This window comes from Monodelphis domestica, chromosome 1 (genome assembly GCF_027887165.1).
Source record: "Monodelphis domestica isolate mMonDom1 chromosome 1, mMonDom1.pri, whole genome shotgun sequence".
Lineage (NCBI taxonomy): Eukaryota > Metazoa > Chordata > Mammalia > Didelphimorphia > Didelphidae > Monodelphis > Monodelphis domestica.
In genome coordinates, this window is record NC_077227.1 from 42,604,135 (window position 1) to 42,676,223 (window position 72,089).

General features: G+C 38.6%; 1 protein-coding gene across 3 annotated transcripts; it reads left to right on the forward strand.

Annotated features, from left to right (window-relative positions):
• Nucleotides 1-34,023: 34,023 nt before the first annotated feature.
• On the forward strand, nt 34,024-58,296 carry LOC103098388 (uncharacterized). Of its 3 annotated transcripts, none has more exons than XM_007478084.3 (3): nt 34,024-34,518; nt 46,329-46,497; nt 50,840-58,296. In XM_007478084.3, the coding sequence occupies exon 3, from the start codon at nt 50,924-50,926 to the stop codon at nt 52,214-52,216; it is 1,293 nt and encodes a 430-aa protein (XP_007478146.2). In that variant the 5' UTR covers nt 34,024-34,518; nt 46,329-46,497; nt 50,840-50,923; the 3' UTR covers nt 52,217-58,296. The 3 variants fall into 3 exon arrangements, with proteins under 3 accessions (XP_007478146.2, XP_007478147.2, XP_007478148.2); XM_007478085.3 differs by having other exon boundaries at nt 46,334-46,497; XM_007478086.3 differs by having other exon boundaries at nt 34,024-34,453; nt 46,334-46,497.
• Nucleotides 58,297-72,089: the final 13,793 nt, after the last annotated feature.

Consider the following 72,089-nt stretch of genomic DNA (forward strand, 5'->3'; position numbering starts at 1 on the left):
GCTAGAGTTGGTGTCTGCCTATTTGGGTTGGCTTAAAGGGGTCTCAAATGCCTCACTTCTCTATTAAAAATAGGCCAATATCAGTTTCTCAAAAATGCAAACATTGATGATGAATAACATTGGAGTGACCTCCTACAATTGTCTTCATGTTACTTTTCATAGAATGGGAGTGGTCCTGGTTTCAAAAAAACATTGATGTACAATTTTAGCAGATCTTGCTAAGTAGGTAGGCTTCATATATGGGTCCAGCAATTGACCCCAGGATTGTTTTATAAGGACCAAACTAGATAAGATGTCACCAGAAAACTGGTCATCAGGCAATGACTTAAAAACTCAGTTTTCTCTTTTTGCTAATAATAATTACAAAAACATTTTAAGAAAGGTTTTTGTATATGGAATTGTGAATTTCTGTTACATAGACTTCATTTTTAAAGAAATTTGAATGTAATTTGAGAAGTTTGGTGTATCAGTTCTCATGGGGGACAAACAAGTAGATGAAGGATGTCTATTGCACAGATTTCAACATACATTTAAATGGGCACCCTATAGAGATTGTTTATCTGGGACAGATGGTACAGAGGGACAACCAGCTGGGCACAGAGCTGAAAAAGAGGAGGAGAGCAGGACAGAAGGAGAAATTGTTTTCAGGAAGTTGCAACTATGCTTTTCATGAAAGTAAAGACCTATCTCTTTAATACAAATGTTTTACTGGTGTTGCTAGAAGGCAATGAGATCTGGAACATGTATAGATGAATATCATAGAAGGCAGTGGAAAGGCATATGGTATGCAAATCTATAAGTTAATGGTCATTTAATACTGACTCAATCCAACAATGATCAATTTAATATTTTTTCCTAAATACTTGGCTTCCTTTATTTCTTGGAAGGATGTTTAATAGCTATATTTAAGTCTTGAGTGTATTTTGGTAGATAAAATTCCAGATGTTTTATATATTTTGTGTGAATGAATTTTCTTTTTCTTTTTTCTCCATTAGGTTTTGTTAATAATGCTCATACTTTTTATGGGTTTATTTCATATACTATTTTTTACTGAAGTTATTGTTTTTAATTATTTTTGTTTGATTCTCTAGAGTTCTCCAAGTAATCCAACATATCAGCAAAAATGAAATTTTTGTTTCTTCTCCTATTCTCTTGAGAAATTCTCTCATTTCCTTTGTCTTTTTGATAGCATGTCCACAACTATACTAAATAATAGTGGTTATATCAGGCAGCTTTAACTAACCACTGATTTTATTGGAAAGATTTCTAATGTTTCTCTATTAAAAAATAATGCTAGCTTTAAAAAAGTAGATAGTATTTACCATATTCAGGAGAAGTCCATTTTCCCAATTCTTTCTAACATTGTTGTTTTTAAACATAAATGAGTGCTATATTTTGCTTGCTAATCTTTTTTGTTTTTCTCCTCAATTTTATAAGTTAATTCTCTTCAAATTTAGTTAGGTGTGTCTTTATTTTCAAAATATTCTACTTTAATGTTTCTTCTTTTTTCTCTAAAACCATTCTCATTATGAAAACAAAGAAAGAGAATGGAATTAACATGACTAAACTTTAAGTTTTGTGGTTTTGTTCCATTCCTGCACCCTTCCTTTCTTCATCCAGTCCAAACCCAGATCACTAGAACTTACCCTAATCACTTTGGGTATGAATGTTCTACTTTTTGTTTTTTTTTTTCAAGTTCACAGATTTAAACTCATAAGATACCATGAGAAACCATCTCTATTTTTACCTATTTTTCATTGGGTAATCCCATATTACAAGAAATCATTAGTCCTTCTTTCTTACATCTTTCTAAGTATTACTTTTTCCCCTTCTCTTTTCTATAATCTCTTAAAATAAACAAAACAGCATAATCTATACCCATTCTCTGATTTTATCTTTGTTACATTTTCTTTCTTTCAAGATTGTAGGATTTTGAAGGAATATAGTTGCTCCTTCCCCTATAAATATGTAAACACTTGATTATTGTTCACCTCCTTGAAATTGTTTCAAAATGCAAAAATTTCAAAAATTTATCTTTCTAAATATTTATTATCTGTTACATACACTGATGTTTAAAAAATTCTATTCAGTTCTAGTTTTCTTAACAGGAAAAAAATCCTCTTCTTTCCCCTTTACACACACCCACATACACACACAAATTCTCACACACAAATTTTTAACTCTGTAGAATTATACTGTTTTTTAGGATAGATTTTTCTTGGTTACAGACCTTTTTCTCTTTTGGAATATAATATTCCAAGTTTTTCTTTCCTTTGTTTTTGTTGTTGCATCATATTGTGTGAGCCTTACTGTGGTACTGTGGTATTTTTCCTGATTGCTTGAAGCATTTTATTCATTAGCCCTGAAGTAATACATTTAGGCTAATTTCTAGATGTACTCAATTCCCCCAGTGTCCCACAGGGTGGTCTTTGGATTCTTTCTATTTTTAATTTGCCTTTTGATTTTGACAGTCCTAGGAAGTTTCCTTTTAAGATGTCTTGAAGTATAATATATATAGGTTGGATCATGACTGTTGGCAAATTCAAAATTCTTTAATTTTCTTTCCTTGTCTAATGACATATTTGGACATAAATCTATGAAGACCATCAACTAAAGCATCCAGTCTCCATCAGGGAGAAAAGGGGATATGCATTGATAAAATCATGGCTTTTTTAATTCAACAAGCATTTATAAATTTATTACAAAGCATTGTGCTAAGTTTGAGGGATACAAAGGCAAAGGTGGAAGTCTCTGCCATTCTGAAGCTTGAATTTTACTTTTGGCAATGAGGCTTTCATGGTAGAATACTAGAGGAAGACAGGTTAAGCCTGTTTTGGGTACTTGATTACTATACGAATGTTGACAAATCTCTTGTCTATTTTTACTCTCATTTTACTCGTTTAAAAATGGGGATCATGATATGATAATGATCTCCATTTCATAGGGGTTCTGTGAGGCTCCAATAATAAGATGCAAGTAAAGTACTTGAAATACTTTTCAATATAAGTTATTAGTTATCTTTTGAAGAATTAAGTGTAGCATAGCAAAGATATATAGGAGTTTTGTGCTGATGCTTGGTATTGTTACAGAGTATATAGAAATGAACACAAATGTTAGAATGCAATATTTTACATATACATAGCACTTAAAGGCACAATTCCTATGCTTTCAAAGTGACCACAAGACTTTGTACATATCTTCCTTCCTTTCTGATACAAATTTAATTTGTTTTGTATATGATGAGTTTGATGAGAAATAGAAATAGAAATTCTTAGTAGATTGTTGGTAATGAAAGAGCACAGTAATGGAAAGATATTGGGGCTGAATAAATAGAGAGATAGGTAGGTAGCCAGATAGATATATAGAGATTGATAGAAAGGAAGAAAGATAGAAAGATGGATGGATGGATGGATGGATGGATAACTAGAGGAATAGAGAGATAGATAGATAGACAGATCAATAGATGGATAGATTAATTGATGAATGAATAGATAGATAGATAAATAGATCAATAGATAGATCTGGAAGTCACATGTATAGAGATAGCAATTGAACCCATGAGGGCTGATGATAAGGAACAAAGGAAATAATCTTTAATTAAGCACCTACTGTGTATCAGGTACCATACTTAGTGCTTTCCAAGCATCACAGCATTTGATTCTCCCAATAATCTTGGGAGAAAAGTGTTATTTCTTCCATTTTAAAGATGAGGAAACAGAAATTTAATGACTTATCTAGGGTCAGCTAGCTAGTGTGTGAACCTGAATTAACTTAGGTCTTTTGAAATCTGTGCTAGATACTATATTTGCTCTATTACCTAGCTGAAAAGAATATGAGAGAGGATAGTTTAAATGGTCTAAAACAGAGTCTTGAAGAAAAATCATTCTCAAAGTAGGGAAAAGGAAGAGAATAAAACATATATATTGTGCTACTATTTGCCAGGCATGGTGTGAAGCACTTAAAAAAAAAAAAGAACTTTCTGACTTAGAATTGATATTAAGCATTGTTTCTGAGGAGTGGTAAGGGCTAGGCAATTGGGGTTAAATGACTTGCTCAATGTCACATGAATAGGAAGTATGTGTATGTGTTAGCATTCATTATTTGCGAAGTCCTTTACAAACCTTAAAAGCACTATATATTATTATTAATGAATGCTTGTTTGGTTGGCTGGCAGTATTAAAACCAACTGATGCATGCTGATCCATTTCCCTATCTACCCTTTAGTCTCATATTATAGCCTTTTTGTCATATTCTCTTCTTTTGGGTTTTCTAAATAAGATTCCCACTGAGTGGTTTGGCTGATTTCATTTTTCACAAAATTGCTTGAATATTTCTTTTGCCAGTAACACCCTGATGAGAGGTAATTCACTTTGAAACAGGACTATAGTCCTCGGTCTGCTGGGAAGGTTGTTTGATTGAATGTCCCAGAATAAACTAGTTATTTAGGCTTTAAACTGTTACATTCCAGAGTAAGCCCTTGGGAGACTATAGGAAAGTGTCTGTCTCTATACCAGGCTCAGTGGAATAGTAAAATAACTGATGGGCTAGAAATCAGAAGACATGAGTCTGAAATCTAAGCCTGCTATTGATTGGCCATTTACTGATATTTAAGCAAGTCATTTTTCCTCTCTGGGTAGCAGCTTCATTATCCTTAGGGCAGGTACTGTTTCATTTTTATCTCAGCAATTCCAGTGGTTAGCACAATTGCCTGGTACTGGTTAAGGGATTAAGGAATACTTGTCGATTAATGGATGAAAAGGAATTGTGCTTTGCATTTACAATGCCATCAATGGTTCCTGCAACAATTCTTTTCAAGATCTAGCCTAGCTAAGAATCAGCAGTAATGTGTCACCCTAGGTGAAAATTATTTAATATTGGGAAAGAGAGAGAGGAAGGAAGGAAGGAAGGAAGAAAGAAAGAAAGAAAGAAAGAAAGAAAGAAAGAAAGAAAGAAAGAAAGAAAGAAAGAAAGAAAGAAAGAAAGAAAGAAAGAAAGAAAGAAAGAAAGAAAGAAAGAAAGAAAGAAAGAAAGAAAGAAAGAAAGAAAGAAAGAAGGAAGGAAGGAAGGAAGGAAGGAAGGAAGGAAGGAAGGAAGGAAGGAAGGAAGGAAGGAAGGAAGGAAGGAAGGAAGGAAGGAAGGAAGGAAGGAAGGAAGGAAGGAAGGAAGGAAGGAAGGAAGGAAGGAAGGAAGGAAGGAAGAAAGAAAGGAAGGAAGGAAGGAAGGAAGGAAGGAAGGAAGGAAGGAAGGAAGGAAGGAAGGAAGGAAGGAAGGAAGGAAGGAAGGAAGGAAGGAAGGAAGGAAAGAAGGAAGGAAGGAAGGAAGGAAGGAAGGAAGGAAGGAAGAAAAAATTATAGAAAAGAAGAAAGATAGGAAAGATAAAAAGAAGAAAGAGAGATTAACTTTCAGTCCTGTGTGGTTCCCCTTCACTGCTGCAGTAAGAGTGAACACTTGCCAAATCGAATAGTCAATGACCTATAAAGGCTCTTCTGTAAGTTGTAATAATAACACTATTATTCAATCAACATTTATTCAGCACATGCTCTGTGCCAGGCACTATGTTTATATGCTTATATTGCTATATTGCTTTAAAGTTTGCAAAACACTACACACACACACAGGTATATAATTTAATCTGATTCTCAAAACAACTCTATAGGATCTCCATTGTACAAATGATAAAAGAGACCAAGAGAAGTCAAATTATTTGACCAGCGTTCATGTTCATGACTAGTAAATGTTCAAGGTAGGATTCAAACCCATGACTTCCTGATTACAAGGTTCATTTTCCATTCTCTGCACAATCTAGCAGCTGAGACTTATGGAACTTGGACTAGAATCTTTTCCTCCTCTTTCTGCTTCCTTGTCTGACTTGGGAGAATGATTTATCAGCTTGAGAAAATGCTGGTAACTAGTAAAAATTTTGAACAATCTGTAAGGATGGGGGGCAGAGAGATTTGGAATTCTGAAGATAAGGACTGCAAGAAATTGAGTAGCAGTTGAGGAGCAAAGACTTCTAGGAGGAAAAAATGGTTCTGAGGAGATTTTGATGAACCTCTGGTCTTCTGACCTGGGACCTGAAGCTGTCAGAACCAGTTTTGGGGGTGCTGAAGGTATACCGAAGTCTCCTGAGAAGATCCTGCTTCTTCCTTCAAGCTTATAGCTGACTTGCCTCCAGCACACAACTACCACTTCCCTCAACCCCCAAAAAGACATCACAGACCCCTAAATGGGGGACTGCTTGGACTCTCCAAGGAGGGAACAGCTCCCTTATCCCTCACTGCCTCTCTGAACTTATTCTTACATGTTTCTCTTAGACCAAACTAATAATTAAGTTAAGTAAGTTGATAGAAAGAGTTTTAACTGGGAAGGGATGAAGACGTCTGTTGGGCAATATTATGGGCCCATCAGATTATGGACTGTGTAGGATCTTGACAGGGTTACCTGCTCCCTCTCCCCTCATCCAGTTTACCTGAACCCCAATAACAAACCATCTATAGTAGTCAGATATTCATGTAGACCTCTCAATAATAATAGAGTCACTTCAAGAAACCAGAGGCAGGCACTGAAATCATCAATAAGGGGTGCTGACAGGGGATAGTGGCATGAAATCCCCTCAGCCATTTCCTCAAGGGGCTCTGAGTGATAATTGACAACCCGTTATTATTGAGGAGAGAGAGAAGGAGCTGCCATTCCTTCTCTAACATAGACTCTCCTTCACACCCTGTTCCTGCTCCCATAACTCTCTCAATATTTTTACTGACATATCACCTTATCCAGTAAATGAAACCATTTATTATAATAAGATCCATTTTTACAAATCTTAAGTGATCTGAGTAATCCCTTTGTTGTCCTTGATTTTTTTCAGTCATGTCTGACACTTTATGACCCCCATTTGGGATTTTCTTGGCAAAGATACTGGAATGGTTTGCCATTTCCTTCTCCCGCTCAATTTATAGATGAGGAAACTATAGCAAATAGGCTTAAATGACTTGCCCAGGGTCATATAGCTAGTAAGTGTCTGAAGTCAGATTTGAACTTGGGAAGGTGAGTCTTCCTGACTTCAGGCTTGACATCCTAATCATCTAGCTGCCTTTGAGTAACCTCACTCAAATGCTAAGCAGAGCTCCTTAAAGAGCAAGCTGGAGACTCTGTCTTGCATCATGCTCTATGTATAAGACAAGACAAAGGAAGGCAGTGACAAGAAGAGAAGGTGATGGCCTCAGTAAGATCAAGCCCAATGGTGACAGGAAAAGGTTATTGAAAAAGCTGAAATCATCAAAAAGCTGGAGAAGCTAAGAGGTCTCTTGGAACTGGCCATTGATGTATAATAGTTTGGCTCTGCCCTGGGGTTGGAAGGAAGCTTGTTCAGTTTGTCTTTTGGGGGGAGACTGAGTCAACAAGCTCTGGCCTTGGTCAAAAGGAGCCATGAATTTCCTGGGGACCCTGTGAAGAAGGTGATTACTCCAAGAAGAGGCTGCAGGGCCCCTTGTGGTTGATGCTGCAAAAGTTTCATGAGATCATAAAGGTAGACCCAGAAAGTAGAAGGGAAGGCTATGGATATCAGGGTTAACAAGCCATAATATTTAATTCAACATGAATTAATTAAGCCTCTACTTTGGGCAAGGAATGGTGGTCCTAAGGATACAAAGATTAAAAACCAAACAAATGCATAAAAAGAAAAAAATTCCTGATTTCAAGTAGCTCTCAATCAGGGAAGAGGTGGACAAACAACATGTACATAAATAAATTTAAAAAAAATCAAATCCTTGCAAAGGTTCGACTGGGGAGAGAGCACTAATCACTGAGCTTGGATGAAGGTTGAAGTGGCCAGGAGCCAGGAAGAACCTCATGTGGGAGCTGGTGTCTGAACTATCCTTTGAAAACTGTTGGGATTCTGCAAGGTGGAGGTGGGAATGGAATGGAATTCCTGCCATGGCCCATTTCTCTGCAAGGATCAAAGGCAAGAGAGGGGGTGCTGCGAACAGAGGAAAGTTAGCAAGTGGCACCTCGTCAGGAGAATTCCATTCTATCTAGCCTTTTCCCCAGCTGACTGGCATCCACTTTATTTCTGGTTTTGTATTATCACCTCAAAATATTGCTATGAATATTTTAACACAGAGACCATTCTTTCAGTCATTGACCTCCCTGAAAACACAATGTCTTATTTTTTTTATTTTAGACCTTAGCGTAGGGTACAAAACACAAAGTTAGTGCTAAATGCCTTCTTTTTCATTTATTCATTTGCTCATTTGTTCATTTATGCACTCATTCCTGGACGTGGTGGTGATAGATATGCAAGCACGAGATCAATGAATCAAGCCCTGGGAACAGGTTAGCAACTATTTGGGGCATAATTTCAAACTGTTTTTGGGAATAGTTGGGCCAATTCATAGTAGTGCAGGTAGAAATTCTGGACAAGATTTGTAGAGTATGATAGACATTTATAGGAATGCCATCTCTCTGTCTCTTCTAAGACTGGGAATGCATACAGAAGGCTCCAGTGAAGACAATTCAATTGTTTTTCCTTCTTTGGTGTCCCGAGAGGAGGACAAGTGGCTATAAACTTGGGGTTCTCTCTCACATGGAGTCACAGGTTCAGTTACTCTTCCAAGCAGGTACATGCAGTTATGGGCACTTCTCCCTTCTGTCCCTGGTATATCTTTACTCATAAAAGTCATGTGAAGGAGAGAGTCTAAATACTGGTATTGGGTTTTATAGATGAAGAAACTGAGGCATATAAAGGTGAAATAATTTGTCACCTGGCCTTAAGGGTGTTAATCAGAAGGAGAACCTAGAACTCTTGACCTTGAGGTCAGTCCTCTTGCTTTATACCAGCTCCTCAGGTCTCTTCATGTCCTGACCCATTTTCTTTTTTAATACACTGTTTTTCAAGATAACTTCCAAGTTTCTGTTCATTTTCAGATACAATAAATGAACTGTGGTCAAAGAGGTTCTTCAGCTTGAAAGAGGTGAGTCAATGAGACACGATGCATTTAGCTCTTTCTAGAGGTGAGATGGTGCAGAGTACTATGGAGAGATCTGAGTTCAACCCTTTTGGGGAGAAAGTAAAGGAGATAATTAAATTCAATTAGCATTCTGCTCTCCATTTGGAAGATTTAAAAAAAGTGAGTTCCTGTCCTCAGGGAACTCAAGTAACTACAAAATATGTTCAAAATATTTTTGAAAAAAATCATTTTTTTCTCCTTGGATCTCCAGCACCCAGCACAGTGCTCGAACATATCAGAATCTTATTAAAGCTTATAAATTGATTTAAGAGGGTGAGAGACTTAACCATCTTGGAATATAAGGAAAGATCTCCTGGTTGTACCTGAATTATTCTTTGAAGGAAGCTAATAAGGGATTCTATAAGGCAAACAAGTGGAATATATGGAACATTCCCAAACAGGGGATAATCTGTGCAGGGGAATGGAGGTTGGAGGTCTGAATGTCAAGTGAAGGAAGTAGTTAGCTGACAAGTTTACCTGGAACAGAGAATAAATTCAGGGAGTTAATCAGGAAGGCAAGGGGAAGCCAGATTCTACAAGTCTTAAATACCAGGCTGAAAGGATTTTGTTATTTATCCATGTGTGTGTGTGTATGCGTGTGTGTGTATGTGTGTGAGTGTGTGAGTATGTGTGTGTGTGTGTTTAGGGTTGACTTGACCAGATATATTTTAGAAATAATTTAGCATACAGGTGGGGGACAAATTAGAGAGGGGAGATTTCAGAATTCAGCTCAGTGAAAAGATGATCATAATATCTGTAATAAAAGGATACTTCTGATTGTAATTGTAATAAAGGAGATACTGGGGTTTTTTATTGATCAATAGATGGCTAATGGATCAAGATCTTGCCTACCCTCTTCTCTCAAATGCCACCCATTTTTCCTCCCTTTCCCTCCTTCTTGCCTCCCTTCCCCTCCCCCTGTTTAGTCACTCTCCTATGTAACTCAAGGTGAAACTAAGAGGTTTAGAGAAAATACTCTTTCTCTCTTTCTCAAGTAAGGAGGTTCATTGGGGAAGATAGGATAAGGATAGAGGATGAGGTAAGAGGGATGGGGTTTTCCCTAATCTATACAAGGAGTTAGGAGGGTATTGGGAAAATGGCAGTTCAGTCACAACTGTGACACACAATCTGTCAGGGAGTCACTAGCAAAGACAGTCAGAGAGAGATAAGAGGACAAATATTTTCTTCTTTCTTCTTGTTCAAACTCAAATCTCAGATATACAAATAGTTCTTCAGGTTCAGCCACCACCATCAGCCACATTAGCCAAAAGTTAGTTCAAAGGCCTCTTCCCCAGCTTCAGAAGTCACAAGGGTATCTCAGCTCTTAGGACAGAAGCTAACAAGGGTCCAGTCAGAAGCCTCTCAACCTGGCTCAGAAACCAGTCTCTCCCAACTTAGGACAGAAGCTAAGAGGGGTCCAGTAAAAAGCCTCTCAGCCTAGCCCCCAAAGCAAGTCCCTCAGTTTAGCTGCTGGCTTGGCTCCAACTATCTTTTCCTGGGAACATTCCAATGGAATCTTCCTTTTGATTGACAGATGATGTCCTTTGCTTTGTGTTGCATACTTGGCTTGCCTTGCAAATTCTCTCTTTTACAATTCCTCCCTTTTTTGTCTTTTAAAAAATTTGCACCCAGAAAATTTTATTGGTACTTACCTTTTATAGAACTTTATCTATCTATTCTTAACTCTGTACTATCTTAAATATACTTTTACCTTCCCAAAATAACAAAAATCCTAACTTATCTTTGCTATTCTTGTCTACCTAGATTTATGCTAAGATTGGTGTAGGAAAATGGTTTAGGTAAGGAATTTACATGAATATGGTTTTTACATGTTTACATGTTTTACATAACAAATTATGTAACAATTTACAAACCATTCCAACAATTTTCATAACATTCTGAACATACAACTGTCTTATCTCCTAATGTCTATAAATTCAACTAAGAAAATTTCCTATCACTAACAAATGCTAACCTACAAATATGATGCAATCTAGCTTCAATACTTCAGTAGTTCTATGTCTACTTCTACTTTCCTAAGACTTGAATAAATTCACTAAACTGTCACTATTGTTAGTAATTAGAATTAGTAATTAGAATATTAATAAACAATTCTAACATAGTTAGCTTGTTAGTAAATTAGTATTTACATGTGTACATAGTTTTATTATTACAGATTTACATGTGTACATCCATTCTAGATTTCTGTGCAAACTCATGCAGATAAGAAATATTTTAGTATGTTTGAATTTTCCACAGAAGTTTATCAGTGTGTCTTTTGTTTTGCAGCTATGCCGTACATCTCATACTTATCCATTCCATGAGATATTTTCCTTTTCTATGTAGGATGTGCATGCATGTATGTGATGTTAGCATATATGATGCATTCTTACATATCTTCATGATCACAAGTCCCAAAATTTCAAAGTCCTTCCATGTCCTTTTATGTTGATTGTATAACTCTGTCTTCATCTCTGGTCCTTCGTCTGGTCAGCAAGCCAGTCATCTTCTTCCAGTCTTGATTGAAGACTTGTGTTCTTCCATTCCAGAACAAACTGAGGAACAAACACAAACATGCATGTGTGTAAGGTTTATTACATATGAGTGCTTGTAAGATTGAAATTTACATTTGCATGTGTAAACCTTGAAATTTCTTAGACTTGTGAATGTTGGAAATTTCACCATTGGAAATTTCATACTTGGAAAAAATTTCCTACTGATAGTAAGAACTCTATTGGAATGTGAACCCCCTTGGCATGGGAGGATCCTTCTCCTCCCTACATAAGACTAATTTAGGACAGAAGCCTTTTGCTAAACAATGGAAAGGGCTTTGACCTATGCTTAAGCATAGAACAGGAAGTTCTTTGAGTCATGATTGATTTTAGAATTGATACAATAGAGATACTTGGAATGACAGAACCAGGTCTTGAAACTACAATCTCCACCCTACTCAGAGTAAAAGAATTTAGGAAGGGCTGCAGCAAGGATCAAGGTTTAATTGTTTGAGAATATGACCTTCAACAGACATGTGCAAAGGGGCAGACCTCTGGGTGGTCCTGGGTTGGGCTGGAGCCACCATTGGCACAGGGGAGACATGGCCAGTGATTGGTAGATGTGAGAACTGAGGGGAGGGAACTTAGACGGTTTCCTTAAAGATAGCGGGGTCTAAGGACTGAAGGGGTTGAGAGGTTTTGCTCTGAGAGGTGGTGCTCTGAGAAGTTTTGCTCTGAAGGAGGCTGGAGGTGGAGGCCCCTGAGACTGTTTCTCCATTTTGGTCATGTGAGTGATAGGGACTGATCTCTTTTCTTTGCCTCAGCTATCTAAGGACTTGGGCCTTTTGACCCAGCCTAAACAGAGGGGTATTTAAGCCCTATTCCCTTCTCTCCCCTTTCTCTCTCTCTCTCTCTCTCTCTCTCTCTCTCTCTCTCTCTCTCTCTCTCTCTCTCTCTCTCTCTCTCTCACATACCTTTCTTCCTCCTGTTTGTAATTAAAAACTCAATAAAAGGTTGACTGCTGACTTGAGTTTTCATTTAGGAATTACATAGCTGAATTCCTTGGCGACCTTAAATTAATATATATCAGTCTTTTAAAGTGATTTCCTTGTCACACATGGAAGTAAGTTGAGATCTTCATGAATGCTTGTCAGAATTTATCATTCTTCACGTGTGTGAGTAAGCATTACATGTGTACATCTTCATGTATGGGAGTAAGATTTGCATACGTATATCTTCATGTGTGGGTGTAAGTAAGTTCTTAAGATTTTGTTAAGAATAGTGATTTGAAGTTTTTTTCCTAATCTTTTTACTGTGTGACTTTCACAGGGAGATTTATTATATGATTACTATAATTATTTCTTGGAGATAGAATTTAGAGAATTATGTATTCATTTGAAATAACATTGTGTCTTTCTGTTCTGTTACCAATATAGGCAGATAGAATATGACGAGATTGTCTTTGGCTGCTAAACTTTAAATGCATATTTCTTTTTGTTTTACTGGCTTTTCTTTCTGGAATTGTACTATTTGCTTCAGAGGTACCTTCCTGTTGTCATCTTAACATGTGCAATGCTCTCTTGTCTGTACTCTGGTGGCAAGTATTCTCATGTGCTTTCCTTTATTTTCCATAGGCTTCTATTCTTAGGAACTGTTATTGATTTCTTCTTGTGCTATTCGTGTTGCTTCTTATGACTAGGACTTTTTTTTCCAGATGCCATCTATATGTATCTTCACTGCTGACATGATCATATTGTTGTATCTAGTGATGTATCTGTAACTGTGAAGTAATATCTTCATGGTATAGCCTCTCTTCCTACCCCCAGTAGAGATTGTGTTAGCATGCAGGTTGAGAGGATATAGATAATGGTTTTCAGTTCTCAACTACAACTTGATGTTAAAGTCTTTGATAACAGATTCATCCAATGTGAATCTATACTTCCATAGCATTCTAAGTGTTTTACCCTATGGAACTTCAGCTAATCTTGGTTTCACTCTTACTGCATGAATGATATTTGTCATGTTTTTGAAGTTGGAGAATAGAAGTGAAATTGTGTATCTATCTCTCCTCCTGGAGTTCTCTAATATGTTCCTTGATATCCTCCTTCCCATTCAAAATCTGTATCTGTATAAGCCATGTAATTGAACTTCTCTATAAAATCATCTCCATTATCTTTCATAAAGTTCTTCCAATGGTATGCAACTTGTTCTGTGCCCAAAGAATATCTCATCATCATAGTCTTGGTGAGATTTTGATTGCACTAGTTTTCAGGTATTCAGTTTTCTCACTTGTGTCCCACACATCCCCTTCTTCGTCTACCTCTTCATAAAGCTTATAAAATTGATAAGGCATTTGTTCTAAATCACCTTCATCCATTATTATTACACCTTCTGGTATCTCTTATGATTCAGTATCTGAATCTGATTCACTAAATCCAATCACTATGTTCTTTGGATTCTGCTCAGTGTCATGTAAACTTACATCAGACTTTGCTAATAACTCTGGCTTTGTGTTTTGATCTAAGCCTATGTCACCAGTTTTTATCTTTCCCACTGGCTATATTTCACTACTAAGCTTTAGATTTCATTTTGAATTGGTAAACTTGATGGTATGGGGTTAGCTTCTTCTTGTAGACATTCTATATTGTTATCATTCATAGATCCTACGCTATCACAAGTCTGAGGTTTATGTTTATCTTCACTCTCTTTTGACTGTGTAGAGATAGAAATCTTTCCCTCTATGTTAGTATTTTCTTCTGGGAATAAATTTGGTACATGTGCATGTTCCCCTGCCTCATCAGTAGGATGTGATTCTGTCCCACAGTACTAGCTAAGGTGTTTATAATAGCCACTGAGTCATTGTTCATTCCTTTGCTACCCTTTGCCAGTTTTTTTTTTTGATCAGTTAATTCTTTTAAATTTAATTCATTTCCTATGAAGTCTTCATTTGAGATTATATTTTCTACCACATTGGAATATGACTCTAAATCATAGCTGTTGCTTTGGCCAGATTCCCCTTTGCCACTTAGAATGTTGGCTTCAAGTCTGCCTTTTGAATCCTTGGCAGTTAGTAAGACTCCCATTCCATCCTTCTTTTCAGATTTAAGTCATGTCACCTCCGTTACTTTGAATAGGATCATTGTTCTCAAAAGTAATTTCAGCTCCATTTTCAGTTAATTTTGTCTTATCTAAGTCACTCATTGTTGGATGGAAGGTTTCAGCTTCTGGATTCAAATGAGATGTTTTTTTTCAGCTATTTACAGAATTAACTGAGTTTGATGGGATGTCCTGTAATCCTGTGAATGATTTGAAAGTATATTCTTCTTTAGTAACAGTAACATTTAGGGAATTGAAATTATGTGTCTCTGTATCTGCTACAACCTTCTGCTTGAGTTCTTGTGACTTTTTCTTTCTTTCTCTTTTGTACAATTCAATCCGATTGCCCACTCTACACTGAAGAAAGTTCTCTAATAAAGATTTGATTTCATTTAAACGTTTTTCCTGTGTGGTTACTGTGCAGCTCTTTTCAAAGTCTCTTATGTCAGTTACTATTTGAGATGCTATTTCCTTAATTTCTGCATCAATTTCTTTAATCTGTCTCTGCCTTTCTCTTGATTTATTGTAATAGCTATCACTCACAGATTCACTTTCTTGCACTGAATTTCTACCATATCCCAACTTTTTTCTACTATTTTTAACTGCAGCCTCATTCTCACTATTTCTTCTATTTCCATTTGTCACTCTCTCTCTCTCTCTCTCTCTCTCTCTCTCTCTCTCTCTATATATATATATATATATATATATCTTACAGGACTGGCTTCATAACTTTTTCCTATGTATATATCTGAGTACTTAGGTTTGGCTTCAGTTTTTATGGCCTGTCGCATCTCATGCAAATCAGGTGCTTGCTTTGAGGATTTTAACGTGTAATGAGAACAGCAAGTGGACTTTTTGAATCTAGTTTGTGTATCTTATGTGTTCTTGTTGTTATTGACTTCATATTTCTTCTTAAAAAAAGACAATTTTTAATCAAGTGGCATTTCTTGTGGCAAAAGAAAAATTCCCTAGTCTCTCTCTGCACTGGCTTTGCTTTGTAACTAGGTCTTGTGTAACTAGATTTTGAGAGTCTTAACTGTGTTTAGTTTTTTGGATTTCTTCTATCTCCTTTTCTTTAAGATTTTTCTCTGTCATTTCTAATTTGTCTCTTAGGTCTTGGACTTGTTTGTTTTGTTCTGACTGATTATCAAGCAAGTAACTTGCTGTGTCACACAGTCCTATCAGGCCAACTGAGTCATACTTAGGGAAATAGTGTTTGAAGAAATTTTTTAAATTAGGTGTGCAACCCCTTAAAGTTGCCTATGGACATGGCTTGCAGATTCTTCACTATCAGCTTCTATTCCCAACATTGATTCTGTCATCTCTGATAGTTGGTTAATGTATGTGGCAGGATGTTCCCCTTTGTTCTGTATGATCTTATCAAACCTAGCCCATGCATCTGGTTTTGAGCAGCATTGCTTTATGGCCTGAAGTAAATCCTCCCTACATTTCCTTAGGTAGGACATGATAGTGGGGTTTGCAAAGTCCAAATCTTCCCTTTGCTCCGCTGTTGGCCAGCTAGTCAAGTTACTATAAGATCTTGTCTTCTCCAGGAATTGTCTTTGTTCATGTGGGCTAAACAATTCTGAGAGGAGAAACTCAACATCCTCAAAATCAGGATCAAAAATCCTAAAGGCATGTTTCAGTTCCTTTGGAGATTTGAATGGTTGTTCCATGTATTTGGGGAAATGTCTTTTTAGGGATTCAAGTTCCTGTGAGGTGAATTGTCTATGGGCTTTGGATTGCAGTACACCAATTGTAGTGGATAGCTTGGTGACCTACTTTAATGGACAGATTTTTTCCAGTTCACTAGCAGACACAGTGTCCTTGTCACCTTCATTTCCCTTATCAGTGACCTTTCTTTCCTTTTCTTCAGATACACTGTCTGCCTGTCCATTGTCCTTGCCCATAACCTGATCTAGCCCTCTTTCTTTGATCAATTCTTCAAGTAAGGTCTTAATCAAGCTTTCCAGGTTGTTATCAATAGCCAGTATCTTTTCTGCCTTTAGGGGAATCACAAATCTAAAGATCTTCTTTACATAGGTTAGAGTCTGAAGAGTTGCCATAACAAGGGTGTATACTTGAACTAAAACCTGCCAGAGTATTGCTTCAGTTTGAAAAAGTAACTGCAATATGAACATTGTCGTGTTGCCTATGTGTTCAATAGAGTCAAAGATCATGTGGGTCATTCTGCTGTACAGTATGTTGTAGATCCAGAAACGAGCAATGGCAGCCATCACCACAACTCCACAAATAAGTTGTTTAAACATCTTTACTCTTTTCTACTCCACCTTTCTAAGGATTGTGGGGGTACAGTCAGTCTTAGAGGTGCCAATTGTAATAAAAAGGATATTGGGGTGCCAGTTGTAATAAAGAGATACTATTGGTGTATCTATTGATCAATACTGGATGGCTAATTGAATCAAGATTTTTGCCTATCCTCCTCCCTCAAATGTTACCCGTTTTCCACCCTCTCCCTCCTGCCTCCCTTCCCTTCCCCCCTCTTAGTCAGTCACTTTCTAAGTAACTCAAGGGGAACTATGAGGTTTATGAAAAAAAAAAAACACTTTTTCTCTTTTCTCAAGTAAGGGGTTTATTGGGGAAGACAGGAAAGGATAGAGGATGAGGTAAGAGGGATGGGGTTTTCCCTAATCTATAAAAGGAGTTAGGAGGGTATTGGGAAAATGGCAGTTCAATCACAGCTGTGACACAAATGGAATCTTCCTTTTGATTGACAGATGATGTCCTTTGCTTAGGGTTGCATGCTTGGTTTGCCTTGCAAATTTTCTCTTTTACATATCCCAGGTGAGATGTCATGAGGGCTTGAACAAGGTGAGAAGCCATGTGACTGGAGAGAAAAGGAGATATAGACTTGGCAGATCTTAGTAACTGATTGGCTATGAGGGTGAGGGGGTAAGCAGAGTCAAGGGACACCAAGATTGTGAACCTGGCTGACTTTAATAATGATGACATCCATAGAATTGGGGCAATTTGGAGTAGGGGTGGGTTTGGGTAAAAATATGACTAGTTCCATTTTGGAAGTATCAAGTGTAAGTGCTTATCCAGGCAAAGGTGTTAAGCAATGAATTGTCAATGTATGCTGGAATTTAGGAGAAAGATTAAGGACACGCATATGTGTTTGTGTGCATGTATGATCTCTATCTTGATAGAGATAAAATTTGAACCCATGGGAGCTGATTACCATGGAGGAGTGTAGAGAGAAAAGGGATAAACTCGCAATATATTCTTGGGATACAGTCACACTTAGTACGAGGGAGGAGGAAAATGATTCAACAATAGGCACTGAGAAAAATGGTCAGATAACAACCAAGTAAAGGGTGGAACAGAAGCCAAAAGAAGGGGAAAAATGGCCAGGGGGACCTGATTGACTCTGTTAAATGCTCTTGCAGAGAAGTCAGATTAGGATGATGACTGGGAAAAGGCTGATGGATTTAGGAGTTAAGATCTTGTGAGAATAGTTTCATTTCAATAATGGACCAAAAACAAGAATGCAAGAGATTGAGAAGTGAGTGGGAGAACAGGAATTAGGGGCCACTGGGATAGAAGATCCTTTGTAGTGGTTGCAAAAGGCATGAGGTAAGAAACAATCACCTGAAGATAGGGCAGAGTCACCAGATGGGTTTTAAAGACCAAGGGAGAGAGACCTGAGCATGCTTATAAACGATTGGAGGAGTTGAGAGCAATTGATCCTAGAGGTGACAACAAAGGATGGGCTCAAGAGCACAACTAGAGAAAACGACATGGGTAAGGAGGAGGGTCTCTTTTGCCTTAGAGATAGAAGCCATGGAGGAAAGAGGGGGAGGTAAAGCAGATGGAACTCTGATCCCACCTTTCTTATCTTAGCTTTTTTAAATTTAAAATTAATTTATCTTCTGTCTTAGAATCAACAATGAGTATTGGTCCCATGACAAAGGAGTAACAAGGGCTAGGGGTCTCTAGGAATAGCACTTAATCCACAGAGCTACCTAGCTGCCTCCCACCCACCACCTTTACTTTTTCATAAAAGTAGGAGGCAAGGTCCTCTGGGGAAAATGGCAGAGAAAGCAGTTTGAGAGGAAACCAAAAGGTTTGGAAATAGCTGCTATAGTGAGTGTATGAAAAATGAAATGCCTGGCTTGTCTGGAATCTATGTTTATTCTGCCTGAAATATTTCTCATGTCAATAAACTTACTCTCCATTTAAAAAATATTTAATTTTGTTTAATTTATAAATTTAGAATATTTTTCCATGGTTACAATCTCCATTCTTTTTCTTTTGTCCATCAATGGTTTTCTGCACTTCTGTCTCAATTGACCCAACTGTCTGTCGATGTCTACAGAGCAAAGACTCTTGACTCTCCTGAGGGTCCATGTTCAAATCAAATAAAAAAAGTTTGTTCTACTGGGCTGTCAAGGAGGGGCTTATTGAGGTGGAAATATGGTTCTAGACAAGATCTGTGGGAACTTAGATAGGATTATGACTCAGGAGGAAAAAAGGAGGAAGCTTGACTGTTTTCTAAACACATATTAGGGCCCTCAGAGGAGAGAAAACTCTTTGCTAAGGACTGAATTTGATTGCTTTTGGTTAAACCCCAGGCCTGTTAGAGCAGGCAGAGGAAACAAGTGAATGTGGGAGAATTGATGAAAATATCAAGTTTGTTCAGTAAATGAGAATTGTGGGGTCACTTACAAGGCCTTTCAGGACTGAACAAGCCAGGCAAGCCTCAGAGGAAAAGAGACCTTTGGGGACTCTCAGAGATATGACTGAAGATTTATGATACAGGCAGATTCATGTTTGTTGCTCATGGGGCTGACATCCCTGAGACAGAACCACTTTATATTAGCAGGGGAGGAATTATTTAGTACAAGCAAAAGCAGCTGGCCCCACTTCCTTAAATTTGAGCCAAGAAGAAGAGTTTAGTGAGTTATGAGGCTGGAAAGGAGGTCAAAATGACATGTGCCTTGGGGTTAGATGGTGAGAATAGACTTGGCATGAGACTCAAAAAATAATAGAATCTTCCTCATATGCGATGGAAAGGCATAAGTGCATCATGGGAACCAGATTGGCATTAGGGAGAATTTCCAATTTTGCTGATTCAGGAATGAGGATTTCCAAGCCTTGGTAGCATCTTCTCTATACAGTAATATTTGTGCTAGAGGTTCCTTGTCCCTTGGTACAGTAGAAAGAAACTCAGAGAATGTGAGTTCAAATCTAGCCTCAATTATCTACTGGGGCTATAATTTTAGGCAAAACAATCCATTGAAATTGGTTTTCTGCTTCTGCAGTCAGAAACAAGGTTGCTGAATGTCCAATGAACTGCCCTTTGGTTTTCCCTCCTTCCATTTTCTCCTACTGCCCAAGTATCTTTAATAAAATTGTCATTGGGTGTGGGGAGGGTTGGGGTGTCAAACTCTCTCTAAGTTTACTCTCTACTTCTCTTCCACAACCCTGTCTACCTAAAGAGGCATAAGAGTTTATTTCTTCATAAAACTGCTGGGTCTAGAGTCTTCCACCACTTGACTATGCCACTGAACTAATGGTTCTTTTTACAAGTAGTCTAACAGGTATGACTTGATTTTCTTAATCATTGGCTTGATGTTTTCTGTGTTATCATCTGCCCTTTATCCAATGGCCCAAAGTCCTATATTTTTCCCTTTTTTCTCTCTTCAAAAATATTTTATTATTTATTTTAAAATCTTTGTTTCAAATTCTTTCCCTGCCTCCATCTTCTCTCCCAATAATTGATAAGACAAGCTATATGATATCCATTATACATGTAAAGTTCTGCAAAACATATTTTCATATTAACCATGTTGAAAAAGAAAAAAGAAAAATATGAAATGAAAAAATATGCTTCATTGTATACTCAAAATTCCCCAGATCGGACTTCCGGGTAATCATGGCTGCAATCTAGACGCCACACGCTTCCTCTCCCCGGCACCGAACGAAATAGACTACATCAAAGGAGCATAAAATCACCTTTGGAGGAACAGAAGGACTCCTCAGTACCCCACAGAGGCAAAGGTACGTGGGGCTTGAACATTTCCACACTAAAATAAGAAGGAAAAGCTTGCACAGAAAAGTGAACTGAGCCGCCCTTCCCCCACCCCACCTCCCCCACTAAACCAGAGTGAGCTACCTGAGCGCTCACCAGGACAGCGAGTGAGTGGGGAGCGTCTCTGTCTGGGGGGGCACTCCAGGGTCCTTGGGATCTGGGGACTGCCAGGAAAAAACGTCCCAGGGCGCTTTCACTGGAGAAGCCAGCAGCTGTACTTGGGGCGGGCTGCGCTGAACACCGCTGCGCTGATTATCTGGGCGGAGCTGAATACCTGGGCTCAGAGGCTGGGAAGAACTAGTCTGAAGCAACCTAAATTCACAGAAAAACCGCTCTTATAACCCAGACCCCAGACCAAAAAGGAAAGGGAAATAAAACCACCAAAGGGATGGCTCACATGGCCCAAAATCAAGCCTCCAGGAAGAAAGGGAAAAAAGTGACTATTGAAAACTTTTATGGTGGAAGTACCCAAGGGAAAGAGGAGAATGAAGAGGAAATCCAAAAAAATTCAGAACACGCCTCCCAAAATGGAAACTATCAACAAGCTCTGGAAGATCTCAAACTGGAACTTATCCAAAAGATGGAAACCTTCTGGAAAGAAAAATGGGAGAAAGAGATCAGCTGTCTGACAGATAAGACTGCTCAATTGGAAAAAGAACTCGAAGCAGCCAATACAAGGGCAGACAAGGCTGAAAAGCAAATCCAGTCCCTAATGACCAGAATTAAGGACCTCGAAGAAAGTGAGATGATAAAACAGCAAGAATCAATAAAGCAAACCCAAACAATTAATGAATTGGAAGAAAACAGAAAATATCTCACTGAGAAGGTCACGGACCTGGAGAACAGAGGAAGACGAGAAAATCTCCGTATCATAGGTCTCCCAGAAAAACCAGAGGTAAACAACAAATTGGATTTTATTCTAGAGGAGATTATAAAAGAAAATTGCCCCCACGTTCTGGAGCAAGGGGGCAAAATAGAAATAGAAAGGATTCATAGAACACCTTCTATACTAAATCCCCAAAAGACAACGCCTAGGAATGTAATTGCCAAATTCAAGAGTTTCCAAGTAAAGGAGAAAATCCTACAAGAAGCCAAGAAGAAGAGCTTCAGATATAAGGGGGCTCCCATAAGGATCACACATGACTTAGCGGCTAACACACTAAGAGACCGCAAAGCATGGAACACGATATTTAGAAAGGCAAGAGAGCTGGGTCTCCAACCAAGAATCAACTACCCAGCAAAACTGACTATATACTTCCAGGGGAAAGTATGGGCATTCAACAAAATAGAAGACTTCCAAGCATTTGCTAAGAAAAGACCAGAGCTCTGTGGAAAGTTCGATATCCAAGCACAGAAAGCAAGAGAAACATGAAAAGGTAAATATGAAAGAAAGGGAAAAGGAGATAAATCTTATCTTTCTCTTTAAGTCAAACTCTCTTCTATAAGGACTACATTTACATCTAATTATATATATTAATATGTGGGGAAAATGTTTTGTGTAACTCTCATAAATTGTATCATCATAAGAGTAGTTAGAAGAAACATGCATAGGGAAAGATTGGGGAATCAAGAAGATTTGGGGAAAGTTGGGGCAAAAAAAGGAAAAGGGAGGGGGGAACCGTGATAATACTAAGATTAACTTCAAGAAATAGGGGGGGAATCAATAGAATAAACTTTCCCATATATAGATACACATGGGAAGGGGAGGGGAAGAACTCTCATAGGAGAAGGAGAGGAAGAGAGCGTGAAGTGGAAGTACTTAAACCTTACTCTCAGTGAAATCAAATCTGAGAGGGAAGAACATCTAGATCCAGTGGGATCCTGATTTCTATCTTATCCATTAGGGCAAGAAAGAAAGGAAAATTAAGGAGGGGGAGGGGGGAGGGAGCACAAAAAGGGAGGGAAGGAGAGGGGGGAGGGGAAGGGAGCATAAAAAGGGACGGGCTAGAAAGGGAAGCATCTCAAGGGAGGGGACTAGGGGGACCGACCTAAAGTAAATCACTGGTTCAAAAGGAGAAAGCTAAAGAAGAAAGGTCAGAACTAGGGGAAGACATCAAAATGCCAGCGAATCCACAAATAACAATCATAACTTTGAACGTGAATGGGATGAACTCACCCATAAAACGCAGACAAATAGCAGACTGGATTAGAACACAAAACCCTACCATATGTTGTCTTCAAGAAACACATATGAGACGGGTTGACACTCACAAGGTTAGAATTAAAGGTTGGAGTAAGACCTTTTGGGCCTCAACCGATAGAAAGAAGGCAGGAGTTGCAATCATGATATCTGACAAAGCCAAAGTACAAATAGACCTGATCAAAAGGGACAGGGAAGGTAAATATATTCTGCTAAAAGGAAGTATAGACAATGAGGAAATATCACTAATCAACATGTATGCACCAAATGGTATAGCATCCAAATTTTTAATAGAGAAACTAGGAGAATTGAAGGAGGAATTAGACAGTAAAACCATATTAGTGGGAGACTTGAACCAACCACTATCAAATTTAGACAAATCAAATCAAAAAATAAATAAGAAAGAGGTAAAAGAGGTGAATGAAATCTTAGAAAAATTAGAATTAATAGACATATGGAGAAAAATAAATAGGGACAAAAAAGAATACACCTTCTTTTCAGCACCACATGGCACATTCACAAAAATAGATCATACACTAGGTCATAGAAACATGGCACTTAAATGCAGAAAAGCAGAAATATTAACTGCAGCCTTTTCAGATCACAAGGCAATTAAAATATTGATCGGCAAGGGTACATGGAGACCCAAATCAAAAATTAATTGGAAATTAAATAACATGATACTCCAAAATCATTTAGTTAGAGAAGAAATCATAGAAACAATTAACAATTTCGTTGAAGAAAATGACAACGGCGAAACATCCTTTCAAACCTTATGGGATGCAGCCAAGGCAGTACTTAGAGGAAAATTCATATCCCTGAATGCATATATTAACAAATTAGGGAGGACAGAGACCAAGGAATTGGAAATGCAAATCAAAAAACTTGAGAATGAACAAATTAAAAACCCCCAGAAGAAAACCATACTAGAGATCCTAAAAATTAAGGGAGAAATTAATAAAATAGAAAGTGACAGAACTATTGAGCTAATAAACAAGACTAGAAGCTGGTACTTTGAAAAAACAGACAAAATAGACAAAGTACTGGTTAATTTAATTAAAAAAAGGAAAGAAGAAAGGCAAATTAATAGCATCAAGGATGAAAAGGGGGATCTCACCTCAAATGAAGAGGAAATTAAGGCAATCATTAAAAACTACTTTGCCCAACTATATGGCAATAAATTTACCAATCTAGGTGATATGGATGAATATTTACAAAAATATAAATTGCCTAGACTAACAGAAGAAGAAATAGTTTTCTTAAATAATCCCATATCAGAAATTGAAATCCATCAAGCCATCAAAGAACTGCCTAAGAAAAAATCCCCAGGGCCTGATGGATTCACCAGTGAATTCTATCAAACATTCAGAGAACAGTTAACCCCAATATTACACAAACTATTCGACATAATAAGCAAAGAGGGAGTCCTACCAAACTCCTTTTATGACACAAGCATGGTACTAATTCCAAAGCCAGGCAGGCCAAAAACAGAGAAAGAAAACTATAGGCCAATCTCCCTAATGAACATAGATGCAAAAATCTTAAATAGGATACTAGCAAAAAGACTCCAGCAAGTGATTAGAAGGGTCATCCACCATGATCAAGTAGGATTCATACCAGGGATGCAGGGCTGGTTCAACATTAGGAAAACTATCCACATAATTGACCACATCAACAAGCAAACCAACAAGAATCACATGATTATCTCAATAGATGCAGAAAAAGCCTTTGATAAAATACAACACCCATTCCTACTAAAAACACTAGAAAGCATAGGAATAGAAGGGTCATTCCTAAAAATAATAAACAGTATATATCTAAAACCATCAGCTAATATCATCTGCAATGGGGATAAACTAAATCCATTCCCATTAAGATCAGGAGTGAAACAAGGATGCCCATTATCACCTCTATTATTTGACATTGTATTAGAAACACTAGCAGTAGCAATTAGAGAAGAAAAAGAAATTGAAGGCATCAAAATAGGCAAGGAGGAGACCAAATTATCACTCTTTGCAGATGACATGATGGTCTACTTAAAGAATCCTAGAGACTCAACCAAAAAGCTAATTGAAATAATCAACAACTTTAGCAAAGTTGCAGGATACAAAATAAACCCACATAAGTCATCAGCATTTCTATATAATTCCAACACAGCTCAGCAGCAAGAACTAGAAAGAGAAATCCCATTCAAAATTACCCAAGACAAAATAAAATACTTAGGAATCTATCTCCCGAGACAAACACAGGATCTATATGAACACAACTACAAAACACTTTCCACACAACTAAAACTAGACTTGAACAATTGGAAGAACATTAACTGCTCATGGGTAGGACGAGCCAATATAATAAAAATGACCATCCTACCCAAACTCATCTATCTATTTAGTGCCATACCCATGGAACTCCCAAAAATTTTTTTTACTGATTTAGAAAAAAACATAACAAAGTTCATTTGGAAAAACAAAAGATCAAGGATACCCAGGGAATTAATGAAAAAAAATACAAAGGAAGGGGGTCTTGCAGTCCCAGATCTCAGACTATATTATAAAGCAGCGGTCATCAAAACAATTTGGTACTGGCTAAGAGACAGAAAGGAGGATCAGTGGAATAGACTGGGGGCAAGCAACCTCAGCAAGACAGTATATGACAAACCCAAAGATCCCAGCTTTTGGGACAAAAACCCACTATTTCATAAAAACTGTTGGGAAAATTGGAGGACAGTGTGGGAAAGATTAGGCTTAGATCAACACCTCACACCCTACACCAAGATAAATTCAAAATGGATGAATGACTTGAACATAAAGAAAGAAACTATAAGAAAATTAGGCGAACACAGAATAGTATACATGTCAGACCTTTGGGAAGGGAAATACTTCAAAACCAAGCAAGAATTAGAAAGAATTACAAAATGCAAAATAAATAATCTGGATTACATCAAATTAAAAAGTTTTTGTACAAACAAAACCAATGTAACCAAAATCAGAAGGGTAGCAACAAATTGGGAAACAATCTTCATAAAAACCTCTGACAAGGGTTTAATTACTAAAATTTATAAAGAACTAAATCAATTGTACAAAAAATCAAGCCATTCTCCAATTGACAAATGGGCAAGGGACATGAACAGGCAATTCTCAGCCAAAGAAATCAAAACTATTAATAAGCACATGAAAAAGTGCTCTACATCTCTTATAATCAGAGAGATGCAAATCAAAACAACTCTGAGGTATCATCTCACACCTAGCAGATTGGCTAACATGACAGCTATGCAAAGTAATGAATGCTGGAGGGGATGTGGCAAAGTGGGGACATTAATTCATTGCTGGTGGAGTTGTGAATTGATCCAACCATTCTGGAGGGCAATTTGGAACTATGCCCAAAGGGCGATAAAAGACTGTCTGCCCTTTGATCCAGCCATAGCACTGCTGGGCTTGTACCCCAAAGAGATAATGGACAAAAAGACATGTACAAAAATATTCATAGCTGCGCTCTTTGTGGTGGCCAAAAATTGGAAAATGAGGGGATGCCCCTCAATTGGGGAATGGCTAAACAAATTGTGGTATATGTTGGTGATGGAATATTATTGTGCTAAAAGGAATAATAAAGTGGAGGAATTCCATGTGAACTGGAACAACCTCCAGGAAGTGATGCAGAGCGAAAGGAGCAGAACCAGGAAAACATTATACACAGAGACTGATACATTGTGGTACAATCGAAGGTGATGGACTTCTCCATAAGTATCAATGCAATTTCCCTGAACAATCTGCAGGGATCAAAAAAAAAAATACTACCCACAAGCAGAGGATAAACTGTGGGAGTAAAAACACCGCTGAAAAGCAACTGCTCGACCACAGGGTTGGAGGAGATAAGACTGAGGAGAGACTCTAAATGAACACTATAATGCAAACTCCAACAACAGGGAAAAGGGTTCGAGTCAAGAACACATGTGATAACCAGTGGAATCATGCGTCGGCTATGGGAGAGGGAAAGGCGGGGGGGGGGGGGGGGGGGGAGGGGGGGGAGGGGAGGAAAAGAAAACGATCTTTGTTTCCAGTGAATAATGTATGAAAACGACCAAATAAAATAATATTAAAACTTTAAAAAAAAAAAAAATTGGATTTTTGATAAAAGTTAGGAATTGACTAGCTACTAGCTGAAAAATAAAGTGACACACAGGGTTGAAAAAAAAAAAAAAAAAATTCCCCAGATCATTGGAGTTCATCATATCTCCAATGGTGGATAGAAATTTTCATCATGAGTCCATTCGAATTGTCTTAGATAGCTGTCTTTCATAGTTGATCATCATTAAGATATTGTAGTTACTAGTCATAATATTCTGCTCATTTTGCTTTGTGTCATTTTATATGTCTTCTCAGGTTTTTCTGAAATCATCCCATTTGCCATTTTTATCATAATTCTTTTGCCTCACAATCATATACAACAATCTGTCCAACCATCTCCCAATTAATGAGCATCCCTCTTGTTTGTCCATAAATGTTTCATTTATTCACAGATCTGACAGGTAAATTTTTCCATGCTTCCATATATTGCTTATGATGTCACCTCTTATTTCTAAATCATGTGCTCATTTTAACTGTATCTGTATGAATGCTGGTCTATGCTTAGTTTCTTCCAAACTGCTTTCCAGTTTTCCCAGCAATTTTTGTCAGAAAGGTAACTTTTTATTCCAAAAGCTTAGCTGTTTGGGTTTATCAAACACTAGATTACTATAATCATTTACTGATGTATATTGTGTGCTTAATCTATTCCATTTATTCAAAGCTCTATTTCTTAGGCAGGACCAGATTATTCTGGTGATGACTACTTTGTAATATAATTTTAAATTAGATGCTACGAGGCCACCTTTCTTTACATTTTTTTTTCATTGATTATCTTGACATTCTTGACCTTATGGTTTTTCAGATGAATTTTGGTATGGTTTTTTTCTAGCTCTACAAAATAATTTTTTAGTAGTATGGCACTGAATAAATAAATTAATTCAAGTAGAATTGTCATTTTTCTTATATGGTCTTGGCCTACTCATGAGCAATTAATGTTTCTCTATTTTTTATATGTCTTTGTAAGTATAAAATGTGTTTTTCTAATTGTTTTCATATGGTTCCTGGTTATATCCTGGCACGTAGATTCCCTAGTATTTTAAGCTGCCTGCATTATTTTCAGTGAAATTTCTCTTTCTCTTCCTTCTGAGTTTTGTTGGTAATATAAAAAATACTGATGATTCATTTGTGTTTATTTTATATTCTACAACTTTGCTAAAGCTATTAAGTGTTTCAACTATTTTTTATTTGACTCTCTAGGGTTCTCTAAGTATATCATCATACTATCTATGAAATTATTTAGTCGTTTTAGTTGTGTCCAAGTGTTTGTGGCCCCCTTTGAATTTTTCTTGGCAAAGATACTAGAGTGGTTCCTACACTCTGGGAGAAGATGGAGTGGAAAAAGATAAACTAAAATGGCATCAACAGTATGGTTGCCTGCTTCTGGCCCTGTAATGGTTTTCTGGGATGAGATTATAATAGTGAGCCTGGACCTCTAGGCAGGAGTAGACTCCTGAGGTTAACAGTTAAGGTTGAGACTAAGAATGTGGCCCAAGAAGAGTAGTCGTCACTGAGGAAAAGCTGAACCAGTACCTGAATGGGTATTATTAGTGGCTGCCCTAGAGAAGGTGCCCAAGGCTAGATAAGTCACCTAGACTTTCCACAGTGGACTAGACATGGTCTTCTAGGGGCTAGGAATGCAACAATATTGAGCTACTCTGGCTTGCCCCCATTGGAAATGTCTGGAGGGAACCAGAATCTAAGTGCCCAAACAATGTGTGTGAACTGTTAGGTTGGGTCTGAGAGGAACCATCAATGTATGGTGTATACAAGTTGTTTAGTAATCTTTTATTTTAGTGTTTTTGTGGGTAAATCTGTTGGTGCTGAAGCAAAATGGGAACCAAACCCAAACCCAAACCAAAAATTAAGGAACCAACAAAGGTTCATGGAATTCACCAGCAAGGGAGACTCATCCACACTGGTGGAAACTTCTAAGGAACAAAAGAACAAAGCTCATGATCTTCAATTTAGGCAGGAGGTGAATTGGGTATGGAGTCCTTCAGGATTAGTTAGGGATTGCTGCTGTGGTCTTGCAGGCTAGGAATAGGGGATGTGTTATCCTTTGATTTTGTATCTGGTGCTAGTAACAGGAAGGACTCTGGTCAGCTCTTGTAACTGTGTCCTAATAGCTGGGACAGTATTTGCTGTTTTAATAACAAAGAAGGTCGAAGATGGAGTGGGCTTGGCATCTGCAATACCAAAGAGGTGGGGAGATGAAAGACAGAGCAACTGCAGTCAAAATGGAATTGCTTTGGCTTTCTCTGCTACCCACATTTTTGAGTACCAGTCATAGTTTCATACAATTAAACCATGGTCACGTAATCAACTCCATTTTGCCATGTTAATATAAAATATAGTTTGAGGAAAGAGGGAAGGATCTTGTGTGTGTGCACATGTAAGATTAAAAATATGAATTGCATAAATACTTAGAGAATACACCCCTAGACTGATGAGGAGTGGCCCCTACAGAAAGAGTGACTTTGGAGAGTGATATAGCAGCTCTCTAAAAACTGTAGAGAACTTAACTTTTCTTTGTAGCTCTCCCTGGTACTGGGTGGAACACTTGATCACTTGAAAGAGTCCATGGGACTGGTCGATGCAGAGTTTTCTCTGCTCTCCAAGTTTCCATTGAAGCTTCCATCCTACATTCTTAAAGTGGAAGTCTGACCATATCACCCTACTTACTACTCAATAAACTCCAATGGCTCCCTATTATTTCTGGGATTAAAAATATACTCTTTTGGTATTTAAAGTTCTTTACAACCCAACCCTATCGTTTCCTAACTGTCTAAATCTTGTGACATATTACTACTTTTCCCATAGTCTCTCTCTCTCTCTCTCTCTCTCTCTCTCTCTCTCTCTCTCTCTCTCTCTCTCTCTCTCTCTCTCTCTCTCTCTCTCTCTCTCCTTCTCTCTCTCTCCTCTCTCTCTCTCTCTCTCTCTCTCTCTCTCTCTCTCTCTCTCTCTCTCTCTCTCTCTCTCTCTCTCTCTCTCTCTCTCTCTCTCTCTCTCTCTCTCTCTCTCTCTCTTAACCATACTGGGCCATGTGCTGTTCCTCCCCCAGTTTTCTCCATCTCTTAACTCTGTATCTTTTAGATGGCTTATCCTCATGCCTGGACTGCCTTCCCTTCTCACTTGTATCTCTTTGCTTCCCTGGCTTCCTTCAAGAATATATTCAAATCTCACCTCCTGCAGGAGACCTTTCCAAGGTAATTAGTACAAGGGAAGGAGCTGGTATTTATTACCTCTAGTTGATCCTGTAAGTATTTTGTTTGTTTGTCCATCTCTAGTCCTGGATCTATCCACTGAGATACTTACCTGTTCCCAGTGAAGTCTCAGATGTGATAATGATAACAGGCATATCTGTAGTACTATAAAATTTTAAAAATTATTTGTGTATGTTATCTAATTTGATCTTCACAACAATCCTACGAGGTTGCTATTGTCAATATTTGTTACTTTTTCATTTTATAGATTAACCTCAGAGAGAATAAATGGCTTTTCCACTTAGTAAGTGTCAAAAGTAGAATTTGATACCAAGGCCAGCACTATATCTGCTATATTGTTGTTTAGCCTTCACTTTTGAAGAGGACCAATGATATCATGGGATGATGTCTTGACTTGAGCATCAATTGTATTGAAGTGAAGCAGAGCAGCACAGAGTCATCAGCCTCTTCTCTTCCAGTCATCGAAGTCCAGTGGCAAGACAAAAGTCAGGATAACTGGCAATGGACCAGGATACAATGGAAGACCTTGGCATCTTCCATGTTTGACCAAGGTCCAAGAGCTCTACAGTACCTGCTTCAGCCTCTTTCGTGGCCCTTGGAACAAATTGTGATGTCCTCCTAAGTCATGAATGGGTTTGAGATCTGTTAGTAACCCTCAAATTGGTTTAGCCTGTCTGTCAAGATGGTTTTACGGGGTATGGCTGCTACATATGATACAGCTTCTTAGAGCCACAGGTGAGAGTTGAGTAGCAGGTGGACATCAAAGGATGATGAGCAGCCCTGAAAAGGGTTCATCAGGCCTTCACATCAGAGGTGTTAATTCTCCCTAAATGTCTCATGCACTCCATTTGCTATATAATACTGCCTCAAGATCAGACTAGAAAAGTAGGGAGAACCAAATGGTCCTTCTAAGAACCTTCCTAGTTGTATATGATTCTAATATTCTTAAAGTCCTGTAACTTTAATCATCAGTTAATTTCCAGTAGGTAGATGACACTCTGATAGGCCAAGACCATTTCTATTGGAGGCACTCTGAAAGGTGGAGAATCAAAAAGAATTCTGGTTCTAGATTCAGAAGACTTGTTTCAAATCCTAATTCTTATATAGTTACGACCATGTGGCTATGGGCAAATCACTTAGTTACCCTGGGTCTAAGTTTTCCTATATATTAAATAAAAAAGAGTCAACCACACATAGCCTATGAGGTGCCTTCCGTCTTTAAATTTTCAGTTTAACAGTGGACCAGTGCATTAGATGTAACTCAAGTGACAGTCATTCAAAAAGGATTTGTGCATCACTGTGTGCCTAGAACTGACATTTAGCATGCTCTACTATGCTTACAAGTCAGAAAACTTGTGCCTTGACTTGATTAATTTCCCATTTTGTCTACCAAAAAAAACACAACTGGTCAGTAATTCAGTCAGGGGAGGAGGGGGACATGGTATGACCATTATCTTCAAGTATTTTAAAGGCTTATCAGCCTTTAAATTTTAATCTGTGGGAGATGGTATAGCCTTGTTCTGCTTGTGTCTAGAAGGAAGAACTAGGAAAAATAGGTAGGTGTAGAGAAAGACTTCATCTTGATAGAAGGAAAAAACTTCCCAATGATCAAGGCTGCATCAGAGGAAATAAGCTGTCTTGAGTAGCTCTTCATACAATGGCTGTGGATGACTGTCCAGTTTTAAGAACAGATTCTCAGCTACTTACTGTTTAATAAATATACACTAGAGGCCCTGTTTCCTGGGATTCTCAGACTGTAATCCTCACACTAGGAAAGTGGATGACAGATTCCCAGCATTAGAAGATATAGAATCTAAAGGCAGTAAATAGATTATTTAGTCCAACCCCATCATTTTGCCTCAGTTACATTTGAATGCCTCTTCTTCCTTGCCTCCTGAACTTCCACCTTGGAAAATCCTCTACTCTGCTGTATTCCTGTCTTGATTAGTGACACTCACCCAAGAGTCACCATTTAGGAAGGACCTTGACCCTGCTTCACTCCTTTAAATTTCTCCTACTTATTTCCCACCACATCACCTCAAATTCCTGCTCCCTTTTATGTGTTGTCTTTTCCATGAGAATGTAAGCTATCTAAGGGTAGAGACTATCTTGCCTGACTGTATATGTTTCTTTAGAGATTAGTATAGTGCATGCTACATAGTAGCATGGGGGTGTATGGGGTGCTCAGGGAGGGGTAGTATCTCTTGGTATGGAGGGCTTGTCGTGCCCTCCTAGGGTAGCTCTCCAGCCTCTGACCCTCACCTGACACCCAGCTCTTACCTGTGGCTCCGAGTAGCTGCTAGTATGCAGCAGCGGCCACACCCAGGGCAAAGGCTTCGACAGGCCAGCTAAACCTTGTGAGGGTAGCCATCGGGTCGTGGACCCCTGGTGAACTAAGGCTTTGCTCACCCAGCATGTGAAGACTGCTTCGGCGGAACAGGCGGAAGAAACCAATAAGAAGGTTCAATGGCTGAGATGGCAATGCAGGGAAGCACTGTGGAGTGCTCAGGGTGTGTTGGAGCACAAAGGACAACACGGCCATCCAATGCAGCTGAGGAAGTCTCCAGGTGTAATGATTTTTCGTGCCACTGGACCCAAGAGAGTGGGACTGTCTCTGTGCATCGACTTTTCCACTTAAATCTCCTTCACGCACAAGTGTCCTTGTGCACACTCATCTATACACCTTAGATGAAAACGCACAAAGACAATTGTCATCCTTGGTTACCGAGAGACTACTACTACATAGTAGGTGCTTAAAAATAAATAATAAACATTCTTTCTCCCTTCCCTTCCCTTCCCTTCCCTTCCCTTCCCTTCCCTTCCCTTCCCTTCCCTTCCCTTCCCTTCCCTTCCCTTCCCTTCCCTTCCCTTCCCTTCCCTTCCCTTCCCTTCCCTTCCCTTCCCTTCCCTTCCCTTCCCTTCCCTTCCCTTCCCTTCCCTTCCCTTCCCTTCCCTTCCCTTCCCTTCCCTTCCCTTCCCTTCCCTTCCCTTCCCTTCCCTTCCCTTCCCTTCCCTTCTCCTCTCACAAACACCTGCCGACCACCCTGCCTGCTGTTAGGAGTAGGTATTAATTCCACAATTTTATTCCCTATTTGTTCACCAGAGAACCACTCATCAAGAACCATTTATCTTCCCTTTTGGAAGCTGAAGGAGGAATCCCAACCTGTCTGAACTGACAGGACTTTCAGAGGGATATCTATACAGGATGCTGCTATGATGTCTCCAGCAAGGGGCCACACAACCTTTTATTGAAGCCCTCTAGTTGAGGATCAGCTTCCTCCTGGGGCAATTGTCTAAGAAATGTGTCCTTACATTGCCTCTAACTGTCTTTCTTACCACTTCTTCTTAGTTCTTCCTTCTAGACTTGAACAAACAAGGTCCAGTTCCTGTTCTAGAGGATAGTCAGACCTTCAAATATCTGGGACAGCTCTTACATCATATACTCTTCTCCAGGCATTGCTGCCCTAAGAGACAATCTGGGCCAGCCTGGGGCAGCCCTTGCAGAGCAGATACTGCCTCCTATAGGTAGAGAAAGCCAACAATGATCATGGCTGCTGGCAGCCACTGACCATGACCTTCACTGCCCATATGGCTTTCATATAGGGCAGCCTGATAGCAGACGGCATGGAGCCAACCCCTCCAAGTGAAAGGAATCCAGCCTGGGGCCAGCTTGACACTGGTTCCCATTTACACCACTGGGGTCTTGGCAGCCAGCCAGCTGCATTTAAAGTGCTGCAGACAGGAGGCCTGTCAAGTCCAACTCAGGAATGATTTGTCAAGTCAGCTCAGCTTAAGATGGGGGCAGCCCTGTCTCCTGGGCAGAGGTAGATCAAGTTCAGAGGCAAAGGGACATCTTATCTTTCCCTGGATCACTGCGCTACATGGGAAAGAAGCATCTTAGACCAAAGAGAAGCCTGAATTTAACCCCCACCCCCTTGAAATCAGGCCAGATTATTCCCCTCCTCCATCACTCTGTGAGTCACTGTTTCTAGTCAAAGAAAGCAAACAAGTTGGTTTTTCCTGAGTCTGACCACAAACCATCTCTTTCTCTCCCCAAGCATTTCCTTCTGCTTTACTAAGATTCTCTGAGCTATAGCTCTGCTTTTGGACATTTCAATTGGAGCTGCAAAGGGCACAAAGAGAACCTGGGATTTTGCTCCAGAAACTCACATCTGTGGGAATATCTTTGGCTCCACAGATGTGAAAATAGTGACCTTTTCTCACTACTGTGGGGTTTGTGCAGTTTGGTGAGGCCATGAAGACATCATGAGAAAGTGACCAGCTCTGCCTTACTCCAACAGGTGCAGAAGACAACAGGTGAGACCAGTCCAGCCAGGGACCTGCTATCTGTCGTATTTTTGTCATCTTATCTGCTATGGAAGGTATTAAATGTGATTGGGCTTTTGCGGGGGACAGGCTCCTTTGAAGTCAGGGACAATGGCATCCAGAGCCCACATGTGGCTCCTGGGAATCAGAGTCCTGTGCAGACAATGCTTTCTTCCTGATCTGAAGAAAACTGGAGTAATCACAGTTTATGATGGTGTCTGGTATTTTCCCTCTGAGGTCAAAAGCTAGTCAAAAGCTAGAGAGGGAGAGAGGGTACCAGATGAGGTGGGAAGACCTACATCATAGTGTAGACAATGGTCAGCCCTACCTTTGAGGACTCTCCAAACCCGCTTGTCCCTGAGTGGATCTTGGTTCTAGACTCAGATCCAATGACAGGCTCTCATACATCCCCAGATATCATATTAAGATAGGTTATTAGGGAGAAAATGAAAAGGGCTGGATTCGATAATCTTGCTAGATGTTTTCTGTTCTAATGGAGTTCTAATGAAGAAAGAACCTTGCAAATCCAAAGATATCATATCAATGAATTATTTACTTCTATTCATATCATTCTAGTTATTATAGATCAGCAAACTATTGGGAGCAATTCCTTGGAAACCTCAACTCTATGAATGATAGGTCAGCTCACAGTAGCAAATATTCCAAGGAGACGAGAGACTGTGGTCCAACAGTGTGGAACTCTTGGAGTTGTGTGGTAAGAGAGGTTATGTGGCTTGAAATATCAGGAATTTTAGAACTGGGAGTAGCTTTGGAGGAGGGCTTCTTCACTTTTTTGATGCTGTAGCCCCTTTGACAGTCCAAGGAAATCTATGACTCCTCAGAATAACTTAAAATTTTTTATAATGGAAAAATGATAAATTTTAGCTAGAGATTAATTAAAATAGTATTTCCCACCCAAATTGACAGCTTCCTACCCCCAACTTTTCTGTTAAAAACACCTATTTTAGAACATCCCAAGATTATAAATTTAGAGCCAAAAAGACCTTAGAGTTCATCAAGTCCAACCCCCTTTCTCATATTTTATATATAAGGAAACTGAGATTAAATACTTTTTGAAGGCCACACAATTAATGTTACAGAGCTGAGATTTGAATCCAGGACATTAGACTCACAATCCAACATTTCTCTTTTACACTGTTCTGCTTGGAGTGAACTTTGTCATTGGTACCCATTAAGGATGGTTTTGGATACCTTTTTAACTCATATGCTATTTTCCTAATTGTACTTCTTTTGCCCTTTCCTCTGTGGGAAATGGAGTAGAAATGACATTGACAAATTCAATATTTTGAGAATTTTGTGGGAAATGGAGTAGAAATGACATTGACAAATTCAATATTTTGTGAATTTTAAAGTTGTTTCTTCTGTGGATCCTGAGGTAAGAAGAAAGGGGGTAGATGTGGAAGAGTGAAAAGTCTTGGATTTGGATTCTGAGGACCTGGTTTCAAATTCCATCCCTTCTACTTCCTACCCTTGAGATCTTGGACAAGTCATTTCTTGGCACTGAGACTCAGTTTCAAAACTTGAAAAATATGGGAGTTGGACAGAGATAATTTCCCAAGTGTTTTCCATCTCTCGACCCATGGTTCTATGATACTGTAAACTAGCCTACATGGACAGATAGCTTGGGAGAAGAGCTTCTTTCTCTCTGTGTCAGAAAGGAATTTTACTGACCAAGTTACTATATCTCTGGGACTACTTCTTCACTGAAATAATGAAGCACTTGGAGTAGTTGGCCTCTAGGGTCCCTTCCAATGCTCATTGTCTGTGACTATGGATTTGTAATGAAGAGTTTGCCTTTATGTATCTGATAAGAGATATATTTCCAAGTTTTCTCAATTGTTGAGTGGGATGGACAAAAAGATCAAGAGGCAGGAATGGAGATGGAAGAGTAATTATAATCAGAGAGGACCAAACTGAATTTCTTTGGGGAATGTTGCTTTTTGAAGACTGTTATCTAGGTTAGGTGGACTCTGAGGTTGAGATGCATAATGGAAAGAGATATGACCTCTTGGACAGAAAGATGTGGCGTCAAGTACTACCTCTGGGCCAACCAAGTTGAATGATGCTGGGCAGGTCCCTAAACCTCTCTCAGTGCCCTCTAACAACTCTGTAAAATGGTGAGTTGCAGAGAAGGGGATGATGTACTTTGGTAGAGAATGTTTCTAACCCTTCACCTGTACTATGACAGATCCAATAAAAAAAAAACAAAACAATCAAGGTTGGTTTGAAATTTCCTCTTTTATTTTCTGGGCTGAATTAGGCAGGTGATAGGTTGGTTCCTCAATAACATCTTGCATCCCTTTCTGGAAATAAAAGCAATGAAGAGAATGAACACTGCTTCTGTAATAAGAGGATGAGTTCTAATCTTGGCTTACTGTGTGATTTTAGATAAATCCCTTCCCCTTTCCAAGCTCTCACACGTATCCCAAGGGAGCTAGAGTTAGGAAGTTTCCTGGCTCTTTGGGGATTCAAGTGGCACTGAAAAGACTTGTCAGAAGGACTGGAGAAGGGATTTCTGGTGCAGGTGTGATCAGGTTAGTTGGCTGTTGAGGACCTGTTTTATTCTGAGAGACAATAGACTGCTCCCCTCACACTGTATTATTGTCTGATCTTCAGAATCTTGCAGATAATTCAATTCAAAATTTACTGAGTGCCTATTAGAAGACGTGGCCCCTGATTCCTAGGAGTTAGACCATGGAGACAAACATTTGAGTTCCAGGATGCAAACCTTCTAGATATCTTCCAGCATCTACCATGCTGACCACAGCCTGGGTGTTTGGAGAACGGTCCACACTGGTCTCTCCACTCCTACCTTTTGTCTGGCATCATGGGGATTTTCCTAGTCTGCTTTAAAGACAAAGCTCACTCTGGCTTCTGTCATTTCCTGGAGGAACACCCTTTGGATTGGTCTGGGCAATTTCTAAGCAGAGAATAATAATTTATTCCTCAAGTTTATATAACATCTAACAAACCTTATTTCATCAATAATTTTATGACTTAGTAAGGAAAGAATTTTTTTTGCTGTTATTGAGGCTGATGGCTTGCTCAGTTTGGGGGAGTTCTCACTTTAGAAATCCCCTCTTCTGATATGGATTGTCAGCTCCTCTGTTATTTAAAGTCTTAGAGCTGGGATTCTTAAGCTTATTTTGTAACATGTACCCATTTGACACATTGGTGAAGACTGTGGGTCCTTTTTTAGAATAATGTTTTTCAGTACATAAAAAATACACTTGATCACAAAACCCCCAATTATATTGAAATCAGTAATGAAAAATGTTTTAGAAAACAAATTCATGGAGCCAAGAACCCTTGACTGAGAGGGTTTCCTGGGCCACTGAGAGATTAAGTGATCACTTGGCTTCCTGCTCCAAAGTTAGCCTTCTAACCATTATGACATATTGCCTCAAGTAAAAATGACATTAGACCCATTTTCCAGATAAGGAAACTGAGGCTCAGAGAGATTTGAATGGCTCAAAAGACCACATAGCTAGTAGGTGACTCCAGAGCCAGTGCATTTTCCAAAATGCCAAGCTACTGCTCAATTCCAATGTGGAACTAGGCCAAAAGGGTTATAAATGTGTGCATATTTTTCCACTAAAAATACTAGTAGGTTTATAGCCAAAAGAGACTTTTACAAACAAAAAATGATTTTTTCATACAAAAATACCAAATCTGTTTGTGATAACAAAGAATTGGACACTGAGAGGCTGTTCATCAATAGAAGAATGATTGAACAAGTTGGGGTATATGATTGTCAATAATGCTACTGTAGTACAAAAAACAAGGAGCTGTCAATATTATAAAATTGATAATATCACCTAAATTAATTAATTAATTTGGTTCCATGCCAAAAATGTGTGTGTGTATGTGTATGTGTGTAAGAGAGACAGAGAGACATAGAGATAGAGAGAGAGACAGAGGAGGGGGGAGAGACAGAGATACAGAGACAGAGAGGGGGAGAGAAAGGGGGGGAGAGAGAGAGAGAGAGAGAGAGAGAGAGAGAGAGAGAGAGAGAGAGAGAGAGAGAGAGAGAGAGAGAGAGAGAGAGAGAGAGAGAGAGAAACAAATAGACAGGCACAGACTTCCAGAACTAAAGAGGGTTGTTACATCCATCTTGACTGACTATTTTAATTTCAAGAGCCAGGCTCTTAATTTTTAATTTCAAGAGCCAGGCTCTTAATGAATTCCTTATGCATAGTTACGTGTCACATTTCAGGAAATGCAGTGACAGCAGAAGAAAGGATTGCTATTTCTCCCCAATTGGCTTTAATGCTAAATTGCAGCATTCTTTCTAATTGTTTTGCAGAATCAAGATGGGGCAAATGATACCAGAGTATGGCAGTGGTACAAGAAAAATTATAACATGTCATGAAATGATTGAAACATCTAATTTTCTTCTGAGATTTTGGAGACTTGTATAACAGTTGCTAATCTTAATTCCATCCCAACTTACCTCTACTCTTCTTCTTTCATTGTACCCAAACCTTTGGGTATATCTTTTTCCTTGGTCCTCAGTCTCTAGTGGAGTGACTGTCATGCAGTAGGTACTTAATGAATGCTTTCTGGTTGATTGATGATCTGAATGATTCTCGTTGATTGATTGAAGGCATGTAGGAGAAATCATGATGTAGCCATGGATTTGAGAAATGGCTTTGAAGTTAGAGGATTTGTGATATTGAGATGTGGTGGAAAGAGGGCTTTATTCAGAGCAACTAGACTTAGAGTCACCAACCCAGAGTTTGAATTCTGACTCTTCTACTTACTTTCTGCCTATGAGACTCAAGACAAGACATTTTACTTCCACTGTGCTTCTGGTTTCTCAGCTAGAGATGAGGAAAGGAAGGGGAAGGAAGAGGAATAGATGGCCTCTGAAGGTAGGAAGGAACTTCATCTCTAACTCTATGATCAATGTTGGGATTGCCTTGTAGCCATGCTTAGAGAAATATGCCTTTTCTCATTCTTTCCCTGCCTTCCCCCATAATAATCAGAATAAGAGTTCATGTTTCTCACCACAATCCTGGGATGTAATAATCATACTAAAATAACTGGCATTTAGATAACACTTTCAGGTTTGTGAATAGTAGTAGTAGAAGTCTCTCGGAAGCCGAGAATGACGATTGTCTTTGTGCATTATCATCTATTGATATACCCTCATGTGGCTTTGGAGTCCAAAGGCTGAGGCGCACAGTTTGTGGCACATGGGGCCTGGGACGCCAGTTGTTATGGGAGGCGCGGCTGTGGCCTGGTGTCGGCGTTCACGCGCAGCAGCAAGATGTCGACGTCGCTCATCTTCAAAGGTGGCGGCGGCATGGTTAATGTGGGTACGCCAGCTGCTTCTGACAGAGGCAGCGAGTTCTAGTTGCTTTGGTGTAATGCCAGCCCACTTCAGGTTTGACTTTAGCTGATCCTTGAATCTTTTCTTTGGTCGGCCTTGTTTCCTGAGTCCAGCTGACAGTTCACCATAGAATACCTGTCTTGGTATTTGCTGTGGGTCCATGCAGATGACATGTCCAGACCATCGTAGCTGGGTTTTGAGGACCATGACTTCGATGCTGGTGGAGTTGGCTCTGTCGAGGACTTCCTGGTTGGTGATACGGTCCTGCCATTGGATCCTCATGATTGACCGGAGGGAACGTTGGTGGAATTGCTCCAGCTGTTTTATGTGCTTCCGGTACAGTGTCCATGTCTCATACAGGAATGAGCTGAGGACCACTGCGTTATACACTTTGAGCTTCGTCACAGTGCTTACACCACTGTGTTGGAGGACTTTGGACAGCAGCCGCCCGAGTGCCTGGCTGGCCTTTTGGATCCTGGCATTAATCTTGTGGTCTAGGGACCCATCGTTGGTGATGGTGCTGCCCAGGTACTTGAAAGTGTTGACGTTAGAAAGCTGCGTGCCATCGATTGTAATGCACGGATGGTTAGTTGGCCTCCCTGGTGCCGGTTGGAACAGCACCTCTGTTTTGCTGAGGCTGATAGTCAAGCCAAACAGTTTTGTTGTGGTAGAGAACCTGTCCACAATGGTTTGGAGATGATTTTCTTGGTGGGCCATGAGAGCACAGTCATCTGCAAAGAGAGCTTCCAGGATGAGTCTCTCTGTTGTCTTTGTTTTTGCAGTCAGGCGGTGAAGGTTGAATAGTGATCCATCCAGACGGTATTTGATGTAGATGCCCAAGTCTAGATCCATCACAGCATGTCGTAATACTTGGGTGAAGAATAAGTTGAATAGTACTGGAGTGAGGACACAGCCTTGTTTCATGCCATTGGAGATGTTGAAGCGATCAGAAGTCTCTCCACCAGATAGGACATCCCCTGTCATGTCAACATGAAAGAGCTGGATCAGTATGATGAATTTTGCTGGGCAACTGAGCTTGCTAAGGATCACCCACAATGAGTCCCTGTTCACTGTGTCGAATGCCTTTGTCAGGTCTATGAAGACAATGTAGAGACTTAGGTTCTGCTCAAGGCATTTTTCCTGCATTTGCCTCACCGTGAAGACCATGTTGATGGTGCTATGATCTGGTCGGAAGCCGCATTGTGATTCAGGCAGGTTCTGCTCTGAGACAGATGACAGGAGTCTGTTGAGTATAACACGGGTGAGGATCTTTCCAGCAGTGGAGAGTAGTGAGATGCCTCTGTAGTTGTCACAGGCTGCTCGTGTGCCTTTGTTCTTGTGTAGGACCACGATAGAGGCATCTCTGTGTTCTGAGGGCATGTCTTCCTCTTCTCATATGCTGATCAGCACTATATGGAATGCCTGGAGCACCTTTCCCTTTAAGGCCTTGTATACCTCGGTTGGGATCCTGTCTTTACCGGTTGCCTTGCCGGCACTCATTTGTTTAATGGCTTTTTGGATTTCCCCTAATGAAGGAGGGATGGCAAGTTGCCCGATGATGTGGTTTTGGGGGATCTGGTCAAGGGCCCTTTGGTCGACTGAGGAGGGTAGGTTGAAGAGCCGGCTGAAGTGTTCTTTCCACCTGTTGCTGATGCCTTTTTTGTCTTTTATGAGAGTGTCACCATCAAAGGATTGCAAGGGGGCGGTGGCAGATTTTAATGGCCCATAGACAGTCTTAAGGGCACTGAAAAATTGTTTGTAGTTTTTCGTGTCAGCAAAGTGCTGGATTTTTTCTACCTTTTTTTCCCACCATCGGTTTTGCATTTTTTTTATCTCACACTGTGCCGTGGCTTGGAGAGACTCGAATCTGTCCTTTTTAGGATCAGAGTTTGGGTTATTTTGCCACTCCATAAAGGCTTTGTTCTTTTTGTTCAATAGGTCTTCAATAGCAGTGTTGTTCTTGTCGAACCAGTCCTGGTGGTTGCGTTGTTTGGGGCCTACGACTGCCTTTGATGTTTCCTTCACTGCATCTCTGAACTGGTTCCATTTCTTGGTTGAGCTTCCAGTGAGTAGTCCCTTGGCAGACAGCTTGTTGTCCAGACAGGACTGGAATGTTTGCAGATAAAATGGATCTTTGAGATGACTCACATTGCAAGATGCGCGAACTGTCTGGGCGCATTTTGGATGGTGAGGCGCAATGCGCATTTGAAGAGTTGCTCTAACCAATTGGTGGTCTGTCCAGCATTCAGCTCCTCTCATGGCTCTGGTGATCTGTACATCCTGGATGTCTCCTACAATGATGTAGTCAATGAGATGCCACTGTTTTGATCGTGGGTGCATTCATGTTGTTTTATATTTGTTTGCCATTCTGAACACAGTGTTTATGATGGTGAGTTCGAACTCTGAGAATTTGCTGCGTAGCAGTAGGCCGTTGTTGTTCATTTTGCCCACGCCGTGTTTGCCGAGCACTCCTTTCCATCTTTCATGGTCCTGGACAATGCAGTTGTTGAAGTCTCCCAGTAGAATCAGCTTGTCATTTGTGGGCACTGAGTGCAGGATGGCACTCAGGTCAGAGTAGAACTGCTCGATGGTCTCCTCTGTGCTGGTCAGTGTTGGGGCATATGCGCTGATGATTGTGGCATACCGGTCTTTGCTGAGAGGCAAACGGATCTTCATGAACCTCTCGCTGATGCCCACAGGCAAGTCTGGCAGCTATTTGAGCAAACTGGTCTTGATGGCCAGGCCAACACCATGGATTTTGTCTTCATTTGTGGCTCTACCTTTCCAGAAGAAGGTGTATCCAGTGGTGGGTTCGCTGAGTGATCCCTCTTCTGGTAAGCGTGTTTCGCTTAGGGCTGCGATGTCAATGTTATATCGCGTCAGTTCTTTACCGATTAGATCTGTTCTTCTCTCAGGTCTTGGGGTATTCTCTCTATCAAGTAATGTTCTGATGTTACATGGTCCTAGTAGGAGTTTCTTTGTATTATGTTTTCTTTGGTTTTGACCGCTTAAAGGGATGACCCACCAGCCGCGGTGTGCTGACCAGGTGTTTGTAGGGCAGGCAATGTTTGGGACACCTTTTCTAGTCCCCTCGCTTGATTAGGGTAAGCAGTGCTGTCCTAGAGAGGGCTGCTCAGTTGCCCAGGATGCTGCCGAACCTCCCTGCTGCCCACAGGGCCGAGCGACCGCTGGTCCGTGGGCCGCCTACGTGCAGGATCGTGACTACAACTGCCAGTGGTCACCTCCACCTGTTGCGTCGCCACTCCCCCATCACCGCAGGTATGGAAGAGGGTGGACGGGGTTAGGATAGATGAGTGTGCACAAAGATACTTGTGCATGAAGGAGATTTAAGTGGAAAAGCCGATGCACAGAGACAGTCCCACTCTCTCGGTATTGGAAGCCTGGGTCCAGTGGCATGAAAAATTGTTACGTCTGGAGACTTCCTCAGCTGCATTGGATGGCCATGTTGTCCTTTGTGCTCCAACACGCCCTAAGCACTCCACAGTGCTTTGCTGCGTTGCCCTCTCAGCTGTTGAACTTTCTTATTGGTTTCTTCCGCCTGTTCCGCCGAAGCAGTCTTCACATGCTGGGTGAGCAAAGCCCTGGTTCACCAGGGATTGACAACCCGATGGCTACCTCACAAGGTTTGGCTGGCCTGTCGAAGCCGTTGCCCGGGGTGTGGCCGCTGCCGCATGCTAGCAGCTACTGGGAGCCACAAGTGAGAGCTGGGAGTCAGGTGGGGGTCAGAGGCTGGAGAGCTGCCCTAGGAGGGCACGACAAGCCCTCCATACCAGAGATACTACTCCTCCCTGAGCACCCCATTCACCCACCCATACTATTTGTGAATAGTATGCTCATTAATGCTCATGTTCGCCTTGCAACAAGTTTGTAATATAGGTACGACAGGAGATTATCTCCTTTTTATAGATGATAAAACTAAAGCTCTGAAAGATTAAGTGATTTTCCAAGATCACAGGCAGGAGCTGAGTCTAGGTCTTGCTCAATGTAAATCCTGTCCTCCATCATCACATTGGGTTATATGACACAAATATTATTGTCCCCATTTTGCAGATTAAACTGGCTAAAACTCAGAGAAGTTATGCTCACAGAGCGAGAAGGAAATGAGTCTGATTCCAGGCTCCAAGTCTAAAGCTCTTTTCAAGGCACCATGCTGCCTCTCTCTCTGTCTTTTGGGAACATACAAATAACTGAAGTCTCCAAACAAACTTTGGCTATACCTCCTCCAAAAGAAGTACAAACAGGAGAGACAGAGTGCCAATCTACAGCATATCGGTGGTCCATGATTCCTGGTTCTCTTAATTCTCCAGGGATGAGTTCCTTCTACATGTTGACTATATATTTGCACACATGACGTGAAATGGGAGCAAGGGCTGTCTGAGATGATTGCCCTGGGCTTACAATCAGGTCAAATCCTAGCCAACTGCATGGGAGAATCAGGCTTGAGACACAACCAGGCTCCCAGAAAGTCACCATTGCTGGGATCAACAGATAGCTTTCTATTCTTTAAACACACACACACACACACACACACACACACACACACACACACACACACACACACAGAGTTTCCCACAATTCATTTTTAAAAAGTATACCAGATCACTAGGATGTTCAAATAACTGATTGCCTTTCTTTTCAATGATTCATTCATTTTGTGAGTTTTTTCTGAATTTAAACATCAAAAAGCATGTTTTATACTTTATAGTAGTATGTAAAAGAGATTTCATATAAAATTGTGAATCTCTATCATACTGATTGCTTTTTTGCTTCAAGTGTATAATAAATTCTACACATGACTCTCAAAACTGCCTTTGTGCTTCCTATTGAATTTCCTTTGGTTTTTTGCTATGCATTAAAAAAAAAAAGTTTCAGTGGCCCTTTTTTGATAGTATTATTGATACTCCTTTCTTATCTAAGGGAATAGCCACCTCTCTCCAACCCTCAATTAACCAAGAGAAAGCAAGTGGAGGAAAACCTATTACAAATAAATAGAGTCAAACAGGACAAATCCGCACATTAACCATGCCCTGAAATGTAAATATCTGTCCATGGTGTCCATCATTTCTCTTTCAGGAGGTGGGGAATGTACTTCATCACAGGTTCACAAGAGACATGATTGTTTATTGTTCTGATCAGAGTTCTTAAGTCTTTCAAAGCTGCTTTACTTTTCAGTGTGGCTATCTTGGTAAAAATTATTCTGCTGTTTCTGTTCACTTCACAGCAATTGTATTACTCAGGAATATGAAAACACATCTTTCATCATTTCTTCTGGTGTAGTTATTCCATTACATCCGTTTACCACAATTTGTTCAGCCATTTTCCCATTGTCTAAGAGACAATCTAAGATTCCCTTTTAGACTCTAGTTCTTTCCCCTCCTTTTATCTCCCTTTTTTAGTCTCCTCTTCAGTATCAGGAATTTTGTTTTGCTTGTGACTATTCTGCCCTTAATTCTGCTTCCTCCCTAATTCCTGCTTGTTTCCCAATTGAGTTTGATGTATTTCAATGGCAAATTCTTGTGTATATGTGTGTGCATTCAATTCTCCACATTCAGATTAAAATAAAGTTTCTCTAATGCCCATCTACTCTGTTCCTTCCTCCATGTACATTCTTATTCATTCTAATTAGGAGTTCTGCCCAATTTTTCCTCTTTTCTACTTACTATCTTCTTCCCTTCCCTTTTTCTTTTTAAAACCCTCTAAATGAAACCAATCCACCCCCTAGGATTGTTACTTTTCATATCTAATTCTCTTTACCCTTTGAAGGTATAATTCTAGAGCCAGATAGATCTTAGGAGTCAGAACTGGGAGGGACCTCAGATATCATCCATCTAGTCAGACCAGCATTACAGATAAGGAATTTGAGACCTTGGAATGGAAGTTCCACTGCTGGGTCGTAGAACATTTGGTTTATAGCCTAATATTCCTGAGGATCACCTATGGTGTGTTTCTGTGTCTTTTTTCATGGGAGAGATAGTCAAGCATGGAGAGAAAGAGGTAGTTTTCTAGTTATTAAACCCTTTCAGCATCAGAGTTAGAGGATTTCTATACCTGGTTTGGCAACAGCCATAATAACTTGTCTTTGCTATTTCTAAAAACTCCAGTTTTTTTTTGGGGGGGGGTTGGAGGAGAGGGAGAGAGAGAGAGAGAGAGAGAGAGAGAGAGAGAGAGAGAGAGAGAGAGAGAGAGAGAGAGAGAGAGAGAGAGAGAGAGAGAGAGAGAGAGAGAGAGAGAGAAAGAGAGAGAGAGAGAGAGAGACAGAGAGACAGAGACAGAGACAGAGACAGAGACAGAGACAGAGAGAGACAGAGAAAGAGAGACACACAGAGAGAGAGAGAGACTTTCCCTCCCCAAAACAGCATTACTCTAACACGTTCTTAACTTAAACCCCATCCAGAAATTTACAAAGACTCCTTTTGACCTTTCCCCCAAAGGTATAGACATTTGCCACTGAATTCCCTTCTTTGTTGTTTGATTTTTTTATTTTAAAAGTTTAGGAACTACTGAGAGCTGAAGAATCTTCTGGAATTCCTAAAGGGACAAGATCAAGGGCCATTGAAACATAATTTTTTTAGGACCAAGACGGACCTCCCTATTTGAACTCTCTAACCCTTTGATAATCAACTCCTGCCATTAAATCTAGACTCCTTAATTTCTGAAGGTAAGTCAATGCTCCATAGTCATACTCTATAGTTTCAAAGTCATATTTATGTGGAATATAATCATACTACATGTAATAATGTATATAGTTAGAATATAATATAATAAAACTTTAAGATACTCAAGTGAATTTGTGGTCTTGGACAAGTTACCAAAAAAAGACATCTCTGAGTCTCAGTTTCCTTGTTGGTAAAATAATGCGATTGGACTTATTGGCCTCAAAGGGTCCTTCCAGCCTAGAACCATAGTCTTATATACAAACTTATGTAAGGACAAGTTGCATAGAATGGACAAATGTGGCAGCATTGAGTTTTATGTGGTTGAAGAGAATATCCACACCACTGTGATCCAAATTCTTTCATAGGATGTAAGTTTTGGGAGAAATGGCGCATTTTCTCCTTTTGTAGACAACCCATCCTCTAGTCTAGCATAATTTATTTCAAAATCTACTTCCCAGTAGGGAAGAATGAATCTTGATAATAAAACTCTAAAGTATTATTCTTTGGAAATTATCATACTGTTGGAGGAGCTCCTGGTTGGGTGCATGTATCCAAGTCTTTTCAACATAGTAAGTTTTTAATAAAGACCAACTGCTTGATTGAGCATGACATTTCTGACCTTTTGGATTACTTTTTGGAATTCCATTCTGGAATGCCCTCACTCCCCTGTCTCCTCCAGGGACAATTAAAGGGGTGCCTGGATTTAAGTCTAAAGTCTCAACACTCATTTAGGCATTTGTGGCTTATCTCAGAGGAAGAGAAGAACATCATCTAGGCTGGAGGTTCTGCAAAGGCTAATTTTAGGTAACATTAGTGTAACAATCTGGATAGGGTGCTGCATTCTGAATCATTCAAAAGGAAATTGCATTCTGCCCTTTTGCCTCAGTCCTTCTTGGGGAATAGTCTGATGTGCCCTAATTGGCAGCTTCCTAGAACAAGGACAGCAATGTTTTCTAACCAGGACCCGTGCTCTCCTCAGTGTCATGAGCTCCAAGGAAGAAACTTACTCTTTCGAAGCAGATGATTCTCTGCTTTCAGCCTTTGAGAACTTCCTGGGACATTGAGAGGTTTGATAAGTTGTTCAGGTCTCTGGGAGAATAGAGCTTTCACTTGGGTCTTTCTGATTCAGAGGTGTGCTCCCTATCCACTACACCATGCTGACTCATGGCAGATAAAATAGTAAGTAATTAACAGCAAAATTGTAGACCATTCAATAAATATCTGCATTGTGTATATCAGATATTCAGACACTTACTCTATCAACATCAGGAATCTAACCTTTGATTTGAAGGGGATCTTCATTTCATTCCTTCATTTTAATATTCTCTCTCTCCTTCTCAGCTTTCTTCTTCTCTCCTCTCCAATCTGATCCTTTGATGATTGCCTTAATTTCCTCTTCATTAGAGCCAACTTGATCCTTTGAGAATAATAATAATAGCTAACATTTATATGGCTCTGTAAAGGTTTCTAACATAAGCCTTACAATGACTTAATTTTATCTTTAAAAAACTGATGAGGTGAGTGATGTTGTTATCCTTATTTTAGAAATGGAGAAACTGAGAGTGAGAGAGCATAAATAACTTGTGCAGGGCCACACAGTAAATGTCTGGAGTGAGTGAACTCAGATATTCCTGTCTTGAGGTCCAGGACTCTATCCATCGTGTCACCGAGCTGCTTCATAGACTTGTTCCATTGCCAGGGTCATTTTTAAATTTTTTCCCATGTGCCAGAACCTTTTAAAGCTTACATTTCACTGAGCAGGCACCCTTCTGCCACACTGAAGCATCAGAGTAGGACTTTGTGAGAAGCAGAGGCATATTCTCATTTTTACCAATGAGGAAACTGAGATGGAGAGAAATTAAGTCATTTCCCTTGACCCCATGGTAAGTATCGGAGGCATGATTTAGACCCAGGATTCTCTTGACCCCAAAGAAAGCATTGGTTCCACTGTATCGCACTGTCTTTGTTCAATTCAATTCAAATCAACAAGCATTTATAAAATGTCTTTTATGTTCAAGGAACCAGGAGGATAAAAAACCAGCCCTTGCCCTCGAGGAGCACATATTCAGAGGTGTATATTCAACACACAATTTAAATAGATAAATGTAATATGATCAGAAATGTTTGTTGGATTGATCTATATCAATCAGATGAAGGTGTATATAAAGTAGATTCTTTCTCTTCCTCAGTCAGCAATGCAAGCGTTTCCACTTTGATGGGAGCAGAGTTTGTCCAACTGAAGTGGGGGTGATAATAATATAGATTGAATATAGAAAGAACCTCTTGGATCATAACTTCCCTAATAACATTTCTCAGAATATTCTTTGATTGCTTGGAGGTTTTAAAAAAATCTTTACCTTTTATCTTAGAATTAATTAATTTAATTAACTTAAAAATTTTAAATTAAATTTTATTTTTAATTTAACTAATTTAAATTAATTGATAAATTGATGATAATAATTAATTGATTGATTGAAATTTATGGTGAATATTGCAGAAGAGCAGCAAACAGTTAGGGAGTATGTGAGGCCGTATTTGAACCTACGACTTCCCATCTCCAGACCTGGCTCTCTATCTACTGCGCCACCAAGCAGCCCCAATTGTCTAGATATTTTAAAGAGATATGGCAGTTAGGTGGTGCAATGGATAGAAAACTGGGACTGGAACCTGGAAGATTCAAGTTCAAATACAGCTTCAGTTACTTACTAGCTGTGTGACTGTGGACAGGTCACTTAACCTCTGTTTGCCTCAATTCCTTCAGCTGTAAAATGGGGATCATAATATCTCACAGAATTGTTGCAAAGATCAAATGAGATAGCAATTGTAAAGCATGAATCACTTTGCCTGTCACTATATAAATGTAAGCTATTATTATTTTAATTATTAGATACATATTTGGACCTGTGGTATAATGGATAGTGAAGGAATTGTGGGAATTGAGTGGACCACATTGATTCCATCTTGCAACTCAATTTTTGTATCTATTTCCATTCCCTTTTTGTTCCATTATGAGTCTAGTCCAATTTCTGCTTGGTGAGAAGAGTTTATGGAAATTGATCCTAGTGTTGTGTGGCTGGGAACCTGCACCTTCTCACCCTGTTGCTTAGAGACCCTTGACTAAGGGCCTAGGTTATTCTGACCAGAAACCCTGTCAGATCCATAGATTGATGGAAAGTTTTCTTGCAATTATATATTTCATATATTTCGCATGATAATACATATATAACCCAGATCAAATCGTCTGCCAGCACTGGAAGGGAGAATGGAAGGGGGGGAGGGAGGGAGGGAGATAAGTTCTATCATATAACTTATAAAAACTTGTGTAGAAATTTATTACATGTGTTTACATTTTATACAATTTTTATTTATATATTTATTGTTTATATAATATATAGACAATTTATGTTTATTTAATTTTATATATTATATTTATATATAACACATATAATATTTATGTATAGAATATATTTATACATAATAAAACTGTAAATTGAAAAAAGAAAAAAACAATTATTTATTTAAAGCAATTCATTTGTCTTATCTGAAAACTGGTCCCATACTGGCCAATCGGGTACTATTTCGTCATTCTTTTCATTGAATATGGATATTTAGAGGGGAAGTGGGACCCCTTTTTATGATTTCAGGGAATTGCATGTTTATTCTCCACCTCCCAACTCAGAAAGTCCCTAATCTTTCTTCCAATTATAAATCAGATTATCTAGTTATACATCTTGTTTTGTATTGTGATTGTTGTTATCAATTAATGCACAAAAATCTGTCTCCCCCTTCATTTGGGGTTCATTGCCAAGCTGAAGAGCCCTGTCCCAAATTGTTATGCAATTACAAAGCATTGCTTAATAAATTGATACACTTGGAAGCTCAAAACTTTCCTCTATCATCTCAAATTCCATCCATCACAATAGAGTGCTCTTCTCAAAGCTAGGAAGGACTGATTTCAGATCCTGCCATTGACACATTCTGATTATATGCCCTTGAGAAAATCACTTAAATTCTCAATGACCCTTGCTGGTGCTGATTTGCCTTCGGAAAGAGTCTTTCCTCTGTTAGGAATTCCAATGAAATCACGAATCTTATGCAAAAACAAATACATTTATTTCTGCAATTCATTCCCACCCTAGTAGAATATTTTTTGGATTTCTGGTCCTTAACTAGAATGTTAGTTCCTTGGTTCCAGGGTTGATCATTCCCTCTTCAGAAGGAGTATGTTCTTTGTATTTTTAGTATCTAACACTGTACCTGGTCTTTAATAGGTGTTTAATCAAAACATTGAATTAAATTGGAGGCAGTAGTATGAATTAAATAACTCTTTGATGTCTCTTTCAGGTCCATGGTAGCCTTCCTCAAAAATTAGCTTGGGGAGTACCTGTTGTCTCTGGTAATAGATGCCACTTGGAAGGATCCAAAGAGATGGATTCAACTGAAAAACCAGACAAGGAAAAGTTACAAGAAAATGAATTTCCTACAATCCTCCCTCTGAAAAACAATGAAGCATACCACCTTTTTGTGAGCTATAGCAGCTTGGACTCCTCCTGGGCCCACAAGTTCATTGAAAAACTAGAGGCTGATTACTCAGATCTGAAGATCTGCTACCATGAGAGAGACTTTCTTCCAGGGAAAAACATAATTGAGAACATGGTTGATTGCATTCAGCAGAGTCAAAAGATGCTATTAATCCTTAGCCAAGACTTTGTCCAGAGCAGATGGTGTTTGTTGGAGGCCAATCTCTCTGTTTTTCGTTTCTGTATGGAGAGAAAACCTGTTATCCCCATTATGCTAAAACCCTGCCAGATTCCACTTCATTTGAATCATTTGACATATCTAGATGTCAGTGATATCTCCTTCTATGAAAAGTTCATCAAGGCTCTCTGCACACCCAACCATCTCATGAAACATTCCACACTTGTCCCATACCAATTCTCCTCAATCTACAATGGGAAGACCCTGATGGTCTTGCCCTGTATCAATAAAGACAACCTTCCATCATGGAAATTGGGAACCTTCAGCACTTCTAATATCCCTGATCCCTTGAGAATGGTCATAGATGATCCAGAAATTTATAGAAGAGCCATTAGCAAACTGAATGAGGTCTCTTCTCCCAAATACTGTTTTCGATATTTGTGTTGCAGGATCACATTATGCATTCTCCTCTCATGCATTAGCATAGTCATTTCTTTCTTTGCTCTGGTGGCTTTCTTCGCATTTTCTCAGGTGTCTTTCCCACTATCTTCAAAACAATTGTTTCATTACCTCTTAGTACATGGCCCTATACTACTTATAAGTATGAGTATAATAGCCTTAGTGGTGAATATAATGTGTTGGGGCAGAAGATGGACAAAAGAGAAATTACAAGAGTTGAACCTAAAAGTAGGAGAAGCCAACCTCATTCTAGCCAATCATTCCGTGATGATTGGCTGTGAAACTATAAACAAACTCTCTTTTGTATATTTTTCACTTAAAGACTGTAAAAAAGTTTTCCTGGAAACCTTTCCTAATGAAAACCCTTCTGCCGAGGAGATGTTCCAAAATGCAATAATACGCTATTCTTCCAGTTATGCCTGCTGTGTTGCAAATAAACATTTTCCCATCCTTGAAGAAGTAGTAGAGGAAGGTCACATGAGTGATGGCATATGTTTCTGCCAATATGTCTCTATACAGGTGAAAAAAAATAGATGGCTAGGTCCTGGGATAGGGATAGCTTAGTGCTATTCAATAACTGGAAATAGAATTAAAGATTCCTCACCTTTTATTGAGATGACAGTGAAGTGATAAACGATTCCTCTTTTTCTGTGTGTGTAATTATTTTTAAAAATTTTAAACCCTTGCTTTCTGTCTTAGTGTTAATTCTAAGACAGACAAGGGGCAAGGACTATGTAATCAGGGTTAAGTGACTTTCCCAGAGTCATATGACTATGGAATATCTGGGACCAGATTTTTTTTAAAAAGATATTAATTTTCCCAATCCTATGTAATAGTAATTTTCAACTTCCATTTTCTGAAATTACAAGATCCAAATTGTCTCTTTTTATCCTTCCTGTCCAATTTGTCCTTCCTTTCCTGCCCCCCTCCTGAAGATGGCAAATAATTTGATTGGTGTTATATGTGTATTATCATGCAAAAGAGGTAGTCATTTTTGTGAGAGAATACTCATTAAACCAAAACCCATAAATAAATTAATGTGAAAAATAGTCTGCTTTGATTTGTATTTCAACTCCAATAGGCTATGCTCCCACTCACTCTAGTGAGCCAGATGGTCTCTACCTAACTTTCATGATGTCTTCTGCAGGAAAATTTCCTCACTCTGTCACCTTGTTGGTTCTGTCCCTCTAGCATCATTCCAAGTTTGCTTGCAAAAGATTCGGTATGCTTTCCCTGCCTCTACTCTGCCATCTTGACTCCACCTCCTTTGTTCAGATTTTTAAAAATAACCTTTACATTCCATCTTAGAATCTATATAGTGTGTTAGTTCCAAGGCAAAAAAGTCATAATGATTAGGTAATGGGGATTAAATGATTTACCCAGTTTCATATAGCTAGGAAGTTTCTGAGGTCAGATTCGAACCCAGGTCATCCTGGCTCCAGTGCTGGCAATCTATATACATTACTATCTAATTTCCTAAGGGAGGGTAGGATTTCTTTTTATACTTTCCATTTATCATGCCATTTGTCTAAAACTTTCCATTAATAAAAATGTGTTACTTGAATTCCCAAAGAAGTCAAAGTAATGGAATACTTCTCCCTGAAAGACATTTGCATAGGCTATCTTGTAATACTGGAATGTGCTCCCTTTCCTTACTTCTACCTCTTAGGCTTCCTGGCTTCCTTCAATACTTAGTTTCTGGGCAGAGATTTTCATGAGAAATATTTCCTGATCTTCTTAATCACTTCTGCTCTCTCCCTCTTCCCATTCTACTCCTCTCCTGCAAGTAGAATTTAATCTCCTGGAGGGTAAGGACTTTTTCTTTCTTTGGCTTAGCCTTATAATCTCCTATTGTATATAAGATGTACTTAATAGATATCATTGGGATTATTCTATCATAAGAAGGAAGAAAACAAGTATTTATTAAGCATCCTCACTATGTACTAGGCATGATATTAAGTGCTTTACAGATATGATTTCACTTGGTCATCATAACAACTTTAGGAGGTAGGTGCTATTATTATTATTATTATACCCATTTTATAGTTGAAGAAATTGAAGTATAAAGAAGTTAAATGACTTGCCCAGGATCATACCAGCTAGTACATTTCTGAAGCCAAATTTAAACTCGCTTTCCTGTTTCAAAGCCTTGTACTCTGTCTACAATATTACCTACATACTTCTCATAAGACCTCACAAGTCCAACCCTTAGTTGAGCAGGAATCTCCTCTAATATATTACTCATGCAGAATCATCTAATTCTTGAAGACCTCCAGAGAATAAGAACCTCAGTTCCAGAGACAAGATAGTGAATTATGGGTAGTCACCCAGCTGAACTGTCCCAATATTCCCCTACAAATAACTTTAAAATGATGCCTCAAATCAAATTTGAAAAAGCAGACCCAACAAAAGGTTAGAATGAGACATTTTTCCAATCTAGGAGATTGGAAGGGGAAGTCTAGGTCACCTTGGTAAATGCCTGACTGGAGCTCAAAAACAGGGCAGTGATACTAGTGACCCTAGTAGCAGTAGTTTCAGGAGCTCCCAGCTCAGAGATGGTAAGGGAGCTAGACACCTGGTCAGAGAAAGATTACAGAAGACTCTCTGTTAGCACTGGACATATCTGACATTGATTGGCATTGAAAACTTCCAGACTTCCAGAACTAGCCTTGACAACAGTAGTGTGGAAAAAAAACCTTCCACTCTGCATGCTGAGAACAGAGCCAAACTTTAAAATAAAGTAAAAAATCAAGAAATAAGGTAGAAAAATGAACAAATAATGAAAATTTGACAATAGAAATCTATATTGGTGACAGGGAAAATCAAGATGCAAAACAAAGTCAAAACAGCTATAAGCAAAGCCTCAAAGTGAATTAGACACAAGCCTAACAAGAATTCCTGGAAGAGTTATAAAAAAGATTTTCAAAATCAAATAATAGTAGTAGAAGAAAAATTGTATAAATAAATGAGAACAAAGGAAGAGAATAATGAAAAGATAATGGCTTGGTAAAAGTGGCACAAACATTTTGAGGAAAATAAAATCTTAAAAATAGAATTGGACAGATGGAAAAAGAGGTACAGAAGTTCACTGAAGAAAATAATTTCCTAAAATTTAGAACTAAACAAATGGAAGCTAATGATTCCATAGAATATCAAGAAACAATGAAACAAAATAAGAAGAATTCAAAAATAGAAAAAAATGTAAAAAAAAAATCTCACTGGAAAAACTTGACCCCAAAAAATAGATTGTTGAAAGATAATTTAAGAATTTTTCAATAGGGAGCAGCTAAGTGGTTCAGTGAATAGAGTGCCATGTCTGCAGATGGGAGGTCATCAATTCAAATCTGGCCCAAGATATTTCCTAACTGTGTGACCCTGGACAAGTCATTTAACCTCAATTGCTTAGTCTTTAGGCAAGGTTGGTTTTTTTTATTATTGAATTCCCCAAAAGTCACAATAATAAAAAAAGAGCTTAGGCCTTGTATTTCAAGAAATTATCAATGAAAACTGCCTTGATACCCTAGAACTAGAGAGTATAATAAAAATGGAAAGAATTCATTGATTTTTCTCCTGAAAGAAAAGAAATATTATATCCAAATTCCAGAGCTCCCAAGTAAAGGGGAAATACTTCAGTCAGAAAGAAACAATTGAAATGTCAAAAAGCCAAAGTCAAAATAACATAAGATTTAATACTATTATATTAAAGGACTGGGGGACTTTGAATATGATATTCTAGAAGGCAAAGGAGTTAGCCAACAATCACCTTCTCAGCAAAATAATATAATTCTTGAAAGGAATAAATAGGTATTCAGTGAAATAGAGAACTTCAAAGCATTCCTGATGAAAAGACTAGAGCTAAAGAGAAAATTTGATTTTCAAATATAAGATTCAAGAAACATATAAAGGTAAATATGAAAAAGAAATCACAAGGAATTCAATAGGGCTAAACTCTTTACATTCCTACATGGGAAGATGGTACTTTAACTCCTAAGAACTCTATAAATATTACAGCAGTTAGAAGGTGTATAAATAGACAGAGGGAATGGATGTGAGTTGACTATGATGAGGTGATATCTAAAGAAAACAAAATTAAGGGAGGAGAAAGAGGGGTGTACTAGGAAGAGGGGGAAGGGAAACATGGAATGAGGTAAATTATCTTACATAAAAGAAATGTGAAAGAGCTTTTACAGTGGAGAGGAAAATGCAGTGGTGGTGGTGATTATTGCTTGAACATTACTCTCATCTGAATTGACTCAAAGAGGGAATAATATACACACTGACTTGGGTATAGAAATCCATTTTACCTTATTGGGATGTAGTAAGGGAAGGGGATGAAAGAAGGGATAGGACTGACAGAAAGGAGGGTAGGATGGAGGAAGTGGTGGTCAGAAGCAAAATACTTTTGAGTAGGGAAGAATATAAACAGGAGGGAAATATACAGATAGTAATTATAACTGAAATTTTTTTAGCAAATTTCTCTGATAAAGGCCTTTTTATCTAATATCTAAAGAGCAGAGTAAAATTTGTAAGAATCCAGATCATCCCAGTTGATAAATCATCAAAGGAAATGTACAAGTAGTTTTCAGATGAGGAAATCAAAGGTATTTATAGCAATATGAAAAATATGCTAAGGCACTATTGATTAGAGAAATGCAAATTAGAACTCTAAGCTACCATTTCATACCTATTAGTCTGGCTAATATGACAAAAAAGGAAAATGACAAATGTTGGAAAATTGGGACACTAAGCACTGTTGTGGAGTTTTGAACTGATCCAACTATTCTGGAGAGCAATGTGGAACTATGCCCAAAGGGTTATACATATGTGCATATCTTTGCACTAAAAATACTACTAAAAGAGATTTTTAAAAAAGGAAAATGACCTATTCATTCAAATATATGTATATCTAATCTGTTTGTGATAGCAAAGAATTGGGCACTGAGAGGGTGTCCATCAATAGAAGAATGATTGAACGAGTTGGGGTAGGTGATTGTGAGTGATGTGAGTACAAAAAACAATGAGCAGTCAATGTAAAAATGATAATATCACCTAAATTAATTAATTAATTTAGTTCCATACCAAACTGCCAAGTGATTATTGTAAAGAACTGGAAAAAATAAAAATAAAATTCATCTTGAGGGGTAAAAAAGATACAAAATTCAGAAAATTAATGAGAAAAGTGAGAAGGAAAAGGACCTATTAGATCTCAAACTATAATACAAAGTCTTAATCATTGAAACAATTTGGTACTGTGTATGAAATAGAAAGGTTAATTAGTGAGATACAATGCATAGATGCAAATAAACATAGTAATCTAGAGTTTGGTAAATCCAAATATTTCCACTCTATGGAAAGAGCTCAGAACTCATTATTCAACAAAAACTATTGGGGAAACTGAAAAGCAGTCTGGCAGAAACTAGGTATAGATCAACATCTCACACCATGTTTCAAAAAGAGCTACAAATGATTACATAACTTAGACAAAGGGTGATGTCAGAAGCAAATTAGAGGAGTGTATGAGAAATTATCTGTCAGATATATAGATAGGGAAAGAATTCATGGCTATACAAGAGGTAGAGAGATTCACAGGAGGTAAAGTGGATAATTTCAGTTACACCAAATTCAAAAGTTTTTACACAAATAACCCAATACAGCTAAAATGAGAAGAGAAGCAGGAAATTGAAGTCTTTAAGTCTTTAGTGTTTCTCTGTCAAAGATCTAATTTGTAAGATTTAGAGGAAATTAAATCAAATTTATAAGAATAAGGTTCATTTCCCAGTTGATAAATGGCCAAAAGATATAAATAAGCAGTTTTGAGAGGAAGAAATTCAACATATAGAGAAATGTAAATTAAAACAATGCTGAGACACCACCTCATACTCATCAGGCTAGAAAAGTTAACAGAAAAGAAAAGTAACAAATGTTGTAGTGGTTATGGGAAGACAATTGATTTACTATTGGTGGAACTATGAACTGGTTCAACCATTCTGGAAAGCAATTTGGAACTATGATCTAAAAGCTATTAAACTGTACATATTGTGATCAAGAGATACTGCGATTAAGTCTATACTCTGAAGAGATCAACAAAAGAAGGAAATGGTCCATGTGTATAAAAATATTTACTGTAGCTCTTTTTATGAAGTAGTAAATTGGAACTGAGGAGGTCCTTACCAATTGGGGAGTGACTGAACAAATTATGGTTTATATATGTGATGAAATACTACTCTGATATAAAAAATTGAAGACAGGGCTAGTTTCAAAGAAACCTGGGATGATTTGTATTAATTGATACAAAGGGAAGTGAGCAAAATTAGGAGAACAAGTTATACAATAACAACATTATGATAAAGAAAACTCACCTTAAAATATTGAGGACCTCTAATCAATACAATGACCAACCACATTTCCAGAGGACTTGTGATCAAATATGTTATTCATTTCCACTTAGAGAGGTAATGGATTCTTGGTACAGACTGAAATATATTGTTTTATTTGATATTAATAATACAGGAATGTATTTTCTTGGATTATACATATTTGTAATGGGTTTTGTTTTTCTTGGTTTGTCAATGAGTGAGGCAGGAAGAGGTGGAAGGGAAATTGAGAACTAAAAAAAAATAAAATTGATTTTTCTTTAAAAGTGAGATATTCGTTTCCCTATTTCTTTCCTCCCTCTATCCCCCTATCAACCTTCAAGTTGGTCAGTGGAAGGAGGTAGGGTTTCATAGAACTTGTTACCAGGGGCTTATAATGAACATAGGCTTTAGAGCTTGAAGGAGTCATCAAATTCCTTCATTTTACAATTAGATAGACTAAGGACAACAAGCTTAAATGTCTTGTTCAAGATCTTTCAGTTGGTAAGTAGAAAGACCAGGATCTGAACACAGCTTCTTTGACTCCATATTCAGTTGTTGACTCTATACCCACATAGTATCTCCCAACTGTGTTCCTCAACATCTAGCCATGCCACTAAGAACAGATCAAAGTGAGATGACCAGACCTATAGACATGTGGATGAAGGATTCCTTTCTTAAAAAGTGATTTGAGGTCACAAGAATTTCTGCACTTACTTCTTTGGCATAAACTCCTGGAAAGCCAGGGGAACTTGCCTAGTTTTATCAAAACCAGTTGAAAAAACATATTTGGGGAAAGAAAAACACGCAAGCAAAGATAGAATGAACAAGTTTCACACTTATAATAAATGGTATAAAAACATTTCTCTCAAATAAATTTGGAAGGAGTGGTTATGGCAGAGGTGATCCTAGGTTACAATGAGACTTCTTGGGGTAGGGAAAGAGAAACAAGACCAAATTGAGATGGGAAGGCCTTACTAGATCAGGAAAGAAGAAAGTGTAACATTTGGTTATTTCTCATTGTAACTAACTTTTTGGAGGGCAGGGAGGAAACCAGGTATTATGTTGCTGTAAGGGCTGTCAGTGCTCTTAATTTCCACTTCATTAGACAGTGCTATACTTGTCTCATCCTGGTTGTGTTTTCATATCTGACTTAGGCTTGATACAGTATTTAAAAAAGCTACTCATCAGACCACTTCAATTAAATTAAATAATTATTTATTAAGCACCTACCATGTCACAAGTATGGTGCTAAGTGCTAAGGATGCAAAACCACTATTAGAAGAAGGGTCCATAGTCTTTAGCAGTCGGCCAAAGGGGGATCCATGACATACGAAAAAAGGTTAAGAACTTTTGACTTAGTGACAATTTAGTCCTATCATTTTACAGATGATGAAATTGATTCCTAGAGAGGTAGTCACACAAATTATGTGATGGAATTTTAATTAGTCAGCTGACTCATGATTTTACCCATCATCATCGCTTTCTGAGATCTTTAAAAAATTCTTACCTTAAAGTGAGCAGAATCACTTACACAGTAATGACAACATTCTAAAGATTTTGATGGACTTTAGAACTCTGACTGACACAGCGACCCACCAGGATTCCAGAGAACTGTGATGAATTCTACAGTCCACCAGATGAGAAAGAGAGGTAATAGATTCAAGCTACTAAATAAGACATACTTTTTGGACATAGGCAATGTGGGAAATTGTTTTGCTTGACTGCATATTTGTTACAAAAGAGTTTTGTTTCTCCCTGTTTCAAGTTGTAGGTAGTGAGAGGGGAAGAAAACAGATATTTTTATTTTGATGGGTAAAAAAGAGGAAGAGAAACTTCTGTTTGTGTTTTAAAAAAAATGGAGGTATCTTGCTTATTTAAAGAGAAAGGTTACTAATGGGAAAAAGAGCAGACATTTGGAAGGATAGGCATTTAAGGATCATTTAATGGTGTTAAATTAGCTTTGCCTTATTTGGATAGTACCTTCGTAGACACAGAAAAGCTGAAAATCTTATAGCTACTAAAAAAAATGAGTACAACTTACAATTACAAAGGGAAAGGATTCAACAGTTTAAGGTAACCTAGAAGAACCAGGATAAACCCAGGTCCTCTAAATGCAAACCCCATATAAATACACCACTGTGATCACTCTATTTCTGGATGTGTGTCTTGAAGGATTAATAAATTTTGAATACATAGTGGAAGAGACTAGGACACTCTAGACAAAGGAAATAAGAGGAATACAGGCATAGAAGGGAAAAGAAGAGGGCAGAGCACACAGGGGAGCTAGAAAGGAAATTCAGCCAAGTGAAATAAAGGACATGTTGAGAGTGAATGGGAGATTATGTTGCATGTCTGACATGAATGACTCTTTCCATCTGTTAAGCTTCATCATATACAGTTCCTTCTTGTTTTGGAATCTGTGGTTTGGAAAGAAAACAAAAGAGCCCTCAATATGTCCCTTAAAACTGTCAAGACCAAACATGGGTCTGAAATCTAAGAAAAGATCTGGGAACAGGTGTTGTCACCACAAAGTAGCTAAGCAGCCCTTTCAACATCATGCGTGCCAGGTGGTATCCCAGTTTGGCTGCTTCTTTCTAATTTAAATGTGAACCACCGGTGTTAGTGCTGTATGTGGGTCTTTATGAACATCTCCTTTCTACCCTCACCCCTCCAAATCACTTACATTCAATAGGACTCAAGAAGATGAACTGGAACCCGGGAACCCAATACGATCTTAGTCCACATTAAGAGAGATGAGGTTCACCAAGAGGGAAATTATAGTCAACTGAGCTTGATTCAACTCAAGACACATTTATTAAGTTTCTACTTTATGCCAGCCAACTGTGAAAGCTGTTGTGAATACAAAGAGAGAAACAAAACAGTTGCTTCCTTCAAAGACCTTAAATTGTAGCTGGGGTTGAGGGCAGGAGGACATGGAAAGATACATGCATGGGTAGTAAGTGAAAACCGCATAAAAGGTACTTTGGGTGAAGAGCATTAAGAAATGGGGTTGGGGTGGGCAGAGGCTTCCTATTGAAGGTAGCACTGATTGATGCCTTAAAGGGATCCAGAGGTTCCAAGAGGCAGAAGTGAGAAGGGATTTTAGGTATTCATTGACTTAAGCATGGATTAAGTCTCTTGTGCTACATTTACGTAGATTTAAAAAAATATGGAGAGAAATGGGCTAAATGATACGCGTATTCAGATCTGTTGGAATGCTGGAATCCAGAGTAGTCGAAAATGTCATATATCACAGGCATAGACACATATTCTTTCCAACTTGATATCAAAATTCTTTATCGGTCACTTAAACAAAGCATAGATGGACATGCTCATCTCATCGTCTTTGCAAATGAAACAAAACCAGGAGACACCAAGAACTTCCGCACTGGATTAGAGACTCGGGATTCAAAAAGATCTTGCCAAGCTAGAATAATGGACTGAATAGAAGATGGAGTTGTCCCATGATATGGGGTAAAGATATGGAATATCCCCCCAAATCTTAGTGCAGTATTAAGCAATTTATGCTTAAAGTTAATTCACTTATATTTGTTAAAGCTTAAAGTTAAGCTATTGAAGCTTAAAGGTGCTCTAAGACTTTTTGAAACATGTATCAAAGGGAGCCAGCACTGCCTTCACTTCAAGAAACTTATAATTTAATATTGGATACCATATTTCAGGACACTCATTAACTAACAAGTATCCAGAGGAGGGCAAACAGAATAATGAAAGGGGATTTCAGGTCCTTACCATAGGGTACACTGAAGCACCTAGGAAGGAACTAGGAACTAGCTAGAGGAAGGCAAGGTTTAGATCCCAAGGTCGGTATTATGGGAGGGAATGGGACAGCTCTTAAAGGAGTCTAAGGACTGTCATGTGGAAGGATTAAATGTAATATGCTTGGCTTCAAGTTGTGGTGGAGTCACAGACAGAAGTGTCAGATTTTGCCCCAATGTAGGGGAAAAATATTGAAGTAGATCATGATGGTCTCTTCTCACTCTGGATCTATGACCCTCCTTTACTGTTAATTTTATCAAATCTTCAGCTGTTTCTAAATTCCTGATGTTTGGAAAAAGTAAACTTTCAAGAGTTTCCCACCAGATTTCCTGGAGCTCATAGTGGACACCACTAACTTCATGAATGTCACTTCTCTTCCAAATTAGACCCCAAAAGTTAATTTAGGGGGTTAAATATGTACAGCTCACTCATTGGCTCATCTATGGAAAGATGCCTTCAAAGGGAAGTTCAATGGATAGAACACTGAGTCTAGAGTTAGGAAGACCTGAGTTCAAATTCAGTCTCAGATATGTCTAGTACCTCTATCTTCCTCATAGTGGTAATGATTACAGGTAGTAGGGTATAGTAGATACAAAGTTTGGGAAGATGTGGGTTCATGTCCTCACCCCATACCAGCTGTGTGATCTTGGACAAGTCACAGTTAACCTCTCAGTTACCAAGACAGATGAGTTGCTCATTTGCATCAGTGGAGGGCAATTCCATGCCAGAAGTTCTCAGATGAAATAACCTTTCCCATTCTCCCAAAAACATAACTGAAATTTGCATAGCATTTCATATACTTTCTCTCATTTGACTCTAAAAATCAATCTTGTGAGGTAATTGCTTTATTGTCCTTATCTTCACTTTAGAGATGATGACACAGGTTCAGGGACATTAAATAACTTGGTATGACAGGTGGTATATATATCTAGGACTGCTTGACTCCAAGTTCCATTATTTCAGACACTCTCTATTAATTTCTCCTATATTGCTGTTTTGAACCTTGGTCTCCCCAATTAGATGTAGTAATTCTTTGAAGGCAAATTACCCATATTGTATTTCTTTCTTGGAACTAAGTGTCACAGAACCCAGCCCCAAGTCCCATACATAGTAGCAACTTAATAAATCTTTGGTGATTTAATTTGTGAGTACCACACTGAGTAAGGTGAAGTTTACTACCCTTTGGGGGCAAAAGATGATATTTTTATGGTGCTTTCTGCTAATTATGTCAGTTGATTCTAAGCACAAGCCCTGAGGTAGGTAACATCAGTTTTATGATTCTTTCTTTACAGATGAGGAAACTAAGGTCAACTGTGGATATATCTTGAACTCTGTGCCTGGAGGCTGGCTTTTGTCTGGAACTGGGGCTCCATATCACTTCCCAAATATTTCCAAGCCAGCCTTCTAACTCTCCTCTAGGTATTATTTCCCTTTTTTAAAATATAAGGTCCTTGGAGGCAGGGACTGTCTTTCTTACTTGTATTAGTATACCCCAGCCTGGCATGTGCTAAATAATTTCTCTTCATTCATTCATTCATTCATTCATTCATTCATTCATTCATTCATTCATTCTGTCAAATGCAGTAACTGACCATCATTTGATCTTGTTTGATCCTGGAACCACAAATTGCCTGAGGATGAATTGTGCCATTCCACCTCACACCCACACACACATCTCCAACTTTGGATTATTGTCATTTCCCAGACTCTACGGACTTTTGGTTGTTATACACAATGATTTATTTGTGTTTAAATAATATATTTAAATTCTATTCTCCCTATCCCTATGGGCTCCCCAGTACTCTGGTGCTGTGAGGGACCCAAATTGTAATCTTGCCTCAATTAAAAACCATTATTATTACTACAGGTATCCCTTCTACATTGCAGGGGTTAGGGGCATGGCTCCCCCATTCCTTCCACCTGGTCTGGGATCTGAAAAATCCACATAAAATATTTTGGCCCTCCTTTTTTACTAGAGAAGTTTGAATTTCTTTCTTTTTCTTTTCTTTTATGAGGTGTTTACTATGTATATTTATAGTATTATAAGATAAAATATGTTGATATTATATACTATATATTTTTATGCCTTTCTGAGTTTCTAAACTTTTTCTATGTCATCTATTGGCCTTTATGTGTTGCCTGTGACTCCTACAATACTCTCTTCCAAATTCTCATTTAATTTTTAATGCAGATTTGCACTATATCAAAACTGTGATGGGGAAATCACAATGGAGAAGGAATCTCTCTACTTTGGTAATTTGTTTTATTCAGGTTGATGCTTCATTCAGCTAGTCAGTGGCATGTTCAAATTGAGATCCCTCACATCTCTCAGCTTCAAATTAAGTGTCTTTTCCACTGTAACTTTTTAGTATTTTTCTCTGTTCAAACAATCAGTAAATAAGAGTTTACTTACTTTTGTTTTGTTTTGTTTTTTAAACCCTTACCTTCCATCTTAGAATTAATACTGTATATTGTTTCTGAAGCAGAAGAGAGGTAAGGGCTAGGCAATGGGGGTTAAGTGACTTGCTTAGGGACACACAGCTAGGAAGTGTCTGAGTTGGGATTTGAACCCAAGACCTACCTTCTCTGAGCCTGGCACTCAATCTATCCAGCTGCCCCCTTCTTGGGCCATCCAGCTGCCCCCTTCTTGATTCATTCTTAAGTCACTATGCTCCCCTTGTTCATTACATTAAGACTAGGAAAGGCTTCATTAATGCCCGTGGGGTTGAATTGTTGAATCTCTGACTCTTTATTCATTGAGTCTAGTGGTCCTTCAATAAGCATTCATTAATTGTCTAATACACTGTATTAGATGTAGGGGGATCAGTTACACAAAACATGGCATGTGATAGAGACCTGGATTTTGAGGCGGAGGAAGAGGAAAATAGACAAATGGTAGTAGAGAGTTAAGTTACTGTCTCCCCTCCCCTCCCCCAAATCCCCCAGTGTAAGATTGACATTCTGATCCTATATTAGGAGAGAAGGAAGAAAGGTATGAAAGAATGTCACATGTAGTATATATATATATATATATATATATATATACATACATACATATATATATAATGCCATTAACAACAAAGAAGAAGATCATTTCTGGAATCTTGATTTCAGAAGTCAGAAATTATATTTATATAATTATAATTCTCTCTTTTTAACCGCTGGGCTCAGGATTCTCTTAGGGTCTTCTAAGAGTGAGTAGATTCTGGCAAATAGAAACAGTGGGGACCTTCTCATGGATAGGACAGATGATTTGGAAGGGAAGCAAACTGAGTTAGGGGGTCAGGGGATTTGAGTCTACTCTTAAAGTGATGGTATGTTAGAAGTGGAAGAGGACTTTGAAATCATCTCATTCGATGCCTTTACCTTGGGGAAACTGAGAACCAGAGAGAGGAAACAACTTGCTTAAGGTCATATTTATTGTGCTGTGATTTTTTTAAAACCAAACTTGTGATATCATTTGAGCAGAGAATTCTGGGTAAGAAAACTCCTTCTACAAAATTCAGTTGATATGTGGAAGGCAGTTAATAGTCTTAGAGAATTGCTTGATGCCAGAGAGGTTAAGTGCCTTTAGCTGTATGAGTCAGAGGAAAGACTTGAACTCAGACATGAGCTCTCTATCATCAAAGTCGCACTGCTTGTCTGGAATATTACTTAACCTTTATAATTAGAGAAATCAAAGAATGGAAAGAAGTTTTGCCCTTTCATTACGAGCATGGTCAGTATTGGAAGAAAGCAGTGCTAATAAAATGAAATTTAATGGAGAGGGGTCAGACACTGGGAAGATCCAAGATATCCCTCAGAAGTTCATTGGGAGAGACCAACATGTCCAACCTTTGGTCATAGAAATGACGTTTCCCTGAGCTTTTATGCTCTTGTGATTGGGAAATCAAAGATGGACCCAAAGTTTAAGTAATATTCTCTCCTATTTGAAGATATCTTTTAGATCAATATGTACATTCAAAACCTCCATATTCAGAAATTTACTTATGGTTGGCCTGGAAAAGTGTGTCAGCATCATGAACGTCCTATGTGAATGCCAGTCTTTAACTGAATCAGTCTGTCTCATTCTGCTTGTTCTCAGAGAAGAAGGGAAAGAGTTGTTTTTGTTTTTTTTTTAAACTAGGCTGAAGGAGACAATGATGGTGACCATCCTGGATTAATAGAAAGGAAACCAGAATTCTAATTCTGGCTTTAAAACTGACTCTGTGAAATTAGGTAATCACGTGAGCTCTCTGGGTATCAGAGTATCTCTGGGCACCCTTCTCTGTAAAATGAGAGGGTTAGACTGTACAGATACTACATGTGACCTAGCTGCCTTCTTAGTTATTAAGGGAAAACAAAAACAAAACCACCACAACCTTCCATCTCATTGTCATAACATTTTACAGCTTTCACAAGACACAGAAATAGACAATATCATTTGATTTGAATGTTGCAACAATCCCAAGAGGTTGGGGTATATTTTATTATCCTCATTTTCAGTTTTCAGATGAGGAAACAGAGGTTCATTTGTTTGTCCAATGGTTCGACAGACCCATACCCACCTACCTCTGATGTCTACCAATCCAGATAAGAGCTGATCTGATTTTAATTCACGCTATTGTTATTACTGTAGTTTCTATTTTCACTGATACTATTGGTGTGTTTATTACTAGACTGCTTATACTTGAATAAATATCACCTAGTTTTATAGTTGTGATTAAGTTCTCCAAACACCTCTAGGAAAAAATATAAAATCTTCAACCTAGAATTTAAAGTTCTCTACAATCTGGTGCCCACTTCCCTTTGCACTGGCTCTCTTCCCTGCCTGGGATGTTTACCCTCCTCAATTTTATGTCTTAGTTTCTCTGGCTTCCTTTAGATTCAGCTCGTCTCACCTTTTAAAGGAGTCCTTTTCTGGTTCTCCTCTCTCCCACTTTTTTCAGATTATCTATCATTTACTATATATATATATATATACATATACATATATATGCACACACACTATCATTTTATATATATGTACATATATATGTATATATGTCGAGAGGACTTCAAAGGCCATCTACTCTAGCCATCTAGTTTTAAAGAAGAGCAAACTGACTTTGGGAGATGGAGTAGCTTGCTGAGCCTAAGGTGATACAGAAAGTAAATGGCAAATTCAGGATTTGAGCCCAGGATCTAATTCCAGAGCCAGTCTGCTTTTCGTAATACCACACTGGCATGTCATGGAGGCAGTCCTACCTTGGGTCTCTGAGACAGAAGTCCATAATAGTAATAAATATGTGCTGGCTGTGATTTCTCTGCCATCCCTGGTATTTCATTTTAACTCATGGGGACTGATCAAAGTCAAAGCATAGCCATAATCTTGGTCAAAACAGAATCTGTCTCAGAGTCTCCTATTGTGCCCATGCCAACTTCCCTTGGCAAGTTGACATAGATGTTGGAGTTAATCTTCCCTTCCATCACCACTCTCATCCCCCTTGGACTTTTTCTCATCTCTCTCTTCTTTACTTGACTCAAAGACTGGTGCTACCCATCATCAGCCCCACCTTGGGACAAATGGTCTTTATCTCCTCCTGTTACCCCATCAAGAAAGGGGGAGCATTAATCAAGTTTCAGAATTTCAAAGAAATCCCTCATATTCATTTGACCTTTTTACAAGGTATTTTTTAATTTTTTATTTCTGTCATTGTTTCTAAAATGTTTATTGATAGTGTACTGGTGAATGTGTTCACCAACACAAAATGAATACAAGGAGACATCAGCATTCTTCAATATAAGTCCAGTGCTCATTAGAATGTATATATCTTATTTCCATTCCATCAGGACTTTGTTAGCCAAAATAGAAACTAGCAACTCACAACCAAAATTGATAAACTAAACAATTAATCCTCAGTTAAAATTAATGTTTGATCTCTGACACTCATACATAACTTGGAGTCCTGTGACTACTATAAGTTTCATGAATAGATTTTAGGGAGTCATTTATCTTTTATGGCAAAAAAATGAATCTTTCTTTCAATATAATCTGTTCCTTTCATAATCCTATATATTTTATTTTTAATTTTTAAACCCTTACCTTCCATCTGGGAATAGAGTAATCCTTTATATTTTAGACTCAAACCCAATCTAGGGAAATCCCAATTCCCTCTACCCTGATACCTCCCAAAAGTGTTATTAAACTTTATCTTTATTTAAATAACCACAGTCAGATAAAAGGGCTATCATTTTAGGGGACATAGAGGGAGCTGAATCTCAGGACAGCCATTCAGCCATAGACAGGTCCTTTTTGGACCCCTGATGGGTGACCTTGGTCTAGGGGGAGGCTTGTCCCTCAGGTGGGTCCATTTTTACCTGCTCTGGTGTATCTTCAACATAAATCCATAGAGAAGATATCCCCTCAGGCTATCTTAGTTGGCCAATTTCTCAGGAACCCCATTTTTCAAAAATAGCTTCTCGGCTGGGGGCATCTCTCTCCTTTTACCTCAACGGAAGACATATTCCCTCTCTCTCTTCAACTCCTCCATTTCTTGTTACAAAACCTTCAGTATCCCCTGTTCTTCAACCCCACACATTTTCCCTATAAATATTCCAGACAACAATAACAATAATAGTGTTTATAGAGCACTTCAGAGTTTTCAAAGTACTTTCCATGCATCTCATTTTATCCTCATGATAACCCTGTGAGGTAGATGCTATCAGAATCAGTCCCATTTAGAAATGAAGCCAAAAACATAGAGAAGGAATATGACTTGTCAATGATCACACGACGAGTAAGAAAGGGAGAATTTGAACTCCAATCTTCCTGATTCCACATCTAGTACTCTATCCACTGTTTCACTCAGTTATGCCATGAAAACAGAGAGGAGGGGGAATTAGCCATTAGGAAAATAGGGTCAACATTTTCAAATGTTATAGACAGGTCCAGGAAGAAAAGGATTGAGAAATGATTTGACAATGAAAAGTTTATTCTTTAACTTGAAAAAGTAGTTTCAGTTGAATATGTTTGGGATCTATATTGCAAGGAGTATAGAAGGAGTATAGAATAGTAAGAGAAGAAGGAGTACATAAGAGGAGATGGAGCGGAGGCACTGAGTATGGATGACTTTTGCAAGTTTACCTAAGGAAGGAAAGACACAGATGGGGTGATATCTCAGGAGAAATGTAGGATTGAGTGGAATTTTTTTAGGATGTTAGTCAGCAGCAGAGAACAAACCAGCAGATAAAGAAATAATGAAGGAGAAAAATTACCTCTGCAGAGTCTAGAGTAAAGGAGAAAGAGTGGGGAAGGTGGGAGGAAGATTAGGGAAGAAGACAGGATTTGTGGAAATGGCCTCCATTTCTTTAGTGAAGTAAGCAAAGGGGTAAAGGGAAGAGTTGTCATGGGAACCCTGAGGGAAGATTAGAAACTAACAGTTGGGACCATCTTTTATCTTTGCATTCTGCAGTGTGTAGTACAGTGTCTAGCACATAAAAATACTTTTTGATTGACTATGGTAAATGGGATAAAAAATAAATTAGGGGCGTTAGCTAGGTGGCTCAGTGGATTGAGAACCAGGTCTAGAGATGGGAGGTCCTGGACTCAAATTTGACCTTAGACACTTCCTAGCTGTGTGACCCTGGGCGAGTCACTTAATCCCAATTGCCTAGCCCTTATTGTTCTTCTGCCTTAGAACCAATACACTATAGTGATTCTAAGACAGAGGGTAAGAGTTTAAAAAAATAACAAATTAGGGAGTGATGGAGGCTAGCAGTGGGCAGTGAGGGGTAGTAATAGGAACAAGACCCTTATACTCTGAAATACTGTAGTTCTCAACAGTTAGCACTAGTTAAATGTCAAAAGAAAATCTGTAGTTTCAACATTAGTCAAGCATGAATTGCAGAATCTGTATTATTGCTTAGTTCATCAATTACCTTTACTGATCTGTAATGTTCTATATTGGTTACCAGCTTGGTACCTAATCTGTTTTTTAAAAAATAAATTAAATAAAATAATCATAATATTTGTATTAATTAAATAAAATCATCATATTGTTCTTTAATTTAGTTCTTAACTGTTAGACATAATTAATGACCTATAGTGGCCCTCCAGTGTACTGAATCCCCTCATATATTCTCATTCTAGAAGGGTAGCAAGACCTCTCCCACATTAACAAATAATGACAAGATGGACAATGAGGAGAATGTGGGACTATTCCAGAAGAATCCCCCAAACCTTTGCATTCTCCTTATTCCTTATGAGGTATGTATCAAACCATAAAACATACCTCTACCTGAATTTGGCCATGCCCACTTTCCAGAGTTTTGGGGAAAGTTGACAATTTCTCTAGAATGGGAGATGACTAGCCCCCGATCCTAATAAATATGTCAACCTTGATTCACTGAGGGCAGAGCTGCTATTCCACATTTGGAACTGCTACTCCACTACTCCACACCTGGAGAGCTGTTACTCCATCAACTCCAGAGAGGCTACTCTAGTAGCCCCCCAGATGATCCATCAGTCCTTGGGATTACTGATTAGCCCCCAGATTATTAGGCTATTATTCTATCTTAAACCTCTTCTTCAAATAAAATTCTCTTCTTCTGGATTGAACAGAATTTGAGTCTCCCATTCTTGGGGTGAGAGCCTGCCACACATTTGGGTATGCTTCTCCTACAATAGGAGGAATGGAAGGATTCCTTCCCTGTTCACTGATCTCCACTCTGGATGTTATACCTCCCTTAACTGAGTCTAAGACTGTTAGCTTTGGGGTCTTCCACGTCACACGGTCTACATCCTTGATCTCACAATCTGCTAAAAGTTCTGGAGTTTTTGCACATAAATTGTTTTCTAGCTAAACCTCCTCCATTCTATCCTAGGCAGTTGATTTTCAAAGAAAGGGCAGGATTTTGCCCCATCTCTATAGCATTTTATCTTCTCAGACTTCATTCATTATCTTAGCTTTTCAAAATATTTCCATATATCATCACCCAACATGGTCCTCTCCCTTTTGTTTCACTGTAAAAACTAATTGGCATAGCATAGGTCTATGGATAGATCCCTGAGGAGTTCCACTGAGATCTCCCTCCAAATTAACACTGTCTATTTAAGTCATTCAACCAGTTCTGAATGTACTTAATTGTCCTATATTTTTCCTCCATAAGGACAGTAAAAATCCCTTTTCATATATCTTGCTGAAATCCAAATGAAATATATTTGTGGCATTGCACTGACCTTTTGAAGCTATGTCCAAAAGGGAAAAATGTTAGTCTTCTATGGCTTGTTTTATAAGCCCATTCTAGCTCCTCTCACTTTTAATATGGTCTAAAATGTTTTCAGAAATCAAAATCAAATTGCCTTAAGGAGTCTATCCCCTTGTTTTTGAAAATCATAACCTTTGTTCCACTCAAGACCTCTCCACCACAGTTTCTCAAAGATTACCAACAGTTGCCTAAAAATATTTTTCACTAGTTCTCTCAACATCCTAGGATGAAGTCCATCTATGAGTAAAGACTTGCCATACATTAGAGAGGAACCCATTGCCATCTCTACACTCATTAGAGAGTTTTAATTCCCCATTAGAATATAAGCTCCTCAAGGGCAAGTACTTTTTTTTGCTTTTATCTGTAAGTGATTAATAATTATAACTAACACTTACATAGTGCTTTAAAGCTTGATCCAAAATGTTATTTTATTTGGTCTTCATGGCAACTCTGGGAGGTGGGTGCAATTATTATTACTATTATTATTTTAACAATGAGGAAACTGAGGCTGAGAGAAATTAAACGACTTCCCCATGGTTATATCACTAAGAAATGCTGAGACAAGATTCAAACTCATCTTCCTGACTCCAAATCTAACACCCCGCCAATTGCACTACCTACCTGCTTTTTGATTGATCAATTATTAATCATTTTTGCTTTAACTTTTCCAGTTCAAAGACCCTTTTGTCAGAGAAAACAGAAACAAAGGAAGAGCTGAATGTTTCTGCATTTTGTCATCCATTATCTCCTTCTCAGAAGCAGTCCTCTGCCTTCTTTGATCTTTCTCTTGCTGGGAATATAGCAATGAAAAACAAATACCCAGCATTCCCTACAATTTTTTGAGATCCATATAATTTATTACCAGAATCAACTATTTCTTCCTCAGCTTTATCAGTCACAATCTTTTGTTTTCAACCTGTTATATGCTTTTGCTTTCATATTCTGTATGTGTATTAAAAAATAATTTAAATCATAGGTAAATTCCCTGTACCTCCTATTGTTCTATTTAGAAATCTGCCCATTTTTTCCCCTTTGGTAAAATTTCTTCTGATTACCTAAATTTCACTTTTGAGAGT

Coding starts and splice junctions, on each gene's coding strand:
- LOC103098388 (XM_007478084.3), top strand. CDS start 50,924: ATGGATTCAACTGAAAAACCAGACAAGGAAAAGTTACAAGAAAATGAA.